This window comes from Eschrichtius robustus, chromosome 14, assembly GCF_028021215.1.
Source record: "Eschrichtius robustus isolate mEscRob2 chromosome 14, mEscRob2.pri, whole genome shotgun sequence".
NCBI lineage: Eukaryota > Metazoa > Chordata > Mammalia > Artiodactyla > Eschrichtiidae > Eschrichtius > Eschrichtius robustus.
In genome coordinates this window covers 15,385,738-15,455,513 of record NC_090837.1, presented here as the reverse complement: position 1 = coordinate 15,455,513, position 69,776 = coordinate 15,385,738, and the positions used below count along the sequence as shown (strand labels likewise).

General features: G+C 53.2%; 2 protein-coding genes across 7 annotated transcripts in view; one reads left to right on the top strand and one right to left on the bottom strand.

The window, feature by feature from the left end:
• Window positions 1-23,590, top strand: part of RASAL1 (RAS protein activator like 1) — a 28,540-nt gene extending 4,950 nt beyond the window's left edge. Inside the window, exons 3-22 of one of the 6 annotated variants that reach the window (XM_068562754.1) lie at window positions 1,838-1,951; window positions 2,112-2,173; window positions 6,487-6,616; window positions 8,693-8,774; window positions 8,922-9,053; window positions 10,839-10,927; window positions 11,187-11,304; window positions 11,438-11,591; window positions 11,970-12,034; window positions 12,305-12,417; window positions 14,485-14,677; window positions 15,143-15,145; window positions 17,569-17,706; window positions 18,267-18,411; window positions 19,619-19,791; window positions 20,935-21,072; window positions 21,160-21,295; window positions 22,027-22,147; window positions 23,118-23,176; window positions 23,451-23,590. In XM_068562754.1, coding sequence (XP_068418855.1) covers window positions 1,838-1,951; window positions 2,112-2,173; window positions 6,487-6,616; window positions 8,693-8,774; window positions 8,922-9,053; window positions 10,839-10,927; window positions 11,187-11,304; window positions 11,438-11,591; window positions 11,970-12,034; window positions 12,305-12,417; window positions 14,485-14,677; window positions 15,143-15,145; window positions 17,569-17,706; window positions 18,267-18,411; window positions 19,619-19,791; window positions 20,935-21,072; window positions 21,160-21,295; window positions 22,027-22,147; window positions 23,118-23,176; window positions 23,451-23,590 — 2,305 coding nt within the window. The remainder of the gene's footprint in view (window positions 1-1,837; window positions 1,952-2,111; window positions 2,174-6,486; window positions 6,617-8,692; window positions 8,775-8,921; window positions 9,054-10,838; window positions 10,928-11,186; window positions 11,305-11,437; window positions 11,592-11,969; window positions 12,035-12,304; window positions 12,418-14,484; window positions 14,678-15,142; window positions 15,146-17,568; window positions 17,707-18,266; window positions 18,412-19,618; window positions 19,792-20,934; window positions 21,073-21,159; window positions 21,296-22,026; window positions 22,148-23,117; window positions 23,177-23,450) is intronic. The other 5 variants (XM_068562749.1, XM_068562748.1, XM_068562750.1 and 2 more) reach the window with 5 other exon arrangements.
• Window positions 23,591-26,246: 2,656 nt separating this feature from the next.
• DTX1 (deltex E3 ubiquitin ligase 1) lies at window positions 26,247-61,571 on the bottom strand. The gene is made up of 9 exons (XM_068563316.1): window positions 61,313-61,571; window positions 43,969-44,647; window positions 29,368-29,429; window positions 28,833-28,994; window positions 28,467-28,528; window positions 27,671-27,829; window positions 27,415-27,576; window positions 27,235-27,324; window positions 26,247-26,544 (listed from the first exon to the last, which is right to left on the bottom strand). The coding sequence occupies exons 1-9, from the start codon at window positions 61,569-61,571 to the stop codon at window positions 26,320-26,322; spliced, it is 1,860 nt and encodes a 619-aa protein (XP_068419417.1). The 3' UTR covers window positions 26,247-26,319.
• Between the last annotated feature and the right edge of the window lie 8,205 nt (window positions 61,572-69,776).

Here is a 69,776-nt window from a genome sequence, read left to right as displayed (position 1 = left end):
TGGTGTGTGTGAGCGAGTCTCGGGCCGGGGAGACATCGGGCTGGGCTGTGCTGGGCTGGGCTTGGTTGCCAGCCCTGCAGGCTGAAGGGCAGCTCTCAGCCCCCGCAGGCCTGAAGGGTGTGGGTGGGCCGGCGGCTGAGGCCTCGGTTCCTATGGAGACAGCAGGATTCAGGATCCTCCTGGCACCAGTTCTGGTCCAGATGGGCCGGGAGCTGGGGGCAGGGAGCCCGTGTGGGGGAGGGTAGCCTGCAGCACACCAGCCGACCACCCCCATCATTCTCTCTGTGCTTGTGCTGCCCCTTATCACATTCTGTGACACCACCCCAAACCCACAGACTGATTTTCCGTGTGACCCCAGGCTGTCACCCCCTCTGGGCTCTGAGGAGCCTCTCAGCTCGGGGGCTGGGGAGCCTGAGGGGACTTCCAGCCGGGAAGAGGTCAGGGTAGAGGAAAGAGGGTGTTTGGAAAGAAGAGTCCGTCTGATGGTGGGGCCCTGGGCTGTGTGTGTGTGTGTGTGTGTGTGTGTGTGTGTGTGTGTGTGTGTGTGTCCACGTTCATATTCTTTGTTGGGGAAGAGTGTGTGGAAGGAAGGAGGAAGGCAGTGGCAGGTGTGCAGACCAAATTTTGCAACCGTAAGTTTTGGTGTGTCTTCACCGGGCAAAGTAGGTTCTTTTTTCCCCATTGCGTAAAGGGAAGTGCATCTGCAGGGGTGTTGGGGTGAAGATGTATGTGTGTCTGTTTCTGGGTTTGTCTTGGTCCCTGACCCTCCTGGGGTTCCCCTTGCTTACTGAGTGCTCTGGCCCCTGCTGACTTCATGGTCTCCTGGCCCCTCACACTTCCCTGCCTCCCAACCACCATCTTCTTGTTCCTCAAACTCACCATTCCTGCCTCAGGGCCTTTGCACGTGCTCTTCCAGCCATGTGGAATACTTGTCCTCATCCTTTCTCCCTGCTTTGCCTGACTAGCTCCTGCAGGAAGCCTTTCCTGACCCCTCCTATCCTCACCCCAGTGGGCGCCACTGAGCTAACCAATCACAGAACTTCTCTCACTGTGTCACAAGGGCTCAGGAGGGAGCAGCAGTCTGCTGAGCGAGGCTCTGTGGGGGTGGGGACCTCGGCACCTCTTCCTCTGATTCCCTGGAGCCCCCAAGACTTGGCACATAGGTCAGGGTGAGTGTTTATGGAGTGAATGAATGAATGGATGGATGGAATTGTGTGTCTTGTCAGTTACTGTGTGACAGTACCTGACACACAGTTGCTGTGTGTCAGTGTGATTCTGTGTGTGTATCTCTGCTGCGTATCACCCTATGTATGTGAGTGTGCGTCTGTGGGTCTATGTGTGTCTCCATGTTCGGGCATTTCTTTTGTCTGTGTCTCTGTCTGAACGTTTCTGTTTTCTCTCTGTGTGTCTGCATGTGTCTATATGTAGAAACACACAGATGTGTGTTTCTAGAAATTTTTGAGGATGCATATGTATATCTGCATATGTGTGAATGTGTCTCTTTGTGTCTCTGGCTTCCTTGGTATATCTGTGAATATCTCTGTTTCAGTGTGTATCCCCATGGGAGTGTGCGGTGTGTGTGTGTGTGTGTGTGTGTGTGTGTGTGTGTGTTGAGGTCCCTGGGTGTGTGAGGGTCAGGGTTTGTGTGTGTATTTGTGTGTGTCTCCATGCCTGGATTCTTGAGTGTATGAGTGTGTGTGTGTAGCTGTATTTGAGTGTATTTGAGTAGCTCTGGGTGTGTATGTGTCTGGAGCCCTGTGTGTGTGTGTTTGTGTCCCCAGGTACCTGCTGCCTGTGTGGCCCAAAGGCCCCCAGCCCCCCGTGTCCCCTTTTGCAGGACAGCCACCATCTGGCGAAGCCTGAGCCCCTTCTGGGGGGAGGAGTACACAGTGCACCTGCCCCTGGATTTCCACCAGCTGGCTTTCTATGTGCTGGACGAGGATACCGTGGGGTGTGTGTGCTGGGGACCCAAGCCTGGGCGTCTGAGGGAAGGCGGGACACCCCGCGATACACAGTACCCACCCACCCAGCCGTTGACGCCTTGCCTCCACCTCTCCACGGGCGGGGCAGGGGTCCCTAAGTTGGACCCTCATCTGCCTGCCTTTCTGCAGGCACGACGACATCATAGGCAAGATCTTACTGAGCAGGGAGGCCATTGCAGCTGACCCCCGAGGTGGGTGAGGGGCACTGGCCCCCAGCCGGGCAGAGGGCAGAGGGGGTGGCAGTTGTGCACGGGGCAGCACAGAGCCTTCAGGGGAAAATTATTTTGGTTGTTGCTTTTGTTTTTCATTTTAATTTAGTTCGTTTATTGAGCAGTTCGCTTATTTACATAGGTCAATATTCAAAAGATACAATTAGCAGTGAAACTGTCCCTCTTACCCCAGCTACTCCATTCTTTTTTTCTTTTTTGGCCGCACTGCACGGCATGCGGGATCTTAGTTCCCCAGCCAGGGATCCAACCCGCGCCCCCTGCAGTGGAAGCGGGGAGTCTTAACCACTGGACTGCCGGGGAAGTCCCCCCAGCTACTCCATTCTCATCCCCAGTGTTGTCAGTTTCTTGTATGTCCTTCTAGGGACATTTTAAACATATGCAAGCAAGTAACAATAGTAATAGCAGCAAACACTTATATAGTGCTTACTGTATGCTGAACACTTTCTAAGTGCTTTACACATATCAATTCACTTAATTACCGTAATAACCCTAAGAGATAGGTACTCTTGTTATGCCCACTCTATAGGTGAACAAACTGAGGCACAGGGGGTTAAATAACTTGCCCAAGATCACAAAGTTATTAAGTGGGACAGCTGGGATTTGAACCAAGTTGTCTAGTTCCAGAGTCTGTGATCTTAACACTATACTATATGTGTTTTTGTTCTCTGCTTATAGGAATGGTAGCCCATTAAACTCATTGGTTCTGTACCCTGTCTTTTCACTTCACCATGTACCTTGGAGATCTTTCCATATCGGTGTCCCCAGAGCTTCCTCATTCTTTGATCTTCGTATGACTTCATGGCACTCCATTGTGTGGATGTGCCATCATTTATTTGGCTTGTTCCCTCTTGATGAACACTTTGGTTCTTGACAGTCTTTTCCTAGTTCAAACAATGCTGCAATGACTAGCCTTGTACAAACGTGACTGCACACATATATGCAAGTTACATCAATCAGCTTGATAAATTCCTAGAGGTGGATTTGCTGGATCAAAGAGTACCCACATTAGCACATTTGATAGTTATTATAGTAATTAAGTTACCCTCCCTGGAGGAGTTAACAGTTTAACCCATCCTGTACCCTTGCCAACAAATACCAAACTTTTGGATCTTGTATCGGATAGGTAAAAAAAATTGCCTCTTAGTGTGGGTTATTTTGCATTTCTCTATGAGTGAGATTGAAGACCTTTTTATATATTCAAGGGTCACTTTATTTCCTTTTTTGTCTATTGTCTATTCACATTGTATGTGTATTTTTCACCCACTGGGTTGTTGCCTTTTCTTACTGATTTGTAGGAGCCCTTTACATGTGAAGAAAATGAACTTTGTCATATTAGCTGCAAAATGTTTTTCTCCCTTTGTGGCTTATATTTCGACTTTGCTTACAATTTTTTTCAGAAGAAAATTTGTTTCTTTTTCTGTAGTCAGAAATTTTTTTTTGGCTCTTGATTTTCTGTGATACCTAAAAAGGCCTTCTCAACCCTAAGATTAAGACAATTTTTTTTTACATGATTCTTTCAAGCAACAATTTGTTTCCATTTTTTTTTTCCAGTTAAGTTTTTCATATATTTGGAACTTACCCAGATACAAAGTATGGGGTAGGGATTAAACTTTACTACTTTTTGTCTAGATGACTACTACTTGTCTTGACACCATTTACTGAATAATATAATAATATATTTTTTCATAAGTGAGCGTTAGTTGACAGCCTATGTGCCAATCATCATAATCATCACTCCTATTTAATGAGGGCGGCTTATGTGCCAGGCACAATGCTAAGTACTTTATATTTAGTCCTCACAACACCAAATGAAGTGTGCACCAGAATGATCTCAAATTCACAGCTGATGGGAAGTGAGGCTTGGAGAGGTGGGGTGACTTGTCCCTCCTAGAAGTTGCAGAGGTGGGAATTGACACCAGGCTGTGCCCGCCTCCTAAGTCTGTGTTCTTAACCTGTCCACTGAGCTGTCCCCAGTGTGCCTCAAACATCCACCCAAGGGAGTGGAATTAAATTAATGACATATAAGGCTTAACTTCAAGGAACTTATGGACAGATAGAAAAATAAAACACATTTACCCAGAACAGGGAGGAAAAAAAAAAACAAAACTGTCATGTGTCTGTGGGTGCCTTTTATTTTTTACAACGACCGCAATATGGGGGTGGAGGTATGTGAGGCATCACTGGCATGATAGAGGGCAGTGAGGGCTAGTGTGGTCAAGGAAGGCTTCCTGGAGGAAGGGGAATGTGTTGGTTCTTAAAGGTGCTTTGGCAAAGATGCTAAGGCACATCTCCATAGATTCTCTTCTAAGGTCAGGTGTAAGCCAGGCCAGATGGAATACTTGATGGGGGTTGATTGGGGAGGAGGCCAGAGTCTGGACTTTCTTCTGGAGACACTAGGGAGTCATCGATGGTCCCTGAGTAAGACAGTGAAGAGATTGGAGCCATAATATCAGAGGATGCACTGACAGAAGAGATTAGATACATTTTCAGAAGGTTTCTGTGCTGCCGTGTAGATATTGGATCACAGTGGGACAGAAGTAGATGTGGGAGATCAATTAGGTATCTGTTGCAATAATCAAGTGAGAAAAACTGATGGCATCCTGGACTTGGGGGTAGCAGTGGAGCTAGAGAGGTGAGACGCAACTTACACTTCCAGCAGCATGAGGGAACTAGATCATCAGAAGGGCCCTCCTGCCACATAACAGTGAGATCCTGAATTAGACGCAATTCCTAATACATTGTTGGAAGGATGTAAAGAAGGAAAAAACCCTCAGTGTTCCTCCCCCCGCCTCCTGCAAATCGTGAGCTAAAACCTAACAGGGAGTGGTGAGCAACAAGCAAGGGAGTAGGGAAGGATTTCCCTGAAAGTAAATGTCAATATCAAATTCACAGTCAGCAAACAGACTAAATCTTAGGCTAGGGGGAAGGCAGGTATTACTGAATCTGAGAATTCCCCATTAGATTGAGACCCTTAAAAGGTTCCAGAATAAGCAAGCACCACTGCTCTCCAGGGAGAAGCATCTTCATGTTGAATTTCCCACAGAGTGAGCTCCAACAAGCATGACTTCACAATCAAAGAACACTACACACTCAAGGAAGTGTGCCATACCACCATGAGCGAGAGTCAGCAGAAACAATGGCCATCAGATTTAGACCCATAAAGACTTTAGATTTTGTATTTATGATTATAGAAATTTTAAAAAATTCAATAAATAAACTAATCACCAGAAAGGGCCAGCAATAACCACGATAAATTAAAGCAATACATTAAAAAAATAGACTGACTTGGAAAAGAACCAAATCAAACTTTTAGAGATAAAAAGTACAATTGTTGACATTGAAAACTAAGTGGCTGAGTTCAACAGCAGATCGTTCATTCAGAAAGAAATTATTTAAACCTTAGCCCAGAGAAATGAGAAGGAAAGTATAAAAGAGAAGTTCAAGGCATAGGAAATAACTGAGAAGGTCTAACATTCGTTTAATTGGAGTCCTAGAGGCAGAAAATAGAAAAAGCTGGGGAGAGAAAATGATAAAAAAAATTGACGACCTGGAATTTTCCAAAACTCAAGGAAGGGCATGAGTCCATAAGTAGAAGAAGCACAACCTGTACTAAGCAGGATTAAAAAAAAAAAAAAAAAATCCTTACCTAGACACATTGTGGGGAAACTGCTGCAAACATCAAAGACATAGTCCTTAAACTTGGAAAAGATAGACCATTCACACAAGATCAATTATTAGGCTGAAATGACTTCCCAATAACTACAATCAACGCTGGAAGTCAGTGGAACAATATCTCTAAAGTGTTGAGAGAAATGAGAGACAGAGAGGGAGAAGGAGAGAGGGAGAGGTTAAGACTGAGACTAAGACTGACTTGATTGATTGAAGCAGAGAGCCTGAATGAAGGCTCAGAGATAGGAATGTCCAAGGTTTTTTTTGAGGGGAGAGTATATTGGGACTAAATGATGCAGGGCTTTATATACCAGGATGAAGAGTGTGATAGTACATGGTTAGGGACATTGGCCCTAGAACTATACTGCCCGTGTTTAAGTCCTAGCTCTGCTGTTTACTAGCTGTGGGATCATGGGCAAAGCTCTTTCCTCGCTGTGCCTCATTTTCCTCATCTGGAAGTAGGGATAATTACAGTACCTACAACAGAAGGCTAACATGAGAGGTCCAAGACTCAATACCTTTTTAATGTTAATTGAATTTTTAAGTTAATACAATGTCTAGACCACGGTAGGTGCTTAATGAATGTTAGTGCCTGTGCCCTCCAGGAATTGATAGCTGGATCAACCTGAGCCATGTGGACCCTGATGCAGAGGTGCAGGGTGAGATCTGCCTGGCTGTGCAGATGCTGGAGGATGTGAGGGGCCGTTGTCTTCGCTGTCACGTGCTCCAGGCCAGGTATGGTCATGATGGGGGATTGGATGCGGGGATGGTCTGAGAATGAGCAGAAATCCACTGGGTCCTCCCAGCTGCCTTGAGACCACCTCTCTCCTGTCACACTTCTGGGCTCACAACCAGGATCCCTGGCAGGCAAATGGTCCAAGCTCACCAGGTTGCAAATTTCTTGGATTAAAGTACAAGCAAAATCTTTGTTGGGGCCCCAGTGACCAGCAACCAAAGGCCAGATACTCAGGATGACCAGACAGATGAGTGTGGAGGTGTATTAATCAAATTGTAAGTGATAGACACCCAATTCATACTGGCTTAAGCAGATTGGCTTGTATGAATGACATGTAGCTTCAGGCATGGCTGGATCCAGGTGCTCAAACAGTGACATCAGGAATCTATAGACATAGATTCCTTGGATGTCTTTTGTATTAACTTCATCCTCAGACAGTCTCTCCCCAGGTAGGGGCAAAGATGACCCCAGAAGCCCCAGACTGGCATCGTATCAACTTGGCAGCTCCAATGGAAAAAGAACTTCTGTCTTTCACCATTTCCAACCAATATCCTGGGACTAATTCTTATTGACCCAGTCTGGGGTACATGCCTATCACTAAACCAATTACACTGACTGTGATTGGTCAGGCCTGAGTTCCAAGCCCATTCCTGCAGTGGAAGGAGGGATCAACCCACATAAGTCATGTGGGCTGGGAGAGAGGGAGGGGTAGGTCCTGTCCCAAAGAAACATAAGAAAGAAGATGGATGCAGGACCAGTAAAACCCACAGATGAACCTCCAGGGGCACCAGCTCCTGGGATATTCATCTTCCTTCTTGCCTATTTATCCCTCCTCTCTGTTTCTCAGCTCCCCCATCACTCTATTTCCTTAAATACTTCCACTCCTCTTTTCCCTCCCATCTCCTATCTTGTTTTCTGAATTTTTTTCAACACCTTACTCCCTCGACCCTTACTTTTAGGCCGATCCTCGCCCAGGTTGGGCTGGATCTCTATTTCTAGTTTGCTCTGTGACCTTAAAGCCCTTTCTTGCCCTCTCTGTGCCTCTCCTACGACCTCCAGATTTCTGTCCCCAGCTGGGGCTCCCTGGAGTCTGGATGGAGTAGCAGGCAGGCATAGGACAAACAAAAGGACTCCGTATGGGGCAGGGACCCCTCATCTGCTCTGTGCCCATGGCCTCCTCCCCAGCCACAGAGCTGTGCAGGATCCTTGCAAGCAGGAGAGGGACTGACTGCAGTCGCTTAGCAACTAGGCTGGCTCCTAGGAAACCAAAGAAGGCTTTGGGTGCCGAGCAGGGGTGGGAGAGGAGCAGCGGGAGGAAACAAGCAGCCCCTGGGTGTGTGTGGGGGGGAATGTCCCTGGATTTGGGGGACCTTGGGAAGGAGGGGTGGGGGAGGCTGACTGGGGTGAGCCTTTGAGTTGTCATGGCAACCAGAGGCAGGGGGTCTCTGCTTCACGCCTTTTCTTCGTCCTAGGCACGGTGTGGGCATGAGTGTTTGTTGAGTGAATGAGTGAGCTGAGCACTTACCACCTGCCGGCTGCTATGCTGAGCCCTTTACGCATATTGTCACATTTAACCCTTGGCCCTGTGAGCTTGGTCTGTTATTACTCCGATTTTCCAGATGAAGAAACTGAGGCTCAGGGAGGTGAAGTGAATTTTCCCAGTGTCACCCAGCCAGTGAATGGGAGAGTCAGGCTTTGAACCCTGGCATCTGGCATCTGGTCTCCCATCCAGGGGCTCCAGGGAAACTGAGGCTCGCTTCCCCCTCCTCACTGCACCTTCACCTGCTGCTTTGTGATGTTCAGCTTGACCTTTCTGTGCCTCAGTTTCCTTCCCTAGAAAATAGGGACATAGTAGCGTGTCCTCGTAGGGTAGCATTAGTCAATAGGAGGATACTGGGTTTGGATGGGCCTGGTGAGGGATGCTCCTCGCTGGATCCCTACAATGGGGTAGCTCGTTGCCTTGGAAACCAGCAACATTTGAATGGTCTACCCTGAACCCCCTTTCCAAGGTCCAGCTTGGGTCTTGGTCCTCAAGGGTCCTGTGACCCCTCACCCCTTACTTCATCTGTCCCCAGGGACCTGGCCCCCCGAGACATCTCCGGCACATCTGACCCATTTGCACGTGTGTTTTGGGGCAGCCAGAGCTTGGAGACTTCGGTAAGTGGTGTAGCGGAGCCGGGAGAGTGAGGCATCAGGTGACCTTGGGAAAGCCACTTAACCTCTCTGAACCTCAGTTTTACCATCTGTAAAATGGGGACAGTGGTCCCATTAGCTCTCTCTCTCTCTCACTCCCTCCTCTCCCAGACCATCAAGAAGACTCGCTTCCCACACTGGGATGAGGTGCTGGAGCTGCGGGAGATGCCAGGTTCCCCATCCCCGCTGCGGGTGGAGCTCTGGGACTGGGACATGGTTGGCAAGAATGACTTCTTGGGCATGGTGAGCACCCCCCCCAACACCCCCCTCCCCTGACACCCTCCATGGCTTCCCACTGCCTCCGAGGGGGAAGGGGGAGATGGGCTGGGCATCTTCGGGCTTGCTTGGAAGGGTAGATGTGAAGGCTGCCTCATCAGGTCCCCTGGCCAGGCCTGGGTGATGGAGTGCCATTGTTCCACTGGTGCAGGAACCTGTCCAAGGTTACAGGGTGGGCCCAGATTCTTATTCTGGGATGAGAGTACCCAGGATGACTGTGTGCTAGCCCTGTGCTAAGTGCTTCTCCAGCATCGCCTCATTTATGTAACCCTGATGGCCACTGTTAAGAGGCTAGGACCATTGTCCCCATTTTACAGATGGGAAAACAAAGGTTCAGAGAGATTAAGTGGCTTTCCCAAGGTCATATGATTAAGAAATGGCAGAGTCAAGATTTGAGTTCAGGTGTCTCTGATTCCAGAATCTAAGTCTAACTCTTACTCCTGGAAGCGCTGGGCTCATGGTCTTTCTCTTGGAACCTCAGTCTCCCCATCTGTAAAATGCATGTGATTTTTTCTTGCCTCTCAGTAGTAGTGGATGTATACTCAAGCCTGACAGTTTTTGGGTTTTTTTGGCTGCACTGCGTCATCAGGGGTTGAACCTGGGCCACGGCAGTGAAAACACTAAATCCTAACCACTAGGCCACCAGGGAACTCCAAAGGCTGACAGTTTTTAAAAGGAGGCAAGGTTAGAGCAAATAAGAGGAAGACTTGGTTATACACTCCTGGTGGGACTGTAAAATGGTGCAGCGGCTTTGGAAAACGGTCTGGCAGTTCCTCAAATGATTAAAGATAGAGTTACCACATGACCCAGCAGTTCTACTCCTAGGTGTGTACCAAAGAGAAATGAAAACTTATAACCACACCAAAAAGGTTACATTAATGTTCATAGCAGCATTGTTCATAATAGCCAAAAGTAGAAACAGCCCAAATGTCTATCAACAGATGAACGAATAAACAAAATGTAGTATATCCACGCAATGGAATATTATTCAGCCATGAAAAGGAACAAAGTACTGACACATGCTACAACGTGGATGAATTTTGAAAACACAATGCTAAGTGAAAGAAGTCAGCCCAAAACCTCCCACATCTTATATGATTTAATTTATATGAGATGTCTAATACGAGCAAATCTGTAAAGACGTAAAGTAGATTAGTCGTTGCCAGGGGCTGGGGGATGGGGAGTGATTGCTAATGGGTATAGGCTTTTTTTTGGTGGGGGAACTGATAGAAAATGGACTGAAATTAGTGGTGATGGTCACCCAACTCTGTGAATATACTAAAAACCACTGAATTATACGCTTTAAATCAGTGAATTGTATGGGATGTGAATTATATCTCTGTAAAGTTGTTATTTAAAAAGAGAGGGAGGTGGGGCTTGTGGACATTCTGGACTGTCTTTATTATTTATTTATTTATTTACTTTTGGCCGCACCACTGGACCGCCAGGGAATTCCCTTTATGCCTTTTGATAGATGCAAGTTTCGTCCCTAAACAGAGCTGAAAATACACTCAGTCCAGACATGCTGTCTCTAGCAGCTGTGTGACCTTGGGCAAGTCACTCCACTTCTCTGAACCTCAGTTTCCTCAACTGTAAATTAAGTGTCCCCTGGAGGCCCTCAGGATACGGTATGGGAGGAGGAGGTAGCCCTTGGCGGGCTTTGCCGCCCCTCCTTGGGTGGGCGGCCCGGCCTCTTCTTCCAAGGCTGGGTGGGGCAGAGCTCTGCTGAGGGTCTGTGTGTCCCCCCCACAGGTGGAGTTCCCCCCGCAGGTCCTACAGCAGAACCCGCCCAATGGCTGGTTCCACCTCCTGCCCTTTCCCAGAGCGGAGGAGGATTCTGGGTAAACGTGGGTGCAGAGGGAGGAGGCTGGGCTGGAACCATGTTGGGTACCACCTTCAGCTTGTATCATTACAGTATTTCTACCGGTCGATATCTGTTCACACCTGTTTATACTGGCCACACCTGCCCACACCTGTCCACACCTGTCTTGTTTTACAAATATCTATGCTCTTTACCTGTACTCACACCTGCCTACCTTGGCTCACCGCGCTGGCCCATACATACTTACGTTCCTTCACCTGTGATCTGGCCCTGGCCAGGGGAAGCCTGGGCGCCCTGCGGCTGAAGGTACGCCTGACCGAGGACCGCGTCCTGCCCTCCCAGTACTACCAGCCACTCAGGGAGTTGCTCATGGAGTCGGTGCTGCGGCCGGCAGAGGTGGGTGCATCACTGCGGGTGGGCAGGGATCTGCATCATGGCCTCCCCTTGCTTCAGGGATGTCTAGCTGGGCTTTTCTGCTTTGGGGTCCCAGGGCCCCAGGCCACCTCTCCTGCCTCCTGTCCTTGTGCAGGAAGATGCTGCCAGCCCCCTGGCTGTCCTGGAGGAGCTGACCTCGGGGGACTGCCGCCAGGAGCTTGCCACCAAGCTGGTGAAGCTCTTTCTTGGCCAGGGCCTGGCTGGGCCCTTTCTGGACTATCTCACCCGGCGTGAGGTGGCACGGACCAGTGAGTTGCCTGCATGACCCTCAGGCATCACTCCCCAAGGATGAGTCTGCAGCGCATCTCTGGGAGAGAAATGGGGGGGCCTCAGGCAGAGGGCAGGGGCTGCTGTGTCTGTATGTGTCGGAGGTGGCACAGGCTGTGCACTCCCAGTCAGCTGGCAGCATGGTCCTGGGTTCAGGCCCTGGTTTTGCTACTCATGAGCTGTGTGACCTTAGGCAGCTCACTTAACCACTCTGGGCCTTTGTACTGTGAACGGAGTTGACGTTGCAAATCTCCTCAATTCCTGAGGCTGGAAGAATCATGACCCCCCACCTTGGGTGGGTGGGGTGAAGTGGATTCAGCCCCCCAAATCCCAGCAAACATTTCCCTCTGTCCTCCCAGCTGACCCCAACACCCTCTTCCGTTCTAACTCCCTGGCATCCAAGTCAATGGAACAGTTTCTGAAGGTGAGTAGGTGAAGCTTCCTCAAGGGAACTCCCTTCCCAGTGCTACTCGGACCCCAGAGCGTGGCCAGCCTCAGGTGGCACTTGGTGGCTGAGCTGGGGTGCTGGTGGCTGGTGGCTGGCCTAGCCCTGAGTTGCACCCCAACCCCAGCCCTTGGGCAGGCCCCCGCCTCGCTCTGAACCTCTCCCTGCGTGGTCCCCCTGCCCCTCGCTCACGGGCACACCCTGGCCTCGCCCTCAGCCCCGCCCCGTGTGGTGCCCCCCTGCCCCCAGCTCGTGGGCATGCCCTACCTGCACGAGGTCCTGAGGCCGGTGATTAACCGCGTCTTCGAGGAGAGGAAGTACATGGAGCTGGACCCGTGCAAGATGGACCTGGGCCGCACCAGGTGAGCCGAGCCTGAGGGGTGAACCCTCCACGGCCCCCTTGTCTGCCTGCAGCCTTGTCAGGTCGGGTCTCTGCCGACTGCCCCCCACCCCTCCCTCCAGCACGACTGCTCAGGAGCCCCGCATTCTACCTCAAAGCCTCCCCTGCAAGCGCCCAGCCCCTTAGACGGTGCAGTGGTTATGGGCAGGACTCTGAGACATGAGCTCCCTGGGTCCAAATCCCAGCTCTGCCACACCTGCTGGGCAAGTGACTTAAACCCCCGTGAATATCTACCTGATGGATTGTCATGAGAATTAACTGAGTTATACGCACAAAGCCCAGCATTAACTAATACTCCATAAGTACTAGTTATTTCTGTGATCGTGGTGGTGGTGGCTGAGGCCCTTGGGGGAGGGCCCTGCGTGGGTCTGCGAGCAGAGGTGGCATCCTGCAGCGCTTGATGACATGGGGTTAGGGAGCAGGGCAGTGACGGGGTCGGGGGAGTCAGTTCATGCCTCCCTGGGCTCCTCCTTTCTTTTTTTGTTTTGGCCGCGCTGTGCAGCATACGGGATCTTAGTTCCCTGACCAGGGATCGAACCCGCACCCCCTGCAGTGGAAGCGCAGAGTCTGAACCACTGGACCACCAGGGAAGCCCATGGGCTCCTCCTTTCTTTCCAGGACTTTCCTCCTCCAGCCAGGGTGGGCGGGCTTGTTCCTGCCAAGCCATCCGAGCCGGTTGCTGGGCAGTCCATTGGGGACCATGGTGGAGGCAGGAGAGGGTCTTTCCTTCACTTTGGGCCTTGCCCAGCAAGTGCTGCCCACACCTTCCGACTACCCCGGAGGCAGGTATTAGGATCCCTTTTTACAGATGAGGAAACTGAGGCTCAGAGAGGGGAGGTCACCTGCCTAAGGTTGCACAGTTGGGAAGTTGCAAAGTGGGGATTTGAATCCAGGCCCTGAGCAGAAGGGCAGAGTCCATCTGTGAAACCCCTAGACCAGGGCTTTTCCCAGCACACTTGGCAAGAATGGTGGGAGTCAGTGGGCGCCCGCAGGGAGCAGGAGCATCCAGGAACCTGGGCAGGGAAGAGTTGCAGACAGACTCTGGAACTGGCAGTCTTGAGTTATAATCTCTGTTCTGCCACCTATTTGCAAGGGGAACTCTCTGAGCCTCAGTTTCCTCATCTGTTAAATGGGAACAATCAGCCTACTTAATCTAACATTGGGTTGCCACTAGGATTAAATGATTCAATGCCAGAGACAATTAGTTCAGGGCTTAGCTTGTTGGGTCCAGGGCACAGTGGGGCTGAGAACCCCCAGCCTGGCTTCTATGGAATTCACAATCTGAGGGTAGGCAAGACAGACCCTAAACCTGCATGGGGACAGGAAGGAAGGGAACAAGATCATTGCAGATAGAAAAGTGCTATTCCATTGTCCATTCAACGAAACAATTGTTAAGCACCTACTATGTGCCAGGCACTGGGCTGAATGCTGAGTTCGTAGCAGGGAGCAAATGGACACAAATCCCTCTTCTCGGGGGAGACAGATAATAAACTAAAGAAGAAGGTTATTGCAGGCGATCAGTGGAATGGAGGGAGATAAAGTGAGGGAGGGTCCTGGGAAGAGCCAGGAGCAGGGGAGGGGCTTGCGATATTCCGTAGGGTGGTCACAGGGACAGCCTCCCAGAGAAGGGGACATGGAATCAAAGACTTGGAGGAGTTGAGGGAGGGAGTCGTGCACAGATCTGCTGGAAGAGTGTTCCAGGCAAGGGGAACAGCAAGTGCAAAGGCCCTGGGGCAGGAGTGTGTGTATGGCAGGTCCACACTGAAAATGCACTGAACCAGGGTCCGTGATGATGAGCAGTAGGGGAGGGATGGCCTCTTTGAGGAGGTGATTCCCAGCAGGGGGATCAGCAGGTACAAAGGCTCCAAGACAGAAATAAGCTCCGTGTGTTTAAGCAGCTGCAGTGGAATGGTAGGAGGGGAGGCCGTGGAGATGGGATGGGAAGGTGGGTGCTCTCTGAGCTCAGTGGGAGGGTTCTGAGCAGGCAGATGCCAGGCTCTGAGGCGGAGCCCTCCACTTGCTCCCCCAGGAGAATCTCCTTCAAGGGTGCGCCGTCCGAGGAGCACGTGCGGGAGGTCAGCCTGGGGCTGCTGACGGGCTACCTGGGGCCCATCATGGATGCCATTGTGGGCTCCGTGGGGCGCTGCCCGCCCGCCATCCGCCTCGCCTTCAAGCAGCTACGCCATTGCGTGGAGGAGCGCTTTCCCCAGGCAGAGCACGAGGTGGGCCAGGCACTCCCATTGGGCAGATGGGGAGACTGAGGCTGGGGAGGGGCAGTAGCTTGTTCAGGGTCACGGGGAGAGGAAGGGCAGGGGCGGAACAAAACCTGGGCTGCCCACGCTGAAGTGCTGTGTGTCTTGGCAGAAGTGGGGACAGTGTTCTGATAGGATCTGGGACCCAGGGGTGATGATGATGATGATCGTGATGATGATAATAATAGCAGTTAACACTATATGTAGCCCTTTCTAGGAGTCAGACCTTGTTTTACATATTTATTACCTCGTCTAGTCTTCACTTCCATTCTACGAGCCGGGTGCCAGTATTATTCCATTTTACAGAGGAGGAAACTGAGGCCCAGAGAGGTTAAGTTACACAGCTAGGAGGGGTTAGTGATGGGATAGGCACCCACCCAGGCAGACTCCTGAATCTGTGCTCATAACCAACAAATAATACAGTCTGGCGCAAAGCAAGTGCTTCTTAAATTCCAGCTATTAGAGAGAGAGAGAGACAGAGATGGCTGGCACACAGTACTCAGTAGCAGACACCTAAAATAAAGTCTAAAAATAAATCCCTGCACATGCTAGTGCTTTTCTAATACTGATACAAAAGTTGAACTCCAGGTGCTGTAGGGTTCAGGCAGATGAGGTAAATGAACAGAGCAGTCAAGGTGTCGAGCAGTAGGGAGTGGTAGGGACTGTGGCAAACTGGAGCTCCCACAGCTTGTCTTAAAGGGGCAGATCCAGACAATCAATTATTGCCACGTAGGAATGGGGACCCAATATTGCCAGATCTTCAGAGTTTTTTTGTTTTTTTGTTTTTTAATCTGACAGTCTGGATTTTATGTGTGGAATCTTATTTTTTAAATGTTGGCACTAATTTACCTAACAACAATAACACAACAATAATACTTTGAGCCAATCATTACACGTTTGCAGCTGGACTGGCCTGTGGGTTACCAGTTTGAGACCCCCAGGTTTAATGCTCAGCATGCCTTCCGAGGTGGTCGTCACGGTCCTTGCTTACAAATGACATCGAGTGAGGCTAGGTCTTACACAGCTCTGACATAATAGAAATGCAGACTGGGGTTCGCTTTGCAGAAAGATCTAGGACCCACTAAATGTTGGAGATGTAATGGCCCAACCCCTAGAGCCTGGGTTAAGAGGTCCCGATTTATGCCACACCTCTCCCCACTTACAGATGGGGAAACTGAGGCCCAGAGAGGTGAGGCACCTTGGCCAAGAGTCGTGGACTCAAGGCTAGGCCTCCAGACTCGCAGTGGGAATCTGTTCCTTCTTGCCTCATCCCCGCCTGAGGAGTGAGCTCTGGGCCTCCAAACTGGGACATGGGTGATCTACCCCCCAGCTGCAGGGCTTTTGCCTGGGTTGCCAGTGGAGGTGCTAAGTGGGACACAGCCAAGGCAGAGGGGAAGGGAGGGAAGCGGGAGGCCAACACCCCAGACAGCCTGGCCCTTGTGGGAGGAGCCAAGATCAATGACACCCAAGTGTCCCCCAGTTCTCAGCCTCCGTGGTAGGCAGAGGCCACGGGCAGGGAGCAGAGACTTCCTCAGGCCCACGAGGATGGATGGGGTCGCGGGAACCCAAGGGAGCCCCTTTCTTTGCCGCTCTGACACTTGTTCCTCCTTCTCAAGAAAGGAGGAAGTTAATGAGCTGATGTCAAAGGCTAAAATTACCCTGGAACATGGTGGGCTGGGGGGGCAGCCTTGGGGGCGGTTCAGGGTTCCAGATGAGTGGGACCTCCACCCTCACCTCTGGGCAGCTCCAGGTGCCCAGCTCCTGGCAGGGCTCACTGTCAACGCAGAGGTGCCCCCGGGAAGTTAGCACACACCCAGAGAGGGTATTCTCTTATGTGTGAATACAGCCCCTAAATAAACACTGCAGCACATTCTCGGGCTACGTATAGCTTGGTGAGTGTGAGGGGTCGGTGAGGAGCCACCTGGGGGGAGCCAGCACCCAGGATAGAGAGACACCTTCTCCCCAGGTCCCCTCTGCTGGAGCTGGGGGAACCAGCCTTAGGTGCATGCAGGTGGACCAGGCCTGGGTCTCACACAGAGGGGCGCCATACTTTACAGTTTGTAGGGGGCAGAGGCTGGGGCTGGGGGATGTGCAAGGGAGCCAGCTGAACTGGGTTCACTACTGAGCCTCGGTTTCTTCATCTGGAAAACAGAGATAATAGTATCTACCCCCATGGGATTGCTTTAGGAGTAAATGTGACAGTTCAGGCTTAGTTTTTGACACTCAGTAGCTAGTGTTGAATGCAGGAGAGTGTGGTGAAGAGCAGAGTTCAAATCCTGCCTGGGTTCAAATCCTGGCTCTGCCACTTATAGCTGTGTGGCCTTGGGCAAGTGACCTTCCCTCTCTGGGTCTCAGTTGCTTCCTCTCAAAAATGGAGATACAGCACCTCCTAGGGTGAATATTAAATAAGCAAATGTATGGAGAAGTATTTGGCCTGTTGCTATTCATTATCAGAAATTGTAGATCTGGGTTTGAATCCTGCCTCTTCTACTCAGCAGCTGTGTGACCTTGGGCAAGTCACTTGACATCTCTGAGCCTCTGGTTCCTCAGCTGTAAAATGGGAATAACGATGATGCCTCTTTCATAGGGCTGTGCCCTTAGCACAGTGCTTGGCACAAAGCAGACTCTGAGGATGTTTGGCTAAGTCTGATCGTGCAGGATTGGTATTATTACTCCATTTTCCAGGTGGGGAAACTGAGGCCCAGAGAGGAAAAGCCTCCTTGGCAGACCAGGATGGCCTCCTGACCTGTCTCCCATTCTACTTCCCCTTGTACCACCAATCTTTAGTCCTTGCTGCCTCAGTTTCCCCAGCTGTGAAGTGGATTTGAGGGACCCCGCTCACCTGCTGCTCCTCTCCGCAGGATGTGAAGAACCTGGCCATAAGTGGCTTTCTCTTCCTGCGATTCTTCGCTCCTGCCATCCTCACCCCGAAGCTGTTTGACCTCCGGGACCAGCACGCAGATCCCCAGACCAGCCGTTCACTGCTGCTGCTTGCCAAGGTGCCGGCAGTGGAGCCCCCCATCTTGGGTGCCCTTAGCCAGTGAGAAGCATGGGAGGAACAGAGCGGAGGCCAGACCCGTGGAAGACCCAAATGAGACCCAGAGAAACCTCTGTTTGAAACGGCACCATTAGCTTTCCATCCTGAATGTGAAAGCATTCATTTCTCTTTCTAATTCCCTCTTTGGAACAAAACCCCTACCCTTCCAGGGGGAAAGCGGGAAGCAGGCTAGCAGTCATTTATGCCTTAGTATGAATCAGACCATCCTTTGCAAAGGGGTCACATTCTGAGGTTCTGATGGGCTCGAGTATGCACGATGGGATCAAGCAGTCCTGAATGGGGTTATTTGGGTTCAGGAGGGGACAAAATAAAAGCACTGGGGATACATATCTGTGCACAGAGAGGGACAGATATCGTCTAAAGCAGGTGCTGCTAGGAGTTTTCTCCTTTTGTTGAGCACTGATTTGGGAGCCAGGACTCTGGGGCTCTGTTCTGGGTCTACAGAGGGCCTCCCTCACTGCAGTGACCTTGGCCCTGGCATCCCCTGCTTCTTTGCTCCAGGCTGTGCAGAGCATTGGAAACCTGGGCCAGCAGCTGGGCCAGGGCAAGGAGCTGTGGATGGCCCCCCTACACCCCTTCCTGCTGCAGAGTATTTCGCGTGTGAGAGACTTCCTGGACCAGCTGGTGGATGTGGATGGGAAGGAGGGTGAGTTCCTGTGGCCCTGCCACAGCCAGCTTGTCATTCCACTGGACCCTCGGGACCTGCCCTTCTACCACCCCTCCCCTACCCCTAGCACTGAGACCGTGGACCTGTGGGTCAGCTAGTCAGTCAACTAACATTTCCTGGCACATACCGTGCTAGGTCCCACAGATGAACAGACTCAGGCCCTCCAGACCATTCCAGCCCGTGTGGAGATGTGAGCGGGAATCGTGGCATGGTACTCATGCAATTGACAAATATCTATTAAGTGCCTACTTTGTAATAGACACTGTTCCAGGTGCTGGGGAAACAGCAGTGGACGAGACAGAAGAAACTCCTGCTCTCGTGGAAGTTTTATTCTAGTGGAGACAACAAGCTGTAAACAAGATTAATTACCAAATCACATGTGTTAACGGAGTGATAAGTGCTTAGGAGAAAAAATAAAAGAGGGAAGGGAATATTGGGCTGGGGGTGGCAGGTCATTCTTTTAGAGAGGGTGGCCAAGAATGGCCTCACTAGGGTGATATTAGAATAAAGACCTGAAAGAGGACAGAGAGCAAGCCATGAGGATCCTGGGGAAGTGTTCCAGGCTGGGCACAGCATGTGCAAAGGCCCTGAGGTGGGGACAGAGAGTGACAGTGAGGGGGCCAGTGAAGAAGAATGAATGAGAGGGAGTGAAAGAGAGGTGGGGGGGGCAGATCATGTGGGGTCGCTGGAAGGATTTTGGCTTTCACCTGGAGTGAAATGGAACTACGGGATAGTTTTAAGCAGAGGAGTTGGGGGTGAGTCTATATCACAGTGTGGAGCCCGGGTCATGAGACAGTTGGGTCCAAGTCACAAAGGAGCAACCTGTTGAAATGTGGAGGTCTGGTGGTGGCCTGGTGAGTCCCTGTGTACTGGGGAGGGCCTGTGTCTGGACCCCCTAAGGGTGGCTAGATCCAGGGCACTCCCTGGACTGACTCCATAAGGCGTGGCTCCCCCTGCTGGCTGCCTGCACATCCCTCAAGTTGGAAAGGGATCGCCAAGACCAACTTTGGGCCCCCCACTCCCTGCCACCCCCACCCCCCGCTTCCCTATGGAGAAAGTGGAGTCCAAAGTCATCTTCTCCATCCTCCTGCCTCTAGGGGAGCCAAGAATCACGCTCCTCCATGAGGCCCTCGGCAGGTTCAGCCTGGGTGGGAAGGGTTCACAGTCCCCCCTCCCCATTTCGCAGAGCCTGGGGGCCCAGCCAGGGCCCTGGTCCCGCCCTCGGTGACCGTTCGAGAAGGCTACCTGCTCAAGCGCAAGGAAGAGCCCTCCGGCCTGGCCACACGCTTTGCGTTCAAGAAGCGCTACTTCCGGCTCAGCGGGGAGATGCTCTCCTACTCCAGGAATCCTGAGTGGCAGGTGGGGCTCCAGCCCACTGTGGAGGGTTTTCCAGGGGTGGCCGCCCTCATAGAGCTGCCTCTTTGTACCCAGGGAGATGCTGAGGTCCAGGAGGGGACAAGGACTGCCCAAGGCCCCGTGGCAGCTTAGCAGCTTAGCAAGTCCAGCAAGTCTGAGGCCAGGCTCTGCTCCTATCTTTGGGTCAGTGTGGGCACAGGACACGGACAGGCAAACACCTACACATAGCATCAAACATTCTTCAGCACACGCACCTATGGTGGCGGGGACGTGTCCTCCCAGATGTGGACACGCACAGGGCATGGACACTGCTTAACCCCACTCAGATGTGCCCACCCAGGTTTCTGCCCACATACCATAGAGACTCACAGAAAATTGGATCTGTTCACCCAGAGGTACATGCCCGGCTGGACGGGCACTCACATCCAGGCATTTGTTCACTCATCATTCATCCATCAAGCATTTATTCGAGCACCTACTATGTACCACGCAGTGTTCTAGTCACTGGAGATACCACAGTAAACAAGACATAAACTCCCTGCTCTCATGGGGCTGCCATTCAAGTCTAGCACAAACTGAGACACACACTGGATCTACCCATTTCTGTGTCTGCACATCTACAGATCGTAATAGCTAACACTGGAGAGGGTGCCCACAACTTATTCTTTCTACTTTATCAGCAGAGTGTAGATTCTAGAGTTCAACTCCCTGGGTTCCAATTCTGGCTCCACCAGCTGAGTGACCTCAGGAGGGTCCTTTAATCCTCTTGTGCCTCAGTTTCCTCATCTATAAATTGGGAGGAATAATAGACCCAGCCTCAGAAATTTGTTGTAATGATGAAATAAGTTGAGAAATGTATCATGCTTAAACTACATCTCAAGTGCTGTGTCAGGGGTTGCGATGAGGAGGAGGAGGAGGAGGAGGATGAAGATGGTGGAAGCTGATGTCCAGAGACGTTGTCACTTAGAGGGTGATGGGCCAGGACTGCAGGACTCATGGAACTGCCAAGTGGACACGCACATAGCACAGATGCACGGGGTGAATGTCCCCACGCCAGGGCACACACCCACAGGAAAGCTGTCCCTGGGCACAGCCACCCCAGCCCCAGCCCCCGGCCCGCCCGGCAGCGACAGTCCTCTCTCACAGACGCGCTCCTCCATCCCGGTGTCGCACATCCGCGCCGTGGAGCGCGTGGACGAGGGCGCCTTCCAGCTGCCGCACGTGATGCAGGTGGTGACGCAGGACGGCGCGGGAGCGCTGCACACCACCTACCTCCAGTGCAAGGTGAGGCGCCGCGAATATGAGGGAGGAGCGGAGGGAGCCCCTTGGGTCCCACCCCACCTCTGACCGCCCCCCACCAACTCCCTGAAGAACGTGAACGAGCTCAACCAGTGGCTATCGGCCCTGCGCAAGGCCAGCGCCCCCAATCCGGACAAGCTAGCCGCCTGCCACCCCGGTGCGTTCCGCAGCGCGCACTGGACCTGCTGCCTCCAGGCCGAGCGCTCAGGTGAGGGGGCGGGGCGGACTCAGGCCCCGCCCTCCACACCTGTCAATCAGAGAGTGTCCCACCTCCGCCTGGGTTGGCGCTGCAACCTTGGGCAAGTTCCTTAACCTCTCTCTTGCTTTAAGGTCTCCCAAAGTGTGAAATGGGGTTGATAATAGTGTCCACCTTGTAGGATTGCTGTGAGGAGTAAATAAGTTGACATATGCAAAGCGATTAGAACACTGCCTGGCACACAGATATCTTTTAAGCGCCCACTAAACGCCAGGCGTCTAGTGGTACACAGACATCAGGCTTGCTCTCAAGGAAAACAAGTGAATAACCAGACCATTGTAATACAGTGTTACAAGTGCCAAGGTGTGGCTTTTGAGACTCCAGAGAACGCCTCTGACCCAGCCCCAGGGTAGGACAGCAATAGGGCTTCCTGGAGTAGCTGCTGCTTAAATGTGACCTGAGAAGGATAAGAGTTAAGTAGTGAAGTTGGAGGAAGGAAGAGTGTTTCAGGCAGAGCAAACGTGGGCTGAAGGATTGAGAAAAGTCTGTGGCTGGAGCCTAGAATGTGGGAGGGGGATGGAGAGAAGTGAGACTGTGGCTCTTCTGGGCGAAGGTTGAGGCAGTGGGGCTTGAGGGAAGTAGTAGGTTTGAAGGGTGATTTTAGAGGCAGAAGGGGCAGGGCCTGGCCATGGGGCTTCTGAAAGGGGAATGGGAAGTTAATGATGATGCCGTGTCCCCCTCAGCTGCCGGTTGCAGCCGCACGCACTCAGGCGTCACCCTGGGCGACTGGAGTGACCCGCTGGATCCCGATGCTGAGACCCAAATGGTGTATCGGCAGTTGCTTCTAGGGCGGGACCGGCTCAGGTGGGTCCTCCCCACCACCCAACCCACTTCACTATGACCAGCTGGGGCAGCTACCCACTGTGCCCTCCCCATGTCCACATGTTCTTTCTTTCCATGTGCATCTGATGAGCTTCTGGGGGCCCAGGTTCCAGGGAAGCATCCTCAGGTGGACCCTAATGTGGAACTGGATCTTGGGATCTTTTTTTTTTTTTTTAATTTTTACTTTTTGGTCATGCTGCGCAGCATGTGGGGTCTTAGTTCCCTGACCAGGGATCGAACCCGCACCCACAGCATTGGAAGCACAGAATCTTAACCACTGGACTGCCAGGGAAGTCCCATGGCTCTTGGGATCTTTTGATACCCAGGACTCCAGAGACACAGGGCACAGAGCTTGGATGTGTCCCTCCACCTTGCTGGCTGGCCTCAGGATCACTGTCATTCAGTGACGGAGATTTGTTCCAACTCATAGTGTGGGTTCTGAAGCTGGCTTGCCTGGGTTCAAATCCTGGACTGGCTACTCACTGGCTGTGTGATCTTGGGCGAGTTGCTTACCTTCTCTACCTCAGTTTCCTCATCTGGAAAATAAGGGTACCAACTGTACATACCTCATGGGGTTGTCCTAAGGAACAAATGAGCTAATACAGGTAAAGCACTTTGTAGGTGCCTGGCCACATAATTAGCTTTCAATAAAGGGTAACAATTATTATTATGCTGTGTGACCTTAGGTAAGTTACATTACTTCTCTGTGTCTCAGTGATCATCTGTATAATGGAGCCAATAGTAAGTACCTACATGTGTTTTGTGCTAATTAAATGAGTTTATACATGTAAAGGGCTTAGAATAGGATCTGACATGCTATAAATGTTTGCTGTGATGATGATGATGGTTTAGTGGGAACCTGTAATGTCTCCTTCAACCAGCAGAATCTCTGAGTTCGAGAGCAGCATTGGGACTCAGGAACCAGCTTGGTTTTCTCCCTCTTAACTTTCAGGATGAAATTCCTGGAGGATTCCAACCTGGTTACGACTCCCGAGGCAGACACAGAGAAGGGCTCCAGTGCCACGGAAGGTAAGGGGATAAGGAGGTCCCTTTGCCCTCTCTGATACCTCCCACAACTTGCTAAGCACCCCGCCCTCTCCTCCCCTCCCACTCTCCTCTTTCCAGTCCACCAGCAGGCCAGAGGGCTGTGTGTATGCGGCTCTGGCACATTTTAGGATCTCAGGGCACCAGGCACATATGGAGCCCGAGGAAGCCACTGGATCTGAATTACAGCAGCCTGCCCTGGCCTCGCTGAGCCCCTGTGGCCTCCTTTTCTTTCTCCCAGGGGCCTGTCCTGATGCCCTGGCTCACCAGAGAGAGGCAGCTGCCCGTCTGCTGGAGGTGCTCGCAGACCTGGATCAAGCCCACGAGGAGTTCCAGCATCAGGAGCAGCGGAAGGTGGCCCTACGCCCCCTGAGGCCCTGAGGACATGCCAGAGCCAGCCTGGAGGGAGGCGGAAAGAGCCGGTGGGCCCTTCTCAGCGTCCCCTGGCCCAGGAGTCTCCTCGTGGCTGTCTGGTACCTCGTTGATGCTGTGGCTTGCAGGCTCCTGGAAATATCCTAATCCCACGTGTCCTAAGCCCAGAACCCAGGCATGGAAACCCTTGGGCAGGGGACCAGCCTTGCACTGAATGGGTCTTACCCTCTGGGTTGAGGCACTCTGGAGTGGATGGAATAAGGAACCTGACCCACTTGTCTGAGCCTGAGGTTTCTGCTTCACAGGACTGGCCTCTACCCACACTGACATGGCCAGACCTGAGCTGCTGGCCCTGAGCTGCTGGATACAGCTGTACCTGAATCCCTGATGCCCATGTGGCCTTGTTGCCCCAGATAGGCACTAAACAGGCTCAGCCCTTCCTGTTTTCATGTCTGCCAATCCCTGTAGCCACATTGATCCTCCTGAACCCTGTCCTTGGCTGAATATCCTAACCACAAGCCTCCAGAATCAGGTGCCCTCAGGAATAACTGAGGCTGAGAGCCCAGCGTGCATGACCCAGACCCTTGGGAGACTTTGGACCAGGCTCTTTCCCTCTCTTTGAGCCTCAGTTTACCCTGTATAAAATGAGGAGGGAGTGAGTCTAGATGTGTGGTTTTCAAAATGGGTTCCATGGGGATAGCGTGGGAGCCAGGGAGGGATTTCTCAGACTGTGGTTCAAAGCCCACCCTCAGGTTGTCTGCTAGAAATGCAGATTCCTGGGACCGCCCCCAGATCTCCTGAATCAGAATCTGAGGGAGCGTGAGGGCAGGAATCAGGGTTTTAAACAAGTTCCACAGGCGGTGTAGAGGCACATGAGATTTGAGGACCATGGGGCTGGGTGATTTTGTATATTGAGGTGAGATTTTGTTTGAGAATTAATCACAGAAGGTAAAATGTTTGGGAACACCCAACTGGCAGAATTGGGCCTCCAAAACCTCATTTCCAGTTTTGTGTGACTAGAGGGTAGGACAGAAACCTAAGCCTATCTGGCTGGGGGAGTGGGGTGGGGTGGTGGTGACATGGACCACTGCAGGAAAGATGCAGTGCTATCCTGAGGGTGGCCGGAAGGGGTCGCCTGGAGCCGCGGCATCCACCACAGCCTCCTAGCATCCTGGGATGTTGCAGAGACTGACAGGAGACTTGCTGCAGATCCTGGGATATGTCCCCGTCTCTCCCGACAGAACCTGGTCCTCCTCCCTGAGGGCAGAGGCTGGGGCTCTGAGGTTCCAACGAGCCGATCACGGCATCTCCCAGCTCCTCCATATTTTCCAGGAGGCTCGCAGCTCCCAGCCCAAGTTCCTCATTCCTAGTAATTGTACCGGGGAGCAGCTGTATGGATTGCCGTGCCCGTGCTTGAGAACAGGGCTTTCACCTGTGCCCTCTTGGGGAGTAGGATTGGGAGGGTCTGCCTCTGCCACCATCACACCCCCTGCCTGCCCCAGGACAAGAGAAGTATGGGGACCCTCCATCTCCAGCTGCCCAAGGCTGACGGGGCAATGGTCCTGGGTCATCATTTTGTTGCAAGCTCCCCCATGGGATGGACTGAAAGCCTCCAGAAACAGAGCCACGCACACCCCTTCTTGACAGGAAAAGACCCAGCTGAGGAGGAGAAAGACCATTTATTTCTCCACCCACAGTGGGACTGGTAGATTTTCAAAAGAGCAATCACTGGCGTCCCTTTAAATCTTGGCTGACTTCTGCTGTGGCAGCCAATCAACAGAGGCAGAGCTGGTGAGTTGCCTGGGCAACAGGCCCCTGGTTGGCTGAGACCATCAGCCACCCCACTGCCCACTCCCAAGGAAAGGGAAATGGACTCTTTGCTGTCCGGTCTGCTTTTTAAACCTGCTGGCCTAAGCCAGGCCTCCTTGTCTCACTCCTGAAGCCAGAAGCTCCAGCCTTTGGATCTTGACATTGGGAGCGATTTGGTGGAGAGGATGGGGTAGGGAGGAAAGGAAAACAGTGCCTTTATCAGGGACAGACATAAGGCCTGGGGATGGCAGGGGAGAAGGAGGAGGTCAGGGTCCCAGAAGGATGAAGAGACACAAGCACAAAATAAGATTCTCCTCGTCTGTCTCCCTGGCCCGCCCCTTTGCAAAACTGCTGAATATTCTGGGAGCTTCCACCCTGTGGGCCCACAATTGCCCATCAGTGGGTGGCAGAGATGGGGGGAGGCTGAGGCTCCCAAGTGCCCCCTTTTCTCCCGGAGCCTCACCAGGCCCCCACGTGCTTGACCCGAGTCCTTCTGTTTGCAGACAAGCCTGTACAGATGCGATAGAGACACCGATGGGAATCCACATGGAGTATCACAGGGGTCTTTCTGTCTCTTCCCCCTCAGTCTGGGGGTAAGTAGAGGCACGTGGGTGTGCGTGCATGTGTTCAACAGGACACGTGTGTTTGTGTGAGGGGGTGGGGCTCTGTCTTTTTGGTAGGGAGGTTGCTGTGGTTTCCGGTACACCCTTGCGACCCTCTCAGGTAGCTAGGGTCGAAGCCGGCTGGCCTGCCATCCTCCCATCATGCCAACTGCTACCAGCCAAATCCCGGGAACGCTTCTGGCTCCTCCTGCAGGCTCCTCCCCAGCCCTGAACCTGGGCCACCAGGACACACCTGGCAGAGGGAGGCATGTGCTGCATGTGCTGGACCAGGGGCAAAGCAGGAGGGAAGGTGGGCAGCCTTGGGCCTCAGGCCTTGGCCACAGCCTCGGACACACCCTGGGCTGTGAGCTCTGCCAGCACGTTGTCTAGGTAGCTAGCGTCCGGGTAGCCGTGGCCCGTGAGGTTGGATCCAAACTCGGTCTTGTGGTGGATCTCGTTCCACACCACGGTGTCCGACTCGCCCGTGGTGTTGGATGTGCCGATGGTGAAGATAAGTCTCCGCTCCCAGGCGGTGATAAGCAGCCTCAGCACCTGGAGGGCGGGGCAGGCAAGGGTCACAGCCAGCCCCACCCACAGCTTGAGTCCCTCCCTGACCATACTGTGGTTCCCCTGCAGGATTCCCTGTGGCTGCCCAGCGTGGCCACTTCCTTCCCTAGACTGACTCCCACTCTGAGCTCCCCCAGTAAAAGCACTTTCCATGTTATCAGCCTGTTTCTTCGGGGTGAAGGGTCTCAAACTGATGGCCCTCAGCTGTGTTTGGTTTGGACCTCATGCTGTATCAAATAGCCACTTTGTGACCTCGCTGGCAATATTCAAAAACCTGGGGATTTCACGTGAAAATCAGAATTTCTGGCTTCTCTTGAAAAACAGAAAGTAAAAGCAGACAGTCTCTAGTGTGGCAGTGAAGAACCTAGACTGCTTGGGTTCAAATCCAGGCTCCACCGTTTACTAGCTGTGTGACCTTGGGCAAGTTACTTGCCCTCTCTGAGGCTTCATTTCTTTATATCTGAAATGAGGTCAAGACCTTGACTTCAGCGGGCTGGTGTGTGAGGCAACTGGCAGGGCTAGACACACACACACACACACGCGCGCACACACACACACTGGGTGGTTATGGTCAGTGCTCGTGCAGGGACTGGGGAGAACTGGGACCACAGGTCCAGCTGATGGCGGCTGGGGGCCCAGCCTGCTCCGACAGCCCCGCGCCCTCACGGCACCCACCTTCCGGCCCTTCTCGTTGTTGGGCAGATAGCAGTGGCGCGGGAAGCCTCTTGCAGTGAACTTCTTGCCTGGGTTGGGGTGCTCAGGGCCCTGTGGGAGAGGCAGCAGGGGCTTGAACCACAGACAGCGGCAGTGGCGGTGGCCTCGGGAGGGCTCAAAGCCAGGGGCCTGGGGGCTCACCTGGATGCCTGTGGGGATGTCGTAGACGATGCGGATGGTCTGGGTGTCAGCGAAGCCGGGCAGCGAGTGGGGGATGAGGTGAAACTCCATCTTCCCGGGTGGCTGAGTGCCCGTCTTCTCCCCGTAGATGGCCTTGCAGGTGGGGCACTGCAGGCTGCCATCCTGGGGTGGGGGAGAGTGGCCATGAGGTCCCCAGGTGTCCTGGCCCCGCCCGGCCCCCCTGCCTACTCCCCACCCACTGCCCCACCCAGCCCACCTTGTTGCCATTGGAGTACATGGCCACGAGGCACAGCAGGTGGTACATGTGGCCACAGCGGCCCAGGCGGCCCACGAGCTCAGGGCGCACGCCCTTGTGCCGAAGCACGCCCTCGTAGCCGGAGGCCGTGGCCAGCCGCTCCATGCAGATGGTACAGTCCTGGGGGGGGGGGGCACAGACGGGAGACTGAGGACTGGGGAGGGCGGGACACCCCTCCCCAGTCAGCGCTGCTCCTGGGCGGGGGCCAGACCCCCTATCCCCCAAGGGCAAGAGACCGCCCCCTCTCTGGTCCCCATCTATCAAAGGGAGAGGACACCCCCAGGTACTGAATTCAGATACATGCAGAGGAAGAGATGGCTTGCTCACACCCCCCTCCAGACGGATTAAAGGCTTAACTATCAAAAGCAAAACTTAAACACATTTGGTGGAAAATATGGGTAAAAATAAGCTGCAAACGGGAGGGGCCGCTGCGGTGAGAGGCCCGCGCACCGAGGCGAGGAGTGGCCCCCGCTCGCTGCCGCTGGAGCGGACCCACGCGTAGCAACGAAGACCCAAAGCAGCCAAAAAAAAAAAAAAAAAAAAAAGCTGCAAAAACTAAGATTGATCAATGTGATTCTGTTAAACGTAGCATTTCTGTTCATCAAAAGACGCTGTAAAGAAAGTGAGAAGGCAAACCCACAAACCGGGAGAAGAGACTGTAACACTAGAACCAGGTGAGGAGGTGAGGGCTGGGCTCTCCATCTCTGGAGGTGAGGCTGCCTGTCCTCCGCACAGGTACCCTCCCCTAGGGGCTCACCTCATCAGGTGGGTTCTTCACCTTCTGCATGTACCTTCGAACCACATCCTCAGGGTTCTTACCTGCAAGGACAGAGTGGGGGTGGGCTTGAGGGTACCCAGAGTCTAGTCCTGAGGGCTTGGCTGAGGACAGGGTCAGGGGTCAGAGGGGTGGGGTCAGAAGCTGTACGGGCTGGCAGGAGTCACATGTCAAGGGTTGCTTGAGGTTTGATGTAATCGGAGTTGATGGCGAATGGGGTCAGGGAACCAGAACTGAGATGGGGTCACAAGTCTTTAGACCAAATTGGAGTTGAAGGGCCAGAGGGGTTGCGGTCAAGGGTTAGTGGGGTCAAGTTCAGGGGGTCAGGATCGGGCGCGGGAGGCATACTCTTCTTGAGGTGCTTCTTCTTGGTCTTGCGGCACACCCCGGGCACGCCTGGCACGGGCTTGACGTCGCTCTTGCTCACGGGCGGTGGGTGCAGGATGGGCTTGGGGGCCCGCGTCAGGCACACGGGCAGCCCCGCAGCGCAGAGCAGGATCCCGGTCATCCCTGGGGGGCGGCGGCGACAGTCAGGGCGCGGGATGCTCATCCAGGCCCCGCCCGCCCTGCTCTCCCAACATCGCGTGGACCCATGGGGTCTCTCCCCAGACTCCGCCCACCTGGTAAGCCCAGGAATCCTCAGATGGGTGGGTGGGGTGCCCGACGGGCCCCGCCCACTTAGCCCCCACCCAAGGTTGAAGCCAAGTGGAGTCCCTTCTGCGGGCCCCATGGACCCCAGTGTTATGGCCCAAAGGCAGGGGGTGTGTCCTCTTGGCCACGCCCTCCAAGGGGACGAAGCCAAGGGGCTGAAGCCAAGGGGCCGAGAGGTGGGGCTGCCACCTTGTGGGCCCCGCCCTTCTTTCCCGTCCTGGACTGGACTCACCTGCCAGGGCCGGGTGGACTGGCCCCGTGCCATTCAAGTTCTTCACCGGGAGCGCAGGGACCCTGAGGGGAGAAGAGAAGAGGCTGCAGCCCCCCCCCGCACCAGAAGATCAGGGGACTCTGCTTTGTCTTCTGGCTCTGGCTCGTGGCCGTATTCTGACCCGTTTGTGCCTGTCCCAGTTATCTAGAACGACCACCAGGGAACTCCATTCCTACTCTGACATCCTTCTATTATGCGATGCGGTGTGACCAGGCCCTCCGCCCCTGTGATGATGGAATGAACCCCTAGAATTAGTACTGACCCTCCCCTGCTCCACAGCTGGCCTCCTCCCTGGTGAGAGCACTTGGCTCCCAACTGCCCCCTTTCATTGGCCACTGTGCCTGAAACCCAACTATTTGTGATTGAGCCATTCTAGCTGCTCTCAAACTTTGCTATATGGAGCACTGATCCCCATAAAAGGTTCTGGGAAAGAAGGATTTAGGGATCAGTTAGGAAACACTTCACTGTCTCCCACTTGGAAATTCACAACACATATGGGCATATTAAAGGCTCTGATAAGTCCTGCATAAGGAAATATGGTTAGCAATGGTAAATCCAGGTTTCCCAAAGACATTTGATGGTGAACATTTCCCCCCTCTGGAATATTTACTGATGTCAGTTCCTGTGACTAAGGCACTGTCACCTCTTCAAATGAAGAGGCCCTAGGAAAATGTAGCCTGCTTCCCCTCTTTGCCCTGCCCTCCAAAGAGGTCTGGCTTTTGGAATCATCCGGAGCTACTTTCATATTTCAGCTCCACCGTTGAGCAGCTGGATGACGCGTGACGCGTCATCACACCTCTCATAAACCTGTTTCCCCATCGGTAAAATGGGGATAATATGGCACCTTCCTTAAGTTTGCTGTGAAGAGTCAATGAAATTCTACATGTCAAGGGCTGAGCACAATTCCTGGTACCTAATAAAGACTCTAATAGCTTTAACCGTCATCACCACCATCATCACCATCGCTGTGTAATCCTGGCTAATTTCACCTCTCTTGCACCTGAACCCACTAAGTTACGGTGTAACTTCTCTCCATCTTGGATAGGAAACCATGAAAGTATTGCAGTGATAAGCTTGGGAGAGTCACTTAACCTCTGTGATGCTCAGTTTTCTTATCTGTAAAATGGGGATGACAATAATACCTCACCTATAAAATTGTCGGGAGGGCTGAAGGAGAAATCTTGTTGTGATCTGTACAGTGTGCCCGCCTGAGTCTAGACTTCAGGGCTTAGTTTTGTGGATGAACTGGTATCTTCCTGTTGATGGGCATGGAACCCCGGATGGGTAAGTTTTGATGAAGAGAAGGAGTGTAATAAAAGCCACGGGGCAGCCTGAGGGGCTTGGGGATGTGCCAGGAGCAAGCGCAGGAAGGGATGCGGGCAGTGACAGCTGGGGAAGGAGCTGCTGCAGCCCCCTTTGCCTGCCTGCTCAGGTCTGAGCCTGGCCAGTGCTGCCTGGACACCTGCCCCAGCAGGTACAGTCGGCACCAGGAAGCTGGCTGGAAAGTGTCTTTAAGCAAATGGTACGTTTGGCAGGTTTTCATGCTGCTGCAGTGGGTCCAGAAACACACACACACATACCCCTGGGGAATATGGGCTACTTGGGGAACATGCCAAATGCACAAGGACACACACACACACACACACATACACACAGACGGAGAACACTGCTCAAACGGGCACACACTCCTGAAAACATGCCCCCCACGCATGTACACACATGCTCCAGGGAACACACGACAGATACATGCACACACAATCCAGGAAGCCCCCTCCCTGTACGTAGATACAGACACAGGCACACATATACTTCGGGAGCGTGCCACACACGCTTGCATGCAAACACACACACACCAGGCAATACACACCATGCACGCATACATACAAAGGTACACAGAGACACACCTCAGGGAACACACCCCATGAACACACACAGGTTCAGACAGATACACACACCTCTGCATGGAGAACACCATACAAACATGTACACACACACTCCAGGGAACACAGCACACACAGAGATACCCACGTGCGCACACCATGAGGACACTGAATTGGACAGGAGAAGCCAGCTCGTGCACACTTGTCCAGCCCGGCCACAGCCGCCCCTCCCCCAAATTCGGGGTAAAGGCACCTTGGTCCTCACAAGCACCCAACAGTCTGCAACCTGCAAAGGGACCCTGCCACCTGCACGTGGGGACACACAGACACCATGACCCATGCTCCCCAACACTGACAGGTAGACACTCGGCTGGGGGACTTACACTTTACACACATAGTAACACACACACACGCACTGCACACAGCCGTCCACTCTGTGGCTGCCAGCGGCACGGGCTTACACCTGGTCGGCCGGGGCACTCCTCCCAGACCCCTCTGACTGGGGGTGGCAGCATCTGGAGCAGACATCGGGGTCACCAAACACTCTGGTGACCCAGAGTTGCTGAACACAGCTCCTGAGGGAGGTGCAGCGGAGGGCAGGTACCCCTGGGGGCCCCCAGGGGCTGGACAGCTGAGGTGTGGGAGGCGGGAAAGATGCTGTGCCTTGGTTTCCCCATCTGTAATGGGGATAGAGTCTTGTGAAGGTTCAATGAGTTAAAACACATAAAGTTCATAGTTTGGTGCAGGGGTGAGAGTGGAGGTGTCCTAATTTTCTCCTTCCAGCAGCCTGCTGGGACCCAAGGGATGGGGGCTGAGTACCCATCTGCCCCTTCCCAGGGTTTGTCATAATCCTCCAGGACCCTCCTTGCAGGGGTATTACCACCCTAATCTCATCCCTTCCCATCCTCTTACAGGAAAGCATGGAGGCACCTCCAGCTTCTCCTCTTCCTGAACTGTCCTTCAAAACACTTCTAGTGTATTATTATTATTATTAGGCATGCAGGATCTTAGTTCCCCGACCAGGGTTTGAACCCATGCCCTCTGTGGTGGAAATGCAGAGTCCTAACCACTGGACCACCAGGGAAGTCCCTAAAACACTTCTAGTGTAGACACACTGTTAAGGTCCTCTACATATCCAGGTCTTCCCATCCCCTTCCTTCCTTCCCGTCTACCTCATGAGAAACCATCCTTCCTTCTCTCCAGGGCTATCTGTAAAATGGTGGAAATAAAAGTATTCGGCACAAGTACCACCGCTTCTTGTCTCCTACCTGTGGCAGACATCACTAATCCATCACAGCACTTTCTCAAGCCAAGCAGAATCATCAGCACAGCTCTCTAGGCAGCCTCTACCAATCAGCAAGGACAGTTGGCTACCCCAGGTCTATATAATGCCCAAAGTCTGGTCCAGCTCATGACACTGGTCTTGCTGAGCCTTTGGCCAGGGAGTTAGGCAGGAGGGACCCCAGAAAGGGAATATTTTAGATCTTAGCAGCCCTTCAATCTCTGGCACGCTTTAAAAACCACGGAGCCCTGGGTTACAAAAGTCAGTCTTGCTCCTGGGAGGAGGGTTGTGAGTGGGGCGTGATGGTGGGGCTGTTTTTTATTTACCCATCGGCAAGCTGGGGGCAGTCCCCAGGTGGCCCCCAGCCTCTCTCAATCTGCGGGCCCCCTGCGAGAACCCAGGGTAGCTGGGTTCCCACGACGCCAGAGCGTGGGAGCCACCCAGGCCCCTTTTTGATGTGGGATGCGCTGTTTCCTCCGAGTCAGTGAGAACATCTTCCTGCCCTGGACAGGAGACTGCTGCCCACAGGCCTCCCGGAAGTGGGGCCGGCCTTCACTCCCTGCTCCACCCTCTTGGGGCCCTGCCTGGCAAAGGGTCAGAGGAATCCTTCAGGTCTTGAAATCTGCTCTGACCAGAAGCCAGCCCTGACTGCCCCAGGGCAGGGATGGGTCCCGCTGCCTTGCCCACCCCTGCATCAGATCCTGTTCCTCCGCTGCCCTCAATCCCCTGTGGCTCTTACCTTGCTTAGAGTAAAATCCAACCTCTTTACCATATGCAGTATAGCCAGTACCTACCCCTTGAACTCTGTTTCTCCTGTGCTCACCCCTCACCCACTCCGTCCCAGCCTCCCTGGTCTCCCTGCCATTCTGCAAACATACCAGGCACATCCTCACCCCAGGGCCTTTGCACTTGCTGATTCCTCTCCCAGAATGCTCTTCCCCAGATTATCCTCACGCTCTGCTCCCTCACTTAACACAGGTTTCTGCTCAAATGTCACCCTATCAGAGATCTTCCCTTCCACTTTATTCTAGAGAAGCCCTCTGCCTTTGTCCTTACCTTACTTAATGTTTTTTGTCATTGCATTAATCACAGCCTGATATTATAAAGTCTTCAGCATGACCAGGCCCTCCCTGCCTCTGTGACCTCATCTCCTACCCCCTCCATCTCTCTACTCCACACACCTCTGCTCTAAAATGCTGAGCCCTTTCAAGCCCTTTGCACTTGCTGTGCCCTCCGCCTGAAGGCTTTTCCCGCAGATGCTGAGTGGCTCCCTTAGGTCTGCTTCAGCGCTGCCTCGGTAGAGAGACCTTCCTCACCACCCGCCATCACCGCGAGTACGTGGCACATAGTAGATTGTCAAGAAACACTTGTTGCATGAAGGAAGGAAGGAAGACTGGATTTTGCGGGGATGTTCCAAGCCGACGACTCACGCTCACGTGCTCGGGTGCAGTCTCCCCGTGCATTTTTTGCACACATTGGAAGTGAGCCTTGAAGCAGCTGCCCCAGAGAAGCCCCTCTGTAGCCTTTAGGCCCTCGGAGACTCTGTGCCAACTTTCATTCTAAAGTGAGCACACTAAGTGGGCATGCGTGGGAACAGCACGAGCAAAGCTTCTCTAAGAAGTTCTCAGAAATGCTCCCCATCCAACTCAAGGCAGAGATTCCATGGCAAGGCTTGGGGGAACCCAGACATTTCCTGGAAACTGTCTCAGTGAACTTGCCACACAGAGATGGGCCAGGGGTCAATAATTCCAAGAGCTCGCTATGTCTCAGACTCTGTTGTAGACCTTCCCTCCCTCATCTAATCGTCCCAACAAGTCTGTGATACCCCATTCTACAGAGGGGGAAACTGAGGCCCAGAGAGATGAAGTAACTTGCCAATAAGTGGTAGAGGCCAAATGTGAGCCCAGGATGTCAGACTCCAGAGTCTGTTTTCTCAGCCACGTGACACGAAACCAAGTTCTCTCACCCTGGCTCAGAGACTGAGGCAGGAGGCTGTTATCTGAGGAAAAAAATCTCCCCAGGACAAGTCTGGGAAAGAGGGTTAGGGTGTTTGGCTCCCCTCTCTTTCCTTTGCCACAGAAGAGCAAAGAGAGATGCCTTGTACCTGTCCTGGCTGGGAGGCAATGTTCAAAGGGAGGATGAGATAACTTGGGGAGATTTTCCTAGTTGCTGTTCCTCACACTGTTCCCTGCCCTTTCCTGTCTGCATACCTTTGTCACACTGTTTCCCCTGCCTGTCCATACTGTCTATTCCCAATTCACATCTTCCCTTTGAAGACAGGTTCAAAGGTCACTGTCTTCATGAGGTTTTTTCTGATCGACCTCAAGCAGATACATAACCACACCTTCTTTGAATTCCCAGGGGACTGTGTTTATCTTTTCTTTTTTTTGAGGACACATTTCCTGTCTTGCTTCCTAGTTGTGGGGTTCCACTCTTATCTCTTCCACCAGACTGTGAGCTTCTGACCCAGTCCTTTGACCCCAGGATTGAGGATGAAACTCGGTGCAAATGGATATTCAGTTAGCACTGAATGGAGGAGTTGAGCCAATTAAGGAATCGGTCTACCAGTTCTCTGGTCTCTTCAGAGGGGTGCCTGGTGTGCTTAGAAACAGTAGTTCTTAAAAATAGAACTACCATATGACCCAGCAATCCCACTACTGGGCTTATATCCAGAGAAAACCATAATTCAAAAAAACAAGAGAAGCCACCGCAATGAGAAGCCCACGCACCGCAATGAAGAGTAGCCCCCGCTCGCCACAACTAGAGAAAGCCTGCGCGCAGCAACAAAGACCCAATACAGCCAAAAATAAATAAATAAATAAATAAATAAATAAATAAATAAATAAATAAATTTATTAAAAAAAAAACAAACACATGCACCCCAATGTTCATTGCAGCACTACTTACAATAGCCAGGACATGGAAGCAACCTAAACGTCCATCAACAGAGGAATGGATAAAGAAGATGTGGTACATATATACAATGGATATTACTCAGCCATAAAAAGGAATGAAATTGGGTAATTTGTAGAGATGTGGATGGACCTAGAAAGTGTCATACAGAGTGAAGTAAGTCAGAAGGAGAAAAGGAAATATCGTATAATAATGCATATATGTGGAATCTAGAAAAATGGTATAGATGATCTTATTTGCAAAGCAGAAATAGAGACTCAGATTTAGAGAACAAATGTATGGATACCAAGGGGGAAAGGGGTGGGGTGGGAGGAATTGGGAGACTGGGATTGACACATATACATTATTGATACTATGTATAAAATAGACAACTGATGGGAACATACTGTATAGAACTACCTAATGCACTGTGGTAACATAAATGGGAGGGAAGTCCAAAAGGGAGGGGATATCTGTATGTGTATGGTTGATTCATTTTGTTGTGCAGTGGAGGCTAACACAACATTGTAAAGCAACCACACTCCAATAAAAGTTAATAAAAAAAAAGAAAAAAAGGAAAAGAAAAAGAAACAGTAGTTCTAACACCAAATGTGCCCCCAGAGACAAGGTTGGAGCAGGGATGGCAAATACATGACATGGGTACCATTACTGCCTATCTAGCACCCATGGCAGGCATCACCAGTAAATCCCAGCACTCCTTTCCACTAAGCTAAAATGCAACTTCAGAATCCTTGTCAAGAGTGCTCCAGGAAGTCATTTCCATTCAAGCAGAGCCAGCACATGAACTGAAATCTGTTTGTCATTTATCTTGCAAATGATCGGAATGAGGCCCAGAGAGGGGAAGTGGCTTCACGATGGTCAACCAGCTGGTTAGTGGTCCTGGAGTTTCTGAGTCAGAGGCCAGAGCTGAGCCCACCAGGCGGACCTGTGCTCAACATCTGAAGTTGAGCCAGCCTTCTGAGCCCTCTGTGCCCTAGAGGTGGGCCAAAGCCTTTGACCTGGACCCTGCAGCTGGCTCAGGTTTGGGAGGCCTGGAGGGCTTCATGAGTGGATACATTTGCCTGCTCTGGCCACTCCTCTCTGTCCCAAGCAACAAGGGGGTTCAGGACCCCAGAAACGCAGGAAGCCACAACCTAGGCTGGCCTCGCTGTCCTCTCCCTCTCCTCCATGCCCCTGGCAGGCCCCAGGCATGTCACATTCTCTGATGGTGGTTTCAGGTCCTCTGATTGGCCTCAGGTGCTCTCCGGACACCTGGCACTTACCCCATGGCCCCTTGGGGAGCCTCTGGAGGCTCAGGCCTCAGTCATTTGGGTCCAAGTGGGTGAGGAGGGGGCAGAAGTGAGAGCGCCATGTCATGGGGAGAAGGAAGTTGAAGAGCGCATGGGCCCCCCCTCCCCTGTTCCTTGGGCCTCCTCCCGTCACCTGCCTCCATTCAGTGCCCACTCGTCCTGTACCTGAACCCCTGACCCCCACAGTCCTGGGTCAGCCAGGTCTGCACCCCCAACCGCTCTGCAGAGCCTGAGGGCTGAGAACGTCACGGCAAGCTCCGGGGAGACAGGGTGCCCCACGGGTCCAGCAAAAGCCACAAACCATCAACGGCTGCCGTGGCCTGGCTCGCTTCCCCTTTCCTCGCTCCAGCCATCCCCACCCCCCACCCCCTGCCCGCCTGAACAAGCTGCTGAGCTTCTATGGGCCTCAGTTTCCCCTCTGTCAAATGGGACCTCTCACCCCTGACCCCGTCCACTCCTAGGGGTTCAACGGTACTAAAGTCCCCCTAGAGCGATATTTTGAGGGGTGGCTGTCATTTAGGGCCCAGGTTTATCCAGAGGCCTGGGGGCTCCGTGTCACCCTCCCCTACCCTCCTGGTCTCCCTGCTCCGTCGGCGCGGGGTGGAGCCCAGGCAAGGGAAGGGAGGGGAGGGGAGGGCTGTCGGTTGGTTCCCACGGCGGCGGCGGCCCGGGCAGCAGCCACGTAGACAGAAGTGTGTGGTTTGGCCTCCCAGGGAGCAGGGCAGGAAGTGCTTCAGGTCTGGGGGGCGGGGGGATGGGGCAGTTTGGTTTGACCTTGCGGTGAGGCGCTGGGGGAGCCCAGCGAGAGGAGAGGCAGGGTGACAGCCAAGGCACTCCAGCCAGGACAGGAAAAGGGGGAGGGTGGGCAGGCCAGGGGCCCCGTGAGGACATGGTGAGGGTGAGACTTTTCATGTTGTGCCTTTCGGGACTTTGTTACTTTTGAAGCATTTAAACGTAATACCCAGGAAAGAGCCGGAGAAACAAAATGTGGATTCTTTAGAACATAAATGTAAAATCACTGCAGGAAATAAAAAGAAGAAGGAAAACACCCAAACACACCCACCACATCAAAGCCCACCTCCCCACCTATTCTCCGTATCCAGATTGAACCTGTGACAACAAAGTCACGCCAGCCTGGCGCCAGCTCCCAACCCCGCTGGCTACCATCCCATGCAGAGTAAAAGCCGAAGTCCTCAGCACAGCCTTCAGGGCCCTGCAGGACTGGCCCCATTTCATCTTTGACCTCTTCTCCCACCCCACATCCCCTGTAGCCTCTCCAGCCACACTGGCCTCCTCGAACACACCAGGCCCGCTCCTGCCTCAGGGCCTTTGCACAAGCTGGTCCCTCTGTCTGCAATGCTCTCCCCCCAGTTCTCTGCGTGGCTTGCTTCTCAACCTCCTTCAATCCTTTCTCAAATGTTATATTCTCAGTGAGGCCTTTTCTGACCTCTTTGTTTACAATTACATCCCTCCCACCACCCCCTACACCCCTTCCTTTCTTTATTTTACTTCTGTAATCATTACTACTCTCTACCATATTCTAGAATTTATTTTGTTTATTGTCTGTCTCTCACTAGAATGTGAGCTCCAGGAGGGCAGGGATTGTCTGTTTTGCTCATGGTTGTATCTCCAGGGCTCCAAACAGTGCCTGGCACACAGTAGTTGCGGAACATAAAAAGATTAACTAATTAAAGAGCAGACAAACATAGGCTATAAAGAAGGTAAAAAGAAACAGCAAACTGGGGGAAGATGATAGTTAAAGGGTTAATACCCTTAATGCAGGAGGAGCTCTTGCAAATCAATAAGGAAGCAGTGAAGAGCCCAAGAGAAGGCGAAGCAAAAGAAATAAACAAGTGATTGGTAAAAGAAGGAATCACTGGTGGCCAGTAAACAGGAAGAGGTTCTCAGGCTAAGAACCAGAGGTATGAAAACTCAAATGGCAGGACTTTCCTGCTGGTCCAGTGGTTAAGAATCCGCCTTCCAATGCAGGGGAAGCGGGTTCAATCCCTGGTCGGGGAACTAAGATCCCACATGCCGCGGAGCAACTGAGCCCATGCGCCACAACTAGTGAGCCCATGTGCCGCAACTACAGAGCCCATGCGCTCTGGAGCCTGCGCACCACAACTAGAGAGAAGCCCGCGCACCGCAACCAAGAGCCCATGCACCAAAACGGAAGATCCCACATGCTGCAACTAAGACCCGACGCAGCCAAAAATAAATAAATAAATAAGTAAATATTAAAAAAAAAAAAAAACTCAAATGGCATCTCGATGGCACTGATTAGGTTGGCAACATCGTACTCGTCTGATAGGGATGTATGGGCAGGGGCAGGGGAAAGCCGCCTCTCCCACTGCTAGGGGCAGATTTGAAAATGCAGGCACTCTGATATCTGCCCCCATGTTGGTCTTTGTTGCCAGCCCCACTTCATAGGTGCAAAAACAGGACCAGAGAGGGCAATGAGCTCCACTGGGGTCACACAGTGAGAGGAGACACAGAAGCTGGGCCCAAACTCAGCCTCTGTGGGTCCATCTACTCCCTGGACTCCACAACACCTTGTGGAATCAGGGCCAGGTCTCTGGGACCCTGGCTGGAAACTTGGAGTGGGCAGCCAGGGGGGTGGGGTACCCCAGTACCGTGGCCGACTGGGGTTTTTGAATCAGAGTTCTAATCGCGTGACCTTGAGCAAGTGCCAGCCTTTCAGAGCCTCAGTTTCCTCATCTGAAAAATGGGGATACTAGGACCTGCCACCTTGGGTTTCTGTGTACATCAAGAGAGGCGATGCATGTAAAAGCCGTGAGATGGAGTCTGGGACATACTGAGCGCTCAGTAAACGGAAACAGGCCTGCAGCTGTCCCCCTCCCTCTCCCCTCCACCACGTGGGCTGGAAACTCTGAGTCTGTCCCACAGCTGTGTTCCAAAGTGCTGGATGCTGCCCTCTCAGGTGACAGGGCGGATCTTTCCCACCCCTGTGTGTCTGTCCCCCAGGCCCCGGCTGCCAGCTGGCTTCCCGCCCCGTCACAGGGGGAGTGGAAAAAAACCCTGGCCAGGGGGACACTCTGGCCCCACTGGCTGTGTGGCCTGGGGGCAAGTCAGTGCCCCTCTCTGGACCTCCGTCCTGAGATGAGGATGGGAGGTGAGAAGGATGACAAAGAATGACGTCAGAGTTCACCCCTCCCTTGCACACCGATCACGTGCGGTGATTTGAAATGCATTTGCACGCGCATCAGCTCTGCTGAGTCAGAACGTGTGGATTGGGGTGATTTTAGCGCCATTTGGCAGATGGGGAAACTGAGGCCAGGGAGGGGAAGCCATGCACCTCTCTCGGCAGGGGAGAGGGAGGGTGGAGAGAAGGGAGCAGGGGAGGGAGAGAGCTGATGAGAGGGAAAGAAAAAGGCAGGAGAGAAGGAACAAGAGACAGACAGAGACAAGGAGACACAGTCACAGGGAGAAAGAGAGAGACTGAAAGGGAGGCTGAGACTCAGAAAGCTGTAACAGGAAAGTCACAGACACACTGCTGTGGCTTGAATTGTGTTCACCCCAGAACTCATGTGTTGAAGTCCTAACGCCCCCCAAACCCCCGGACACTTTGGAGACAGGATCTCTGAAGAGGTGATCAAGTTATAAACAAGGTCATTAGGTTGGGCCCTAATCAATATGGCTGGTGTCCTTATAAAGAGGAAATCTGGACACAGAGGTACAGAGGGTAGATGATATGAAGACACAGGGAGAAGGTGCCCATCTGTAAGCCAAAGGAGAGAGGCCTCACAAGAAACCCACCCTACCGACACCTTGGTCTCAGACCTCCAGCCTCCAGAGTGCAAGACAATACATTTCTGTTGCTTGGGCCCCCCAGTCTGTGGCACTTTGTTATGGCAGCCCAGGCACAATGACAGACATAAACACAGAGGCAGAGAGACCGTGAGAAGGGCCATGAGGGGCTCTGTGGGGTTTGGGGATCAGGGTGGAGGTGGGGGGCCTGGCTGCCTAGCTCCTCAGAGACCCCATCCCTTTCCCATCATAGGCTGCACCAGGGCCTCAGTTGCCTTGGCAACGGGAAGCTTCAGTCTGGAGGAACCAGGGTCTGCCATCCCCATGCCTCCTTCCTCCCACTCCCCTCACTCAGCAGGAGACTCCACGTGTCCTGTGCCCACCCCCCCACTCTGAACCAGGGGTATTTTTAGCTGGAGTTCCTTGGAGATGAGGGTTGGGGGGGCCTCCACCCAGGCTTGTCTGGCTGGGGAGGGTCTGTTAGAGGGGCAGGGGTGAGACTGGGAAGGGTCTACATGGCCAGGGAGGGACGAGGGAGCCCCATCAGTCCCCCATGTCCCCTTTCCAGGCCAATGTCTGGTCTCAGAGAGGGTCAGAAACAGCTCCCAGGAAGAGGAGGGGGAGTGATACAGACTGGGTAGAGGGCACATGGCTTGGGAGAGCAGGGTGCTGGCAGGTCAGAGGAGGACATGTTTAATGATCAGCACCCCCAGGGAGAAATCTTTCTTCTCTCCAGAGCCCTCTTGAGCTCAAGCACACTCTATAGCTCCCCACTGCTGGCAGCACCAAGCCCAGGCCCCACCTCAGGCCCTGCAATCTGACTCTGTACTCCCAACATGGAAAAAATCTCAGCCCCTGCCGTTCCACCTCTATCCCTGCGCAGTCTCCAGAACCTGCTGGATTCATTCTCACCCCTGCCCCTTTGCACTTGCACTGCCCCTGCCTGGGATGCCCTTTTCTGTTCTCGCTGGCACCTCACACTCCAAGCCTCCCCACACCTCTAGCCCTTCTCTAAACACGCCGTGTCCTTTAAGCCCCATTGAAGTTGTGCATGCTGTTCCCTCTGTCTGGAACAGCCTTTCTCCAGGTCCGGCTACCTACCTCCTCGGTGGGGTCTGCCTTGACTATCCCGTTCCCTCTCAACCACACCACCCCAACCCACCACCTTCCCCAGCACTTCCCTCTCTCTCCAGCAATTGTGTTCATTTACTCGTTTGCTGGCTGTATGTCTGGCAGTTTGGACCCTGTTTGTCTTGTTGGTCTCTGTAAACATGCACCCACAGCACACATTTGGAGAACCGATACTCAGCAATTAAAACTGAGTAATTCCCAGCTTGCCCTAAAACAGTGGCTTTCAAAAGTTTCACCAGTGACTAAGAAATTCATTTCACCTGGTGACCCATTAAACACATGTAGAAATCATGCAAAAGGTTCATGGAACAATTCTTACTGTTGCTATGTATGACACATGCCAATATTTTCTTTCCTATTCGATTCTATTCCATTCCATTCCCAGAAAATTCTGGTTACAACCTTCTGATTTCATAATCCACTAGTGGGTTTCAACAATACAGCCCTGGAGAGAAGGTTCTTGAATTCTTGCTGCAAAGGCCCCTGGGACTTTCCCGCTTCTGCCCCCTCCTGCATCTACTCCAACTTGCTGTTCTACTCTTCTTATTCTGGGGCCCTCCAGCCCTCTCTTTTCATAAGGGAGCCAGAGCCAGGTCGCAATTTACAGGGAGCCACAGTGAATACCTGTCTGTGATCCCCAGATGGGTGAGTCCCTCCCGCAATGCTTCCCCAAGATGTTTTCCCTGACCTCCTCAGGGCTCCTCTCTGTGGGCACTGGGACGGTCGGGCCATAGAGGAATGACCTGGAGGGGAAGGTGGCGAGGAGGGGGAGGGAGGACGAGGCTGGCAGGTGGTGGCTGCTGCAGTCCTTCCCAGGGAAAGTCACAGCTCCCCCGCCCCCCAGACCAGCCCGCCCCCTGGATAACAGTGGTAGTCCCGCTGCCACTGCAGGGCTATTGTGATGTAGGTGCTACGATGAGGCACACAGCTTCCATTTGACAGATGATGAAACCGAGGCTCAGTGAAGCGGAGGGACTTGCCTCAGATCTCACAGCTCAGAAGTGGCTGCCAAGAGGGGATCGGAACCCAAGCAGTCAGACTCTCAAAGGTTCAGAGGGGCAGCCTAATTCAGAGTCCCTTCCCTTCCCCAGGCCTCAGTTTCCGTTGGTGAAAGGGGAGACCTGGATACGGTGACCTCAAAGGTTGTCTCCATGCCTGACCTTTGCTGAGGTCAGATCAGCACGGTCGCTCTCCTGGGCCATGCCAGAGGGATAAGAGCAGAGCTGACTTTTGGTGCCCGTTCCTCCTTTTGGGCACCACGACCCACACCCCACCTGCTCTCTTCCCCCTGGTCTATCTCAAGGTCAAGGTCTTAGCTCCTCCCTCTCTCTCCCACCACTTGAGGGCCTGGTCCTCTGCTGAGATCAACTGAACCTGGGCTCCAGGGAGGGGAGCTGACAGCCTCACTGGGTCCCTAACCCGGGGGGGCAGTGCCTGGATGCCTTAATCCAGGGACTTCCAAAACTGGTATGAGCCGGGTTCCCTTCCTCAGTGAAATCCTGCTGGGAAAGCCAGTCCACAAAAGAGATTCCAAAAAGGGCTGCTCTGGTTAAAACAAGAGCAGAGAGGCTGGCTCTTTTGTGCCTGACTTCTTAAGCACCACCCTCTCCTGCCACTATCTCGGGTCACCCCAGGAGTCCCTAAAGCCCAGCTTGAAAATCATAGTATTAGCCCCAAGCGACGGTGCTATTTAGATGTGGCCTATAGGGGAAATATTTTGGACAAGGGCCTAATGCTTGCTTGAGCCTCCACATGACATGGGTATGGACTGGGGCAGGGGTGGAAACCCTCTAAAAATTCGAAGACAACACAGCACAGCATCCTGGAATTGGTGTGAATTCCAAACCCTGCCCTCCACCTGGGTGGCCGTCAGCAGGTGCCATACCTCTCCCAGCCTCAGCCTCCCCGTCTGTAACAGGGGCATGGTGGAATTTTGGGGTGTGTGTGTGTGTAATAAATGAGGTGGTGTACATAAAGAGTTTAGTAAGTAGTAAACATGGACTGTACGCCATTATAGTTGCTGCTATGGACCCATCACTGTGAATTGTGTGATCTGGGAAATGTTACTAACTCTCCCCATGCTTCAGTTTCCTCATCTGTAAACTGGGGATGATGGCGCTCCCTACCTCACAGGGTCCTTGTGCCTGGAGATAAATGAGCGTTAAGGTGCTTAGCTAACGCTTGGCACATAGTGAATACTTCATAGATGCTAGATATCACTTGTGATTATTATAATTACTGTAATTCTTTGTTCCTAGCCCCAGTCGGCAGCCACCCCTGCGCCCAGGGCCCGGCTTACCCCGGCGGGATGGAGGCACGCGCGCTCACGCTGGTGGCGCGCTGGGGCCCGGGCCGGTTGAGGTTGTTCTGCCCCGGGGTGGGCGCGCCGCTGGGGGCGCTCGGGCTCCGCGGGGACGCGCCGGGGGGCTGCGCGGGCTCGGCGGGGCCGGCGGCGGGCGCGGCCCAGAGCGCGGCGCCTGCGAAGGTGGCGCTGGGGCGCACGGCGAGCGTGCCCGCTGGTCCTCCGGGCGGCGGCTGGGGCGGCGGGGGCGCGGGGGGCGCCTTGCGGCGCTGCGAAGCCAAGATGGCGTTGGAAGCGGCCCGCGTGCTGTTGACCAGCAGGCACTGCTGGCACGAGCAGGGCTGACCCGAGCTGGCGCCCACGGGCCACGACTGCGACTTGGGGATGGAGCCGACGGTGAGCGGGTAGGCGAGGTCCAGGCGGCGGCGCAGGCGGCGGCGCCGGCGCGTCTGGCGGTTCATCTGCGACATGCTGTTGAAGTAGATGAGGTAGCAGAAGCCGAGCGACGAGAGGTCGAGCCACGGGTGCTGCTTCTCGTAGGCGTTCTGGATGGTGATGCAGATGTCCATGTCGTAGGCCGTCCACGCGCCGCCGTCGTTCTCCCACTCCCACACGATGCCCTTGCCCGGCGCCGACGACGGGTCGTAGAAGTTGCGCCGCACCGGCCGCATGGTGCCTGTGCTCACAAGGGGGACGGGAGTCAGGACGGAGGGCCGTTAACATCCGCGGCCAGGGGAATCGGGACAGGCCGGAGGGGCGGGGGACAACACCGGGGTCAGCACGGGTGGAGGGTCAGTACGGGCTGGGGCGAGCTTGAGGGTCAGCACATATGGGTTGGGGCGAGAGGAGCGCGGGCCCGGGGAGGGGTTGCGTGGAAGGCAAAGAAGCGGGGTGTCAGGACGGGGATGCAAGTCAGCAGGGGGGCAGGGGACGCAAGCTGCCCCCACCACTCAAGGGTCAACACAGGCACTGAAGCAGTGGCCCATCACAGGCCCTGGGGGAGGAGAAGGGAGAAGGGGGTGTGGGTTGTTTAGACAAGGAGGGGGTGGGAAACAGAGTCAGAGCCTGAGGTGGGAGCCGGGATCAACAGAGGCCACGACCGTGCGGACACTGATGGTCCTTCTTTCCTTCATTAGTTCACTCATTCAGTAATCCATTCATCAGTCCATCCATTCATTAATTACTTCAAGCACAAGTTCATTTATGCATTCCTTAATTCTTTCATTCGTGCATTCCTTTATTCATGCCTTGGTTTGTGCATTCATGTATTCCTCAGTTCATTCATTCAATAATTCTCTCATTAGCTCATTCACCCTTGCCTGCCATCATTCATGCCTGCACTTACTCTCCTTCAGCAACTTTATCCATGATTTCAGTCATTCCTTCACTTACGACCATCCTATATAAAAAAGTGCACCCTTCCACATTCCTCCTTTCCCCTCTCTCCTTCCCTGTTCCATCTGGTATACTTATTATATGTTACATATATATCTTCCTTTCTGTCTGTCTCCTCCCACTAGAATGTCACTGCCACAAGGCAAGGACTTCGTTTTATTCACTGCTGTATCCCCAGTGCCTGCACACAGTAGGTGTTCACTAGATATTTGCTGAATGTGTGAATGAATTCGTTAGTTCAGATATTGATCCGTTCTGAGTTCGGTTATTTTATTCTTTCACGCCTTTTGCTATCCTTGCATTGGTCCATTCCTTCATCCACTTATTTATTCCTTTTTTCACGCATCTGTTCATTTATCTGTTCCTTCTTTTAGCAAACATGCTGCCTGTCTGCTCTGTGGAGGGCTTCGTGCTGAGCGGTCATTCAAAATGAACATAACCACGTGACAACCCCAGCCAGGTGGGTATTCATGCTCCCATTTTAAAAACAGGGGCCCTGAAGTTTGGCTCCCAACCTCTGCTCCATGCTTCCCAATTCTAGATGCTTCCTGAGAGCAAGGCTCCATGGACACTGGGTTAAAAAGAGATGAACAAGGTCCAGGCTGCAAGACTTCTCAGTGCCTTTAGCCTGCTCTGTGCCTTGGGGCCAGTGTAGAGAGATTCTTTTGGTTCACGTGGCACACTGGCAGGAAGGCTGCACACTTGACTGCTCCTCAACTGTGGGCAAGTCCCTTAAGTCTCCCTAAGTCTCGGTGGCCCCATCTTGAAAATGAAGGTGATGATAATCCATGAGCCACCCCTCCCCTCTCACACGGGGCTGCTGGGAGGATTTGGTGAGAATAGCCACAGAGCACAGGGTCTGGGTGGGGCACCAGGGCTGGGAGGCAGACAGACCTCATTTCAAGCCCCACCTGCCCAACTTTCCAGCTGTGTGTCTGTGGTCAGGCGACTCAATGGCTCTGAGCCTCAGTTTTATCATCTCGAAAATGGGCACAAGCAGACCTTCCTTATAAGGTTGCTAAAAGGATCCATCAAGACAAATAGTGTCTCTACTCTGATGATTCCAATATCCTCTCCCCTTAGAGCCAGACTTGTGTATCCAGCTGCTCCCCCTGCACCTTCCCATGCAGGTCCAATGGGCTTCCCAAACTCAGCTCTGCCAGAGCAGAGCTGTGATCTTCCTCCACCCCAAACCTGCTCCTCCTGAAGCCTTCCTTGTTTCAGTTACTGGCAGCTCCATCCTTCCTTTTGCTCAAGCCCCAAACCCCCAATCCTTGGACCCATCCCTGACTTCTCATGTCATACCCCACATCCAATCTATCAGTAAATCCAGTGGTCTCTATCTGCAAATACATCCCATATCTGACCACTTCTCCCTCTCCCCGTCGCACCAAATCTACCTGGTCCAAGCCACTGTGTTTCTCTTGCCTGGACTATTGCAGTAGACTCATTACTGGTCACTGCTTCTGTCCTTGCCTTCTGTCGTCTCTTCCCCACACGGCAGCCAGAGGGATCTCATTCAATGCAAGTCAGATCACGTTCTCCTTCGGCTCAAAATTCTCCCATGGTTCCCTGCTTACTTGGAGTCAGAGTCAAAGTCCTGGCCATGACCTACAAAGCAGCACATTCTCTATAAAGCCTCTACAAAGTCCCACGGGTCTATAAAGCCCACCTCTCACTCACTCCCTGGCCCCACTGCTGTTCCTCAAACATCTGAAGCAATGTCCAGCCTCAGGCCCTTTGCATTTGCTCTCCCCTCCCCCTGGAATATGACCTAGCCACTCCCAGACGTTCTCACAGTTTTCTCCCTCCTTTCTTTTAGGTCTCTGTTCAAACATCCCCTCATTGGAAACGCCACCCTTCCATTGCCCTCCATTGCCATCCTCTTCCCTTGCACTATCCCTCTTCCTGGCACTCAGTGCTACCTGCATGATACATTCATCTGCAGACTTGCTTTACTCTCTGTCTCCCCCGTACAAGGTCAGGGATCTTGCCTGCTTTACTCCTGACTCTATCCCCTGTGCCTAGCACAGTGCCTAGCATGCAGTGGGCCCTCCCTACATGGGGAGTGTTTCCACTGTCAACTGGCACAACCCCAGGGTGCCTGGCCCTGGAATCTGCAGCCAGATGGATGAGGACCCATCATGGTCCATCCTGAGGACCCCCTCCTTCCCCTGCCTTGTTTAAGCTTCTCTCTCCTGGGCACAGACTCTATCTGACCTTCACTTGGGTCCCGACCCAGGGCTGAAACAGCTAGTCCTCTGCTCTCTCCTCTGTTTGAATCCCAAGGTCTATGGGCTATCCCCTGCTCCCTGTCAACCACCCAGACTCCGAGAGCTGGGGAAGTCGAGGCACAGAGCTGTAGCTGTAATGAGAGAAGCGTGGTGGGCGTGGAGTCCCCGGGCTCCTGTAATGTGCCAGTCAATCAAATGAAAACTCCCCCCCTCCCAGGCCTCCAGGGCAGCCTCATTCTCCAGTCTGTTTTATTTTAATTTAGCATGCGCATATTGACTTTTTCCTTGACAACGGTGTTCTTCCAGGGCAGGCCTGAGAGGGGATTAGTTAGAGGGAAAATCTGGGATCCTGTTCCCACTCTGCTCCTGAGTCCTGGTCTTCCCCTCTCAGAGCCTCAGTTTCCTCATCTGCAAAATGAGGGCTCGTGACAGGTGATCTTCAGGTCCGATGTGTCCAAAGTACCATCATTAGCCTCCCAGTTAAGGGTTGAGGTGCTGTGTTACATGGAAGGTGTAACCCCTGAATGGGAAGGCAGGGGGTGGGAACTTGCTATATTTAATCACCTGTGTGCCAGGTCTTGAGCTGGGCAGGGCAGGGTCAGGGGCGGGAGGGGCAGAGTGAAGTGGTTGAGAGAAACAGCTCAGAAGTCTCACAGGCCATGTGCCAGTCCTGGCTCCACATTTAGCCTCAGTGTCCTCATCTGTCAAATGGGGGTATTAATACCCACCCCCAAGGAATTACTGTGGGGCAAAGTAAGATAATGCACGTCATAGATGCTTGGCAGAGCGCTTGGCTACAGTAAGTGCTTGAGGAATGTTAGCTAAGATGCTGTTATTATTATATACATTACCCACATTCACCTTTTCCCAGCCCTTGGTCCCTTGGCAAACTCCTATTCACCCAACAAAACCCTCTACGTGCCCACCTCCTCCAGGAAGTGCTTTTCCGTTCTGCTGCTATAGCTAGCACATGCAGCTTTTTACTGCATGTATATCTTTGCACTATCATTAAGTGATTTGTTTTTGTTCTTAATCTCCCTCACTGGTTGATGACTTTCAGGAGAACAAGGACCAGGTCAGATCTATGTTTTTGTTCCCAGCACTAGGCACAAGGCGCAAATGAGGCATCTGCAACTGAAACAGGCAACCTACTTGGCATAGGTCAGGGCTCAGAGGGAGTGGGAAAGAGGAGGGGTTGGTTTTGATAGAGAGGGAGTGCAGACTGGAACAGAGGCCAAAGTGCACAAGGGGTCCCCGGGGAAGGAGGGACAGGGTTCCAAAGGTCAGCATTGGCCAGCTCTGTAACAAAGGACTCTGGGAGCTCCTCCCAGCCAGCTCAGGGCCAGCCAGCCCAGGCGTCCCTCTCTCCAGGGCTCTATTTAGCAGGTATTGATTTTCCTGCCTGTTTACTGGTAGTTATTAAAGGCTGCGTCCCTGGAGTCCTTTTCAAACGAGATCGGAACCTGGTGAGCTGGAGTAATTAGGGCAGCTGCCGTCCTCCCCGCTGGGCCCTGCACCCTGAAGCGCCCAGCGCTGCCTGCCTGCCTGTCCGTCCACCTCCCAGCTCACGCTGGCCGTGCACCAGGCCGAGGGGGGCCAGCTGGTTCCCTGGTGACCTGCCTGGGCTGTGATCTCGAGATTTCCAAGGGAGCAGCAGCGGAAACACTCTTTCTCTTCCCCAGTGGCCCTGGCCTAGATTTTCGGCCAGAACAATGGGTCTAAGATGAGGCTGGAGGTTCCTCAGCCTGGGAGATGGGAAGGGCCTCAGACTGGTGGCCTGGATGCACGGCTGGTCTTTCTAACGTGGACCGGCTCTGCTGGGTCCACTCCCCTTCTCTGGCCTCACGGGCACCCAGCTGCGCTGTCCACCAGGGTCGGTGTCCCCGTGGCAGTTAGGAACCTGTGTCAAGCACGTACTAAAATACTGGGCCTGTTTCTGTGTCTGTTTTTGTTCCCTGTCCCCCCTACCCCCTCCTTTGTTTCTTAGGAATGTTTGGTTGAAAAATTCCAATCTTGTTCCAGCTGAACTGAGGGGAAAGGGGCTTTGGCCAAATGTCAGCTGGAGGATTGCAGGAGCTGGGCCCCTGGGGACCGGGTGTGGGGACGGCCGCAGCCACTGCAGCCAGTGACCAGTTCATGCCTGGGGCAGAGACAACCAAAGAGAGATCGAGACACAGGTGGGGGGAGCAAGAGACAGGGAGAGAGGGGACCTCCCTGGCGGTCCAGTGGCTACGACTTCACCTTCCAATGCAGAGAGCTAAGATCCCACATGCCTCACAGCCAAAAAAAACAAAACATAAAACAGAAGCAATATTGTAACAAATTCAATAAAGACTTTAAAAAACTGGTCCACATAAAAAAAAAAAATCTTAAAAAAAAAAAAAGAGGGAGAGAGAGGCACAGAGACAGAGAGAGACGCACATGCACAGAGGGCCGAGATCAAAATGGGAAATACTAAGGCAGATACAGGAGAGTGGGGGGCAGAGAGACTTAAAGAAACAGAATCCTGGGACTTCCCTGGTGGTCCAGTGGGTAAGACTCCACGCTCCCAGTTCAGGGGGCCCAGGTTCGATCCCTGGTCGGGGAACTAGATCGGGCATGCCGCAACTAAGACCCAGTGCAACCAGAATAAATATATAAATAAATAAATATTAAAAAAAAAGAAACAGAATCCTGAAGCCTAGAGACTGAGACAGTCAGGGACAGTCAGGGAGAACGAGAGAGCTAGGCCAAGAGACGGAGGAGCAGAGAGGGGGGACGGGGGGCGGGGGGAAAGACAACAGCTACAGCAATACCAATAAAGCTAACGTTTACTGAGTCCCCACTATGTGCCAGAGGCTGTGTTCAGCACTTTCCTTGCACTATCTCATTATATCCTCACACGGTTCCTTCTAGGGAGGGACCAGAATTATTCCCGTTTTACAGGAGACAACTGAGGTCCCAGAAGAGTGAAATCTTGGGAGGGTTGGGGATAATGCTTCATTCACGGAGCAAAGGAAAGGCCAGGTTAGACTGGTTCTAAGGGGTTTAACTCAGCCAAGTGGTAGCCCAGCCTAGGATACCTCCAGCGACGGGGAACTCACTACCTCAGCTTTGCCCTCAGTTGTTTCACTGTGAGAGGTTTCTGGCTGGAGAACGTGGTCCTGATCTGACCCCTCTGCCTGAAGGTGGGGTGTGCGGGTGTCTCAGCCCCCCAGCTTTTGGCTTTAAGAAAAAGCTGACTCTGTAGAGAGACGGGAGGGTTCTGAGCCCTCCTCTCTGCCCCTCTAGCCTCCAAAGTGTTCCTCCCTGCGCTGAGCCAGTCCCAAGGCCCAGCAACAAACCACTCCCTCTGGGGGTGGCTTCCCGGAGGGAAGTGACCTCAGTTTGGGGGCACCCAGACCCTGACGGGAAGGGGGGCCCGTGGGAGGCAGTCATGGGACATCCTGTCAGGTGGGGGGAGTCCCGCTGCTGGCTGAGGCCTGTGATTGGGGGCTGGGCAGTGGGTTAAGCATGAGTTCAACACCCACTGGAGGCCAGGCCCCAATGGGGTAGTTTCCTGATTCCTCCCCCAACCCAGAAGTCATCATAACCATCATTCTCGCGCAGAGAACACACTTTTGTGGCCCAGGCTCATGTGAACTCATTTAATCCTCACAATGGCCCTATGAGGTAGGGATATTACCATCCCATTTTATTTTATTTGTTTTGGCCGCGCTGCGGAGCTTGAGGGATCTTAGTTCCCTGACAAGGGATGGAACTTAGGCCCCGGCAGTGAAAGTGCCAAGTCTTAACCACTGGACTGCCAGGGAATTCACCATCCCATTCTAGAGGCAAGGAAATAGAGGCACAGAGCAGTGTAGTAACATGTCCAAGGTTATCTGCAAGGAAGTGGTCCAGCCAGAAGCCATCCCAAGGCCACCCGGCTCCAGGCGTTCCCTTCACTGCTCCACTTGTACTAGCCCATGTTCCAGGGGAGGCAACTGAGGCATGGAGGTTACACAGTGAGTAAGGGACACAGCTGAGGTTCAAACCCAGACTGTTATATGGCCTTCTGGAATAGCGACCCTCTCCCTTAACCACTCGACTGATTATCTGCGTGGCTGGCCAACTCCCTGACAGCAGTAACAATAGCCATCCTGCTTTATCGAATTCTTCTGTGCCAGCTACCGTGCCAAGGGCTTATGTGCACCCTCCAGTCCTTGCGATAGCCCTAGAGGTTTTGTGCACTATTGTTAGCCCCATTTGGCAGATGGGGAAACTGAGGCTCCTTGGGAGGACTTGGAGGTCCACCTGGGGGTGGTGGCTGGGCTGGGATTCGAACTGCAGTCTGTGGACCCGGGGCACCTCCCTCTCCCTCCCGCCCTGTGATCAGTAATCCCGCAGTGTTCTGTTTCCCTCCAAGCTCTCCCAGGGGACTTGTCAACAGAGCCACGGCCCATTAGCGGTTTCTGCACATCTGAAGCTGGCCCAGGCTCCCCAGGGTCTGCTGGCAGCTGGGCAGGAGAGGGGAGGGGTTCTCCAGCCCTGCCTGGGGAAGGCTGAGGGGCTGCACGGCACTCGGAGAGGCTACCACCTTCAAATTGGTTTCAAAAGGCCCTCGCTCTGGAGGCCGCTGGCAGCTGCAAGCTGGCTTTGCCCACTTTATGGGCTGTGTGTGTGGCTTCCCAGTCACCTAGCTTCCAACACACTCGGGTTCAGACCCCCAGGCACGGCAGCAGCAGCTGAGAGATGGAGATGAGAGGGTAGGAAACAGAAGGAGCAGAGAGTCCTCTATCTCCTGGAGCCCTCAGTGGTGTTGGGCAACTGCCCTGATCCTACCAAGCCTCTGCTTCCTCATCTGTGAAATAGACATCCTCTTCCTCCTCCTCATCATGATGGTAAACACTCACAGAGGGTCTACTCTGTGCCAGGTACTGCTCTAAGTGTTTCACATGTTAATTCTTAATCCACATTACACTCTACAGAACAGGTACCATTATTATCATTGCCTTGTACAATTGCCAAAACAGAGAGGTGAAGTGATTTACCCAAATCACACAGCTAAGTTATTAAGCCAGGATTCAAGCCAGCCAGATTTGAACTTCTTCCCCCTTCCACTGCCACCACCCTGGTCCAAGCCACCATGACTGCTTGCCTAGACTACTGCAGCAGCCTCCGTCCTATGTCCCAGTTTCCACCTTTCGCACCCTGTAATGCATTCTCCCAAGGCAGCCAGAGGATCTTTCACAAACTCAAGTCTGACCACATCACTCCTCTGCTCAACACCCATCAATAGCTCCCTAGTGCCCTTACGAATGAATCAGCCTAAGCTCTTTAGCTCATCTTCAAGGCCCATTACAAGCTGTCCGCACAGCCTCACACTCTAACGACACCAAACTTCTAGTTATTCTCTGAACACATCACGCATGGCTATGCCTCTGTGTATTTGCACATGCTGTTCCCTCTGTCTGGAATGTCCTTCAACCCTCACCACCCCACTTCCCTCCCTGCCGAGTTCCTACATACTTGTCATGGTTCAGCTCAAGCGCTGTCCTCTTAAAATCTTCTCTGCCATCCTCAGGGAGAGTCACTCCCTCCTTGGGACTCACATAGCACCTTGCACCTGCAGTACCACCATTAAAGCACAGAGCTCACTAAGTGTTGAGGCGTCTCTTCCCTCCAGCTTGGAAGCCTCTCAAAGGCTGGGCTGGCTTTCAGCCACCTTAACATCCCTCCGTAGCCAGGAGCGCAGGGAAGTAGGTACTTGGAAAATGCTAGCTAAATGAATGAATGAGTGAGTGAATGAATGAATGACCAAATACACACAAGTGAACCTACCTGAGTACTACAAATGACTAGGCTGGAGATTGCAAGTTGAGGGTGAATTTGATTTTGTCTTGGGCGCCACGCTATTTACATCTTGTAAATATAATGACCAGGCATTTAAAAACTGGGGTGGGCTCAGTCAAGTCTGGATTTCAAAAATCACCAAATATCCAAAGAGGCAGCCACAAGGGTTGGTCTTCTTGGCAACAGTTAGCAGAAGCTGAGTCACAGTCACTCCATTCATGTTTTCAAGTGTTTACTGAGTGCCTACTGTGTACCAGGCACTAGAGAACAACAGTTGAACGCCGTTGCCTTCCCAGCCACTGCACACACTTCTATTGGCTGCCCGGGCCCTGGAAGCATCTGAATTTTCAGCCTCTTTCTGGATGGGGAAATTGGAACCCAGAAAGCGAAAGGGGCTTTGTCCAAATCACCTACAACTTAGAGATAGATCTTGACCCCAGGCTCCTTGACTCTTATTTTCACAGCCCCAGGTGACCAAGACCTTGGCATGAGTGAACCTTTGTTCCCTAGAAGAGAGGAACCTGGGGAGGGCTCCATAATGTGCAATTTCAGGTGAACCCTACGCTTTGCCTGGTGTGCTCTGCTTGCAGTGGGCAGGAGAGGGGACAAAGGCTCAGTGTCGGCGGGGCCCAGCCTGTCATCGGCAGAAGAGGTGGTTACGCTGCAGCTGCTGGCAGGACTGTCCCGGTCACCAGCGCTGCCTTCTTTGATTGCTTCCTCCTTTGTTCTGCATTTCAGGGCGTTCAGCTCCACGGCCCGGTGCCAGACTCCCTCCCATCGCCCATCACCCGCCTGCCACTCCTATTCAGGCAGGTGGAGGTGGCAGCCTGGAGCAGCTCCAGAGGGACGATGGGAGGAGCCCAGAGAGGGAGAGGTGCTTGGCCAGGGTGACAGAGCAAGGATGCAGCTACACAGGACCTGGGGGGGGGGACTCAGTCTCCAGCCTGCTTGCTCCTGGAGCCCAAAGATCAGGAACAGCCCCTTATCCCGGACCTCCTCGGTGTCTGGCCTCCTGTATCATGCCCATCACCCCTACCAAAATACAAGGGCTTTGAGGGGAGCGATTTGTATCTGTCCTGTTCACTGCTGCATCCCTAGTGCCTAGGACAGTGTCTGGCCCATAGTAGGTGCTCATTAAATTCCTGCTGAATGAATGAACAAATTAATACTGACCACAATCCCATGAGATAGGTCCTGTTGTTAGGCCCATATTACAGAGGAGGAAACTGAGGCCCATGGAGAGAGTGTGGTTTACCCAAAGTCAAAAGGCAGCACCCCCTCACACCCTCACCGCACCCCACAGTCACCAGAGAGCTGCAAAGAAGGGAATCTAGAGCCTGGGCCTCACCAACAAGGCTCCCTGAGGAAGCCAGTTCCAGACTTGGGGCCCCTTGCTCTCAGCTGGTATCAGCCAAGGGCAGCTGGCGGCTGGTGGGCTGCCTTTGTGGACTGGGAGGCCAGGGGGACTCATGGGGGGGCAACTGTCTTGGGACCTGGAGGCTGTGCTGCGGAGTGGCTACCACTGGGTGTGATGCAGGAGTGAGAGGAAGGAGGGAGGCCCAGGGAGACACAGATGTGGGGGGAGGGAGGCGTGGGAGGGCCCTGGGCACCTTCCATACCCTGAAAATACCACACTGAGGCGGGAGCTAGGGATCCCACTGCCCACAGCCTGAATGGGCAGCTCCACTGTGGCCAGTCCTGCCCCCATCACCTCCCCATCCTGGCCCCTCCTCATTACCCTCCCATCACATCCCCCATCACCCCCTCTGTAGAACCCCCATGCCTCCCCCTTCACTACCCTCCATCACAGCCGTTATTACCCTCCCCATCACGGTCCCCTTTATCACACCCCCAACTCCACCCCACCATCAATAGCTCCAGTCATAGGCCCCATCGCCTCCCCGGCCCCTCCCCCCTCCACGGCTCTCATCACCTTCCCTATCACCTCCCCTACTCCAGCCCCACACTTCCGCATCACAGCTTCCATCACCTCCCTCGTCTCTAGGTCAGACCCTAGCTCCCTTGGACCGATGAGGAGGGGGGGTTGGAGAGAGCAGGAAAGGATGGAGAGGGGAGCAGGAGAGGCAGGGTACATGAGAGGAGAGAGAAGAGGCTATGAGGAGGATTTGACCCAGGATCTCTCACACCCACACCCCACAGGAGTGGTCCAGCCGTGGGTGGCGCTGTCCAAGGTGCTGGGGCAGCCAGGCCTGGCGCAGGGCGGGCGCCGCAGACCACCTAGATCTGACTCTCTGATCCATCTCTTCCTAGCTTGGGCAGGTGGATCCCCACCCTCTGAGCCTCACCTTTGCTATGCATAACACGGGTCAGGACGGGCCTGCGTCAGCCCCTGCCCAGCCTGCTTCAGCTCTGGCCTCCAAGGGCCCATGATTAACGACGCTGGTCCTGCAGTGTGACTCTGGGTCCCCTGGGGCCTGGCCGCTAAAGGGTGACAGCTGGCAGCCCAGCCATGCCCGGTGGGACTCAAGAGGCCTCCCTTCCTCTCCTTACCTCTTCCCACTTCTGTCACTGCCTCCGTTTTCCACTCAGGCCTGGGTTTCCTCCAGCCAGAAGTGTTTCTCAAACCGTACAGACTCTTGGAGGATTCCTCCTCCAGGAAGTCCTCCCTCTCAGAGGCCCCAGGCACACACTGCCCACATCACTTGGCCAAGGGCAGCCTGTACCTCTCCTATGAGGTGTTTAGATATTTTTCCTACTTGAACGTGAGTACTATGAGCAAAGTAATATTCTCCATGCTTTTAGCTACATTACCTCATTCAGTCCTCACGGTAATAATCCTCTCAGGTAGGGACTATTCTTATTCCCATTTTACAGAGCAGGAATCTGAGGTTCAGAGAGGTTAAGCGGCTTGCCCATGGTCACACAGCCAGCAAGGGGCCAGGCTGGAATTCAGATCTATATCTGAATCCAAGAGCTCAACTTCCATTCCCATGATACGTATTGATATTTGTCTTTGACTTCACTAGACCCTGAAATCAGTTTGGCAGGGGTCTTGTCCTTCTTTCTGAGTTCCTAGGAACGAGCCCAGGGCGTGACACCCACGTACGGACTAGTTGGACCTGCGGCCACCAGTGGACGGACCCCTCCCGGTCCAAACGCACATCATCCTTCTTGCCCCTGGTGTCAGGCCCAGCCCCCTGGGGCCCTCCAGGTTGTCTGCGAGAGGGTCCCAAGGGGTCCTGTAACCGCGTAGCTGGGCCCTGGAGGCCTCTGGGGTTGCACAGGCTGTTCCTGCTTTGGTACACAATCTGGCAACAAGTCAGAGCTCTCAAGGGAGAAGGGGGAGGGGACTCTCTCAGCTGGCTCGTTGAATGTCACCTTATTCTCCACCTTGAGACCTGTCTGAGAGGCCTGGGTTCCAGAAGAGTGATCGACTGTGTGACTTTGGGCAAGTCACTCACCTTCTCTGGGCCTCTGTCTCTCCATCGATACAACGACCTGCCTAGGAGTCTAAATTCTGGTGGTGCCTTCCCCAGTGATGGCTGCTCTTCCCGCTGCGTGGCCCTACCTGGTCTCCAACAGCCTAAGTGTGTCTTCAGACAGGATGTCCCCATAAGGGCACCAGGGCTGAGTGGAGCCCCAGCAACCCAGAGAAGGGATGATGTAGGCTTGAAAGGTGCTGAAACCAGCTGCCACCTGTGACTCCAGCCTGACAGCTTGCCAGGCACAGCTGTGCTTTGAGTTGTGGGGACAGCAGTTGTGGATGGTCCCCAGCCTGGCCTCACCCAGCCTCAGCTGTCCCATCTACAGAATGGGCAGAGGGCTGCCATAAGTGCCCCCAGCAGCAGTGGGAGAAGAGAATGGGCATCACCAGTCAGTCCGAAAGGTGGCCCTCCCCCTGCCCCCAGCCATGTGAGCTCAGGGAGAAATCTGGAAATTGCCTAGGAATTGGTTAGGTCATATGCCTGTGAAAGGAACACCAGGGTCACAGCATCCCTGCCACTTGGGTTCCAGACATGCTGGGCTTCAAAGGGAACCTCACCCCCTGTAGAGAGTGATGAAAACAGCCCAGCAGGGGAGAGGTGACGGGGCACCAGCTGAACAAACAGCAGCCCCCATGGGACCAGGCCTGGCCCTTCCCTTGTGGTCCAAGCCTGACATCTGGGCTTTCTTCCACTGGCCGCATGACAGGCATATAGACAGGGCATTTGTGGGTCAAGCAGATTGGTGCTGTGTGCGTGTATGCACACACGTGTGCACCTCGGCACACGCCACGAAGCGAGTATTTCTGTATAGGCCACACTGGGCATGCCGTGGCACCACTGCTGTCCTACCCCGTGGGCAGGTTAAGAACATATTAGGGCACGGGTTGGTGAACTGCAGCCCATGGGTCAAATCCACCCGCTGCCTGCTTTTGCACAGCTCACGAGCTGAGTGGTTTTTACATTTTCAAATGGTTGGGAAAAAAAAAGATTTCATGACCCGTGAAAATTATATGAAATTCAAATGTCAGTGGCTGTAACTAGTTTTATCAGAACACAGACACATTCATTCATTTGCATACTGTCTGGCTGCTTTCAAACTACAGCAGGAGAGTTAAGCTATAGCAGCAGTTACAATAGAGACTGTAGGGCCCACAGAGGCTAAACTATTTACTATCTGACCTTATCAGCAAGTCTGCAGCTCCAAAGTCAGGGTGCTGGGGCATGCTGCTACCTCCCACAAAAACTTAAAGTTCAGCTTCAATGAACCTATCAAGAATTTTACAATTAGAAAATCTAGAGAGAGGTTGTGTTCATTTCAGTACATACACGTGAGCTTTGGGTTTTCAACTTTATATTGTTTGTGTGTGTGTGTGTGTCTGTGTACCACGATCTTCAAGATTTAGGATCTCCGACTCATCTTTCATGCATCTGTAGTGTTCAGCACATGCTAGGCACATGGTGGGTAATTAGTTAAGGTCTGTGGGATAAAATAACATGTGTGGTTCTCTCCATCAACTCAACAGTCCTGCTAGCAAAGCGATACTCTTGCCCATTTCATAGATGTGGAAACTGAGGTCTGGACAGGTGACAACGCCTGCTTGAGGCTCTTTCCTGGACCATTAACTATGAGGACAAGATGTCCTTCCTTGACTTTGTATTGCTCCTGGGAGAAGTGGGCGATCACATTATAACACATCTGGTGGGAGACATCTTGCCCCTCCCTCTAGCAGTTTTCCAGGCATCCTAGGTCCCCTGCCAGCCCCATAGGTTTCCAGGCCTTCCTCCCTTGCTGGGGGGTCTTGGCAGGCTCCCAGGAGCCTGTGGAGGGATGAGTATTTTTTTTTCCCTTTTCCGGCAAACAGGGGGCAGGTGTGGAGTGAGCAGCTCCTGGAGGGGGCAGTGGGAAGACGACTGAAATTGAACTTTTGGGGGATCCAGCGAGGCTGACCCATAAGAGGGGTGTCATTGAGAGCAAGGGACCTGCTGAAAGGGGGAATGGAGGGAGTTTGGGGAGTTAGGAGCCCAAGTGGGGGTGTGGGGATAGAAAAGGAGCCCCGAACAGGGGTGTGGAGATCAAGGGCAAAGTGGCCAAGTTGGCAACCTCGGGTGGGGCTATCGCTGCTTCTGAGGACCATAAGTCACGCCCTGGAAAATCCGCACCCCCCCCGACCGCTAGCTTTGAATCTACAGAATGCAGACCACCGAGCCAAGGAGAAAACACACTCCTGCTGTCACACCCCTGCCCTCCACCAGAGACGGTTCCGGGATAAACCAGAGAGAATGGGGCAGGGGACGCCTAGCAATTCACCATCAGGGACGCTGGAAGGATTGGCACCAGGACTCAATGGTGACTTCCTCTGCTCTCAGGATAAAATCCAAAGCCCTTTTTCATGGCTGTCCAGTGCTGTATGTCTGGTCCCTGTTCCAGCCTCATCTTGTACCACCTTCCCCTCATCCACTGCACTCCAAACGCAATGGATTGGAACGTACTCTGCTCCTTCCCACCACAGGGCCTTTGCACTGGCTGTTCCCTCTGCTGGGAACACTGTCTCCCACACTCATTCTTTAGATTTCTATTCAAACCTGACTTCCTCAGATTAGCCTTCTTGACCACTCCTAGACCAAGTTTATTTCATGTTCTCAGACCTGCAACTGATTATCTGTGTGGTTATGTGTTTGCTTGCTTGCCGACTACATTGGAATCTCCAGCATAGGTCCTCCACAAATAGACCTCTACTAAGGACCCTGGCTGTCTTTTTTTTTCTTTTTTCTTTTGGCCGTGCTGCGTGGCTTGCAGGATCTTAGTTCCTTGACCAGGGATCGAACCAGGGCCACGGCAGTGAAAGCGCCAAGTCCTAACCCCTGGACCACCAGGGAATTCCCTGACCTTGGCTGTCTTGCTCCTTGCAGTATTCTAGGGCTTATTATGGGGTCTGACACACAACAGGAGGTCAGTAAATCGATGATGGCGTGAATGAATGATTGGTACCACCAGTGACTGCTGCCAATACCTGGTGTTTTGGAATACAGACGTACTGAAATGTAACATCAACAAACCATCTGTTATGATTTTGCCTGTGTTTCCACACTTGGTGACCACCCTGTAGGCACCAAGCAATGTTCTAGAGCAGAGCTATCCACTAGAACTTTCTTTGTTGATGGTGATGTTCTGGATCTATGCTGTCCAATACAGTAGCCACAAGACACATGCGGCTATTGAGCACTTGAAATGTGGCTAGTGGGACCGAGGAATTAAATTTTACTTAATTTTAATTAAGTGTAAATTTAAGTTGCCACATGGGCTTAGTGGCTACCGTATTGGACAGCCCAGCTCTAAGAGAGAAGGAAAGTGTCCTACTGTCCCCAAGGTTGCTACATGCAGTTTTGTCATCTAGGGATTCACTGTAATTCCCTCAAACCTCCATCAGCTGGTCCTTGGGGGTGAACATGCCAAGGATTCCTTGGCAGCTTCCATGAGGCAGGACCTCACCATTCCCCACTGCCCACCAAGATTGTCATAGAGACCACCAGGCAACAATGACTCAGGGAGATCTCCGCAGTGGTGGCAAACAAAAATGCTGAGAGTGGGACCTCCCCATTTTTATCACCATCATCACCTATCACACAGCACCAAGACTGCCACCAACCTCATCCTCTCCATCATTACCATCACACCACTCCCAAGACCACCACCAACACAACCATCAACACCACCACCACAAATTCCACAATCAATACTACCACTGACATCACCACCAACACTATCTTCTCCATCATTACCCCCCCCACCATCAACACCACCAACACCCTCACCCCCACATCATTACAACCACCATCACATCACCCCAACAATACCAATACTTAGAGCCAATATAAGATACCAGTTAAGAGTTTCGGTTCTGGAAATCAATTGGGCTTAAATTCCAGCTTTAAGTTTAAATCACTCAACTTCTGTGAGACTCAGTTTCTTCATCTGTAAAATGGGATGGCTACTACTACCACTACTACCACTAACATAATAGTAAGACTGGCTGTAACAGTTGGAAAAAATCAAATGAGGAAGTGCATGAAAAGCCTTTTTACTATGATGATTGAGCGCTAATGATCTTCTAGGTTCTTTGCTCAGTGAGCACAATTTTATTGAATCCTCACACCGCTGTGAGAGACATTGACCCATCCATCTTGCAGATGAGGAAACTGAGGCTCAGAGAGGTGATGTAACTTGCCAACAGCCCCACTCCTAATATGAGAGGCTGGATTGGAACCCAGGTCTTCAGCAGGACTTTGCTGGACTGTCCCTTTTGGGGGGAGGGGGTTGGATCAGCAGATTGGCGTTCCGCAGTTCTGTGCTCCCTCTTCAGGGATGCCGGGGGGCATTTCAGCATCCCGCCATGAAAGGTGGTATTGTGGTGGTGATGGTGGTGGTGGGGTGGGGAGGGTAGCGAGTCCACTCACCTGTGTCCTGGCGAAACTGGTGCATGGACTGCAGGTCGATGATGTAGGGCACCAGCTGGGCGTCCACTTGCCCCAGGACCACGGAACCACGGGCATCCTCCTTGAGCACGTTCTCGATGTGGTGGCACACGGTGGCTGTGTAGGGCCGCCAGCGGCTGTGCTCATTCAGCCACTCCCACACCACCACCCGGGCCACATTCTGCGGTGGGAAGCCCAGCCCGTTCACAGGCATCATCACACCCTGGCCTGGTCGTGACATGGCCGCTGCCGCCTCAGGGGCCAGGACCCTACTATTACTGGCCCAGCTCCTCCTGGGCCTGGGAGCAGGTGGGGAACTTCCTCTCTCCCCAGGGGGGCAGCAAGGACTCTCCGGCCTCCTTTCTAACTCCCGGCCCTCTCTGAGGCCCAGAGGCCTCAGTTAAAGGAGTGTGGGGTGGTGTTCCAGGCTCCAAGACCCCTTCCGGGCAGAGCCGTCTCAGATAAAGGTGCTGCTCTGGAGAGCAAGTGTCTTTCCTATGATGGGGAAAACGGTGCTCTAGATTCCTTGGTTCCCTCGGCTCCGATAAGGGAGTGAAGCAGCCGCCTCTACTCTAGGTCCCGGCTCTTTCCCGCTGGTCTCCCGTTCTTCCTGGCCGCGCAGGGCCTGTCACCAGGAGGCCCGGCCCCAGCCTGCCGCTCTCTGCAGCGCTCAGCCAGCCCTCTGCGCTCCCCACTGCGTCCCAGACCCTGCGCCTGGCTCCAGTGGGGCTGCTTGCCTTGTCTCAGGTCCGCCCCCCCGACGGCTCCCGCTGAAGGGGGCGTCCCTGTCCCCGTTGTCCCCGATCCACAGCGTCCTGGAAGGCCTGGGTGGCTGAAGAACGCACGGGGGAGGGCTGCGGCGCGTACTCCCTGCCCTCCGGCCGGGGCTGCGGCTCCGGAGCTGGGCTGGGGGACGAGGGGGGCGGGGGCCCGTGGGCACGCCCCACCCCACTCGTGCTCGCGACCTGCCAGGAGACAAGAAGGGGAGAGGGCCCTTTAAGAATAGAGCGCGGCACCCCCTCCCCCCTTCCCGGGAGAGCGATGGGTTGAGAACAATGGGGAACCGATGGGGGGGGGGGCAGCAAGGGGGGCTAAAGGGGGTCGCCTGGTCGCGCTCCCTTGGGGCGGGCCTGAAGGGAGGGCTGGGGCCGGGGGCGCGATTTCCCGAAACTCCTCGCCTGCTGCGCCCCCTCCTCAGCTCCCTGAGCGCTCCCCTCCCCCGGGGCCCGCTCCCGGCGAGGGATGCAGGGTGCGCGGGGATGTGCCAGGATGCGCGGCGCTGCAGGCGCGGCCCGGGGCCCCTCAGGGGTCGCGTCACCGAGGAGGCGAAGCCGGGAGCTGGATCGTCTATGCCTCCCTCCCTGGGGGAACAGCCCTCCCTCCCCAGAGCGCGGGCGGGCCTCCCAGAGGAGCCGGGGGTGGGGTCCCTAAGCACCCCGCGCTCTCACCGCCTCTCCTCTGCTCTGCCTCGTTCTCCGGTTCACGCTTCAGCACCGCCGCCTCCTGGGCTCCCCCCGGAGTGGGAGGGAGCCGCTGTCCCCCCTCCGTGCCCTTTCCCTCCCAGGCCGCGCGCTGGGGCGCTGGGCTTTCCACACGCTTACAGACTACCCCGCCGACCGACGGACGCGTGAGCCTGCTGCCGGCCGCCGGGATCCCGCGGGTGGGAGGCGGCCTCGGCCGTGCTCAGGGGAGGGAAGGGGGAGGGGGCGGAGAAGGAGGAAGGGGAGGAGACAGATCGCGGCCCTAAGCGCCAGCGGCGCTGACACGCGAGTCCCCGGGCGCCCCATATCCTCGGCTAGGCCCACCTGGGACCCCACGAGGCCTCCTGACCCCAGCAGGGTGCAAGGCATGGAGTGGGCTGTCCACTGGAACGCCTGCTTGAATCTTAGTCATCTTTCCATTCCAGTTGCCCAGTCCAGGGCCTGGTACAGAATAGATGCTCAATAAATGCTTGAAGGAATGGAATAAGATCCAGAGGTTGTTTAAAGAAAGATCTTAAAGCGCTCTAGGGTAGGCTTCTTTTCTCCTTCCACTATTCTGGGGGAGGGGAGTGAGGTGGGGCTGGCAGAGGGAATCGTAGAATCTGAAGTGTAAGTATGGGACAACTGAGGCCCATAGAGGGTAAGAAATAGGCCCAGGATCACACAGCAGCTTAGAGCAGTGCCCAGACAGCACCCAGCGCTGATTCTCCTACCAGTACCCAATTAGCCAGCCCAGAGCCCACTTCCCCAAGGCAACTAACCCGCTCCAGGGAAGTGGGATGGCAACAACATCTTGCCTCCAGGAGGGTGAGGTGGACCTGGGCCAGGAGGCAGAGACCTTGGAGGAAGGTAAGGGTAGGCCCTCCGTCATCTCATTAAGGGATGCCTGCAAACAACAGGTGCTCGATAAATGCTCGGTGAGGGTTGGCTGGATGGAAAAGGAGGCAGGTGGTGGCAGCAGCTCAAGTGTTAATGGGATGACCAGCTCTCCCTCCTCTGGCAGGCTGAATGCAACTGAGAACACACATCATCTTGGAGGGGGATGGACCACCCGGGGCCTGCGGGTGTTTAGATTAGGGAAGATGAAGGATATGTCCGGGAACTCCAGCCTGGGTGGCAGACGGAGGTCAGCGGCCTGTTTGGGAGCCTGTCCAGAGCAGCCCACGCTCCTCTTCCTCTCCAGGGCAGATGGTGATAAACTAGGCAAGGTCAGGGGCAGATTGCTCAGGGGAGCGTTCCCAGAACCGAACTCTGGCTCCCCAGACAGCTGGAGTGATCTTCCCCCGACACTGCGCCCCGGGGCCCCTGCTATCTCCTGCTGTCCAGTGCTCAAGGGGCTTTTCCAGATTGGGCATGACTCTGTTTGCTTCTGCCTGCTGCAGGCTAAAGACAGAGGCTCTGTATAGAGCCAGCTCTGCGGTGCTACCACTCCAACAGGATGGCTGAGCTCTGGGATTTTAGCCTGGGGTTCACCGATGGCTTTCCAGGGGTCCACGAGCCCCGTCCTCCCATTACAGGCAAACTTATATGTCTGTGCATTTTTTCTAGGAGGGCTCTGGCTTTCATCAGATTTTTCTCAAAGGAGGCTGTGACCCAAAAGATTTGGAGCTGATGCTGAACAACCTTATTTACAGAAGGGGATCTGGACCTCAGGGTGGAGAAGAAACCGGCTCAAGGTCACATGGAAATTTAGCAGCAAGTTGGAAAGAAGCCGCCAAGACTCCAGACTGTATAATGCTATTTAAGGTCTGACTAAATGTCACCTCCTCCGGGAAACCTTCGCTGAACTCATCCCATCTTCCTCTGTGTTCCTTTGCACATACCTTGATGTGACACCCTATATCACAACTAGCCGCTTCAGTGGAATCTGTCCCTGCTAGAGTGAGACATCCATGAGATCAGAGACTGTGTCTTATTCATCTTTGTGTGGTGTGGCTGGTGTTTATTACATAAGCATTGTCGTTTATTGAGTGCCTATTATGTGCCAAGGCACTTACATAATGCTCGCTCCTCTTCACAGTTGTCCTGCAGGGTAGGTAATATTGTCCTCATTTTACAGGTAGAAAAAAATCTCCTGGAGCTCAAAGGGGTGAGGTGGCTTGCCCAAGTTCCCACAGGGAGTGAGTGGCAGAGCTGGAATTTGAATCCCAAACCCTTTTGCACCACCCACATCACCATACTGCCATGGTGTTTGTTCAGTGACGAATGAATGGCAACCACCTGAGGAGCTGGTGCAGCGTGGCCCTAATGGCCCCTCTCAACTGGATTGTGGAGCATCTGGAAGTACAAAGCCCTGCTCCCCAGGCATCCTGGGAGAAAGGGATTCCAAGGAGGGGAAAGGAATTTGGCCTTAAAGGAGCTCACAATCCACTGGGGAGATACTCAGACACCAGTGGAGAAGCCACTAGAAGAAAAGCAATCCATCATGAACTCTTTTTAAAATGTATTGTATGTGTGTATGACATCCCTAGTAGAAGAATCCCAGGATTTTGTCTTCTGTGTGTTTCTGTCTTGCTTCCTTGAGGCCATGATACTAGCTGAGGTCATCAGTACAGTGAGTTGGGAGATGATTCTGCCACTTTTCTAGATCTTTGAGTGACACTTCAAATCCGAGGCTGATCCCACTTATTTAACCTGTGTGTGAGTTTCACAATGACTTTCTTGCTCTGTGATCATCAGTGATTTCAAATTTGCTGATGTAGCCATACGTCATCATCACAATTAGAAACCAGACGATGACTTTGGAGCCTGACCTAAAGGAACTTGGAGTTTGTCTTTCTTCTCAGCATTGTTGATGCCCTTAAGAGCATTGGCCAGGATGTTCATGTGCACCATTATAGCAGCATGGAAATACGGCAGAAAGAGATGACTCATTTTTTGTTCTCCTGTCCATCCATCCGTCCACCCAACCATCCATCCATCCATCCATTCATCTGTACATTCAGCTGTACAAGTACCCTCCCTCCCTCCCTCCCTTTCTCCTACCTACCCATCCCTCCATCCATCTATCCACTCATCTATCTGTCCATCTATCCATCCAAAAAATACCAGACCCAGCCCATGAGCCAGGCACTAGGCTATCTGTGGAGACACAGAGATAACCCAAATAGCATGGTTCTTGCCCTCCTGTTTCTCAGAGTCTAGTGGGAGAGTGAGCTGTGAATCAAAGAATCACATAAAGTGTGATTAAAATTTTGCAAGAGCCATGAAGAAGTTCAGGATATCATGAGGGCCTCTACCAGGGGTCCCACCAGGTCTAGGGAGTCAGGGAGGGCTTCTCAGAGGAGGTGACATTTCAGCTACTCCCCGAAGGATCCATAGTCTTAATGTGGCTAAGCCAGTGGGAGGAGGAGCAGGAATGTGCGAAGGCCCAGGGGAGGGAAAGAGCTTGGTGTGTTAAAGCAACAGAGAGGAGGCTGGAGTGGCCACTGAGAATGGATCAGGGGTGAGCGTGGGGCAAGTCGAGGTGGGCAGGGCCACCATGCAGAGCCTAGCATGGGTTTGGGATTTTTATCCTGAGAACCATGGGGAGTTACTGAAGGGGATTTAATGCAATCTGAGTTGTGTCTGAAAGAGCCTGACAGTAACTAGACTTTATTGAGCACCTACTGTATGCCCGGGGCTGGGCTAAGTGCCCCAGAGGGAGAAGTGAAGATGTGGGAACCGTTTTCTCTGGGACACAGAACAGGATGGCTTTATCTCCTAAAGCTAAGCATGTATGTATCCTACGACCCAGCAATTCTACTCCAAAGTATGCACCGTGGAGAAATGCTGGCCCATCTACACCAGGAATTACATGGAAGAATATTCATAGGGGCGCTGTCCAGAAGATTATGGTGAGGAGATTATGATGGGGCAGGGGGAACCATCTGGTTAGATGTAGGTTATTGTCAAGGCTATAGTTTTTGTTTCGAGTGGTGGTTTCACAGGTGTTTATTATATTATTAAATTTAATAATTAAATGCTGATGAGAGTAGGCTATGAATCAAGGGTTATGATTACCCCCTCTTTATTTTTTGTGAACTTGGGTTAAAGAAAAAAAGCAAGCAAGCAGGAGAGGGGCTAGAGCATGCTGCTGGTGGGAGGTGGATTGCAATTTTCTTTCTTTCTTTTTTTTTTGGCATGTGGGATCTTAGTTCCCCAACCAGGGATTGAACCCGCGCCCCTTACAGTGGAGCCCCTTGCAGTGGAAGTGCAGAATCTTAACCACTGGACCATCAGGGAAGTCCCACTTTGCAATTTTCAATCAGTTAATCAAGGAAGGCGCCACTGGGGTGACATCCGCGCCAAGACTTGAAGGAGGGGTTAGTGAACCACAGGAGAGATGTAGGGAAGGGTGTCCTAGGCAGAGGGCAAAGCAAGTGCAAACGCCCTGAGGTGGGAGTGTGCTTGGCATGCTCTAGGAATGGCAGCAGGGTCTGTGGGCTGGAGGGAGAGAGTGTGGGCACTTGTCCTGCATGGAAGAGAGAATAAAGCAGGCTTCGGGGAGGGGACAGGGAGGATGGTCCAGGGTTCCCCGAAGAGCCCAGATCCTGGATCTGCTCTTCTCAGCAATTTGCTGTTCGATTGTTTTCTTGGATTCCATGAGACACTTCAGTTTCCTTGAGGTAGTTTAACTAACTGGGTTTCTATTACTTGCAACCCAGTGAGTCCTACCTGGTTAAATCACTGACCCTGTCTGGTCCAGAAGACCATGGTGAGGGTTACTCCAGGAGAGGTTTCTCAGGAGATAAGTGCAAACTCGAGAGTAGATGCTGTGCAGTAGAAAACCACCCGGAGACGGGAGGAGACCCAGGCTGGCATCAGATACGGGGCATGGAATGGTAATTACTCCATCCGCTGAGTGCTTTTTAAGCATCAGGGATTTTATTAACTTCTTTCCATCCTCCTGGGTATTAATATAGATTTTACAGATGAGGAGACTGAGACCCAGGGAGGTAATGACATACAAAGTGAGCAGCCGAGTGGGAAAACCCCATGTCTGGTTGACGGTGAAGCCCCTGCACCTGGGATAGGAGGTCTCTGACTCATTTCCGTTGGCGTGTCCCCTCATCTTTGGGTAACTTGGGGGCAGGTGAGTCCTTGTCACTTCTGCCTCTTCTCCAGCCCCTGGGCAATCTGGAGGCCCGCGGGCAGCTAGGCGTGGTGGGCGCACTCCATCCAGGACCCGCTGTGTCTCTAGCACGGAGGGAAGGGGCCCAGAGAAAGAACGGGGTTCAGAGTCGGCTGTGGCGGGCATGTGGCAGGGATGCGGTGCAGCTCTGGGGTTTATGCAAAGCTGGTCCATCTGGGGAAGGCGGGGAGCAGAGAGGAGCTCTGACTTTCTCCAGGATCCTAGTGCATTTTTCCCCCCTCTAGAAACCGCCAGTTTCGTCCCGGGGTGGGAAGGGTGGGGAGGGCTGTGAATTGAAATGGAAGCGTAGCGCCCCCTGGTGGCCTATTTTGGGTCATTGCTCTAATGCTGGAGGGATTTCCAGGTAATTCATTTTATTTTTGCTGTGGTAAAAACGCACAACATAAAATTTATCATCTTAACCACTTGTAAGCATACAGCTCAGTCGTGTTAAGCATATTCAAATTGTTGTTCAACCAATCTTAAGAAAGTTTTCATCTCATAAAACTGAAATTCGATACCCATTAAACAACTCCCCATTCCTCCCTCCCCCCAGGCCCTGGCAATCACCGTTTTACTTTGTCTCTATGAATTTGACTGCTCTAGGGACCTCCTATAAATGGCCTCATACAGTATTTGTCTTTCTGTGACTGGCTTATTTCACTTAGCATAATTTCCCCAGGATTCTTTCCCATTGTAGCCTGTGTCAGAATCTCCTTCCTTTTTAAGGCTGAGTAATATTCCACTGTACGTACACACCACATTTTGTTTGCTTCCACCTCTTGGTTATTGTAAATAGTACTGCTATGAACATGCGTGTGCAAATATCTGAGATCCAACTTTCAATTCTTTCTAATCTATACCCGGAAGTGGAATTGCTGGATCTTACGTGCTATGGACTGACTTGTGTCTCCTCCCCCTCCCCCAATTCATTTGTTGAAGCCCTAACCCCACAGTGTGACTCTATTTGGAGACATGGCTTTTAGGATGTAATTAAGGTTGAACGAGGCCATATTGGGGTCCTGATCTGATAGGACTGGTGGCCTTATAAAAAGAGGAAGAGACGGAGTTCTCTCTCTCTTCTCCCGGTCTTCATTCACACATCGAGGAAAGGCCACATGAGGCCACAACGAGAAAGCGGTCCTTTACAAGCCAGGAAGAGAGCTCTCACCAGAACCTCACCAAACTGGCACCCTGATCTTAGACTTCTGGGCATACATTTCTGTTGTTTAAGCCCCCCAGTCTATGGTATTTTGTTATGGCAGCCTGGACTGACTAATACAATTGGTAAATCTACTTTCAGTTTTTGAGGAATCGCTGTATTGTTTTCCACCGCAGCTGCACCACTTTACACTTCCACCAACAGTGCACAAGGGTTCCAATTTCTCTGCAGCCTCACCAACACTTGTTATTTCCTATTTTGTTGATAGTAACCATCCTCATGGGTGTTGCAGGTAATTTTCCTCCTGACCATTCAGTGAAGGCTTACGTGTGCCCAGTACCGGACTAAGTGGGTTCCATGTTTGCCGTCATTTAATCCTCATGTTAGCAAGTGAAAGTGTTAGTATCATCCACATTTACAGATTAGGAAACTGAGGCACAGAGGTTGGAGGGACAAGTAACTAACTTTAATGTCACCAGCCAGTAATATTTACATCAAGGGCTCGAACTTAGTTGTGTGTCTCTCTACAGCCCAGGATCTTGACAGCAATCCTATTAACCTTGGTGATGATGGTGGTGATGAAGACAGCTAGTGGTCACAGAGCACTATGCCTGTGCCAGGTGCTGTCCTCCACTTTTTAACATATATTTTAACCCATTTAAGTTTTATAACAATGCTATGAGATATAAT

Coding starts and splice junctions, on each gene's coding strand:
- DTX1 (XM_068563316.1), bottom strand. CDS start 61,571: ATGTCACGACCAGGCCAGGGTGTGATGATGCCTGTGAACGGGCTGGGC. Junction 28,995..29,367: donor AGTCCACCCGGCCCTGGCAG/GTGAGTCCAGTC, acceptor GCCGCCCCCCAG/GGATGACCGGGATCCTGCTC. Junction 27,325..27,414: donor ACATCCCCACAGGCATCCAG/GTGAGCCCCCAG, acceptor CCTCTCCCACAG/GGCCCTGAGCACCCCAACCC.